The following is a 62,562-nucleotide window of genomic DNA, read 5'->3' as shown; positions in this document are numbered from 1 at the left end:
GTCACTTTGATAACCTAAAAACGTTATTGTTTCGCTTTTACAGTGTTTTATTTGTTCGTAAGTAAATCGGTTTGGCTGAGATTAAAGTTATTAGATTAGATTAAATGTAACTTTATTAATCCCTCAGGAGGGTTTGTCATGGTTCGAATTTTTTGAGGAAGAGACATACGACTGGAAGTCCATAGTGGGTCAACACAAATTATTTTATTAGAACACACAGTACAGTGTGGGAAGAAACTTGCAACAGCAACCCTACAATCTTCCTCGAGCAGACCGCTCCCCATCCTTATATTACCCTGATGACATCACAGCTAGATCTTACTGGAAATGATAACAGTTCCAAAGTTCTCCTTATATAGGCATCCAATACTACTTTCGAGACAAACAAGTGTGTGATATGTTGTGCAATTTTGTGAGACTGTGTGTCCAACCGAGAGATTGTCCTGAGACGACCTCCCTGTTCTTAGTACGTGCGGGAGTGAACGTGCATACTTTCCATGACTCTCTATGTGCATGTTGGTGTAGGCCTGAATCTGTGTGTAAGTGAATGTAGAAGGCCCTACTGGACCCACAGCTTCGAGAGGTGTGAATACAATGATATGGATACCATTTGCAACAGCTTAAGCAGATAGAAAGAATAATAGAGAACAACAATAGACTAATTAAAGTGATGATAATATGCATACATTAATATTTTGCTCAGATTACCATAGATATAATTCAGAGATTATTCTGTCAACTGGTTCAACAATGATGAATGATTGATCAATGATAGTTCTGATTATAAATTGTCACCATAAGAATACAAAATAAAATATCTCTTGTCCACAGGTTCCTCCGGGGTTTTCACACAGCTGAATAAACGTCAAACAGAAAACTGATTAAACAGAAGTGTGAGATGGTCAAGAATTTACGCCAGCGTCCGGTTATATTTTAGATATCCAGCATGTCCTGGGTCTGCCCCGGGGCCTCCTCCCAGTGGAACACCTCACCCAGGAAGCATCTTTGTTAGATGCCTGAACCACCTCAACTGGCTACTTTTCGATGAGGAGGAGAAGTGGCTCTAGTGTGAGCCCCTCCCAGATGGCCGTACTTCTCACCCTATCTCTAAGGGAGAGGCTAGCTACCCTTTGGACGAAGTCCATTTCTGCCGCTTGTATCCGTTCTTTTGGTCACTACTCACAGCTCCTGACCATAGGTGAAGGTAGTGACGTAGATCGACTGGTAAATCAAGAGTGGTACAGAGTCCACATCACTGCAGCCGCGGCAACCAATCCATCTGTCAATCTCCCGCTCCCTTCTCCCGTCACTCGTGAACAAGATCCCGAGACACTTAGATTCAGTGGTTCCCAATGTGCGGGGTGCGCCCCCTGAAGGAAGGGGGGGGGGGGGGGGGGGGGGGGTGCAGAGCCGTTGCAGGGGGTTGTGGTATAAATTTATGTTGTTCTTTTCTTAAAATACCAGTACCAGTACCACGTGACAACAAGAAATATATAATTTTCTGTTGTACCCCTCACATTACATACATAATACCTTTCACAAAACTAAAGCATCACTCATTTCACGTCTATTTGTGCTTAATGGAGTCAGAGTAAACTGGATCCACACTTGGTGCCCAGTGAATGCTCGCAACGCAGGGGGAACAAATTTTGTTGGTTATTCCTACCTTACCACAATACTGATCCTGCCACAATTTGCTCCCCCGGTTCAAATCACAGACAAACACTATTCCACAGGAGCTTGTTCCTGATCTGGAGTGGGGACTCCATCCTTTTCCGGCTGATGACCATGGCCTCCAATTTAAAGGTGCTGATTCTCATTCCCACCCCTTCACACTTGGCTGTGAACCTCTCCAGAGTAAGTTGGAGGCCATGAGATTCTGAGACCACACAAGTGAAACCCTTTCATCACTTGGCTACGCCTAGAAATCCGATACATAAAAATTATGAACAGAATCGGTGACCAAGGGCAGCCCTGGCAGAGCCCATCACCCAACAGCTGTGTGGAGTCTCTTCTGCTGAGTCCAGGTGCAGTGTGTGTGAACCATGTGTCTGGGTGAGTGGCAACTAGTGATGTGTCGGTCGCGAACGAAATGGCTCTTAGAGTCAGCTCTTTGACGTGAACGACGCGAGCCGGCTCCTTATCGCGAGCCGTGGGTTTTTTTTTTTTTCTTTCTCTCACCCTCTCTCACACTTTTTTTCCGCTTCACTCGCCTTGTGCTTTGCGCTGGGCAGAGGGGGGAGGGGCGGTAGTTACACTCGCAGTAGCACAGGAACAGAGCCAGAGGAAGAGAGAGAGAAAGAGAGCCAGGAACAACAACATCACATTAGAAAGGTATAGTATTCTTCCACAACTATTTTCAGTTGATAAAGGATTCAGAAAGTTTATTCATGCAGGCCCATATGACAGAGAATCTGCATCTTCTTTTTGTTTTCATATTTTAATTTATATTTAATTGTGTTGTGGTTTGCAGCATTTTGTGTTGTTTCATTTTAAATTTGTTTAAAAGGAAAAAGCTGAAAATTTAAATAGTTAAAAGTTGAGCTGTGACTAGTTGGTTTTTGTATTATATGATTTATTTATTACATTTTATGTGGAGTGAATAAATAAAAGTATATTTACGGTGGCCCCTAGAGACAAAGCACGTACAAACTTCAAAACACGTACGAACTCTGAAGCACGTACAAACTCCAAAACATGTACAAAACACAACAGAAGTGCTCCAGAATGCTAGGCCCAGTGTTGAGCTTTTGTTACCTAGAGGCTACGCAAGCCAGCAACAACGACCGGATTTGGTGTGTGGTAGTAACAGGTAAATGAACATTTTTTTTAAATTATTTGAATATATATGAGTGCTTGTGTGTAAATACACAGACAATACACATATGCTTTCAATTGTGTAATTTAAGTGATCTAGGTAGCTCTGTTTTGAAGTTCAGTTAACGCTAGAAATATGTTTTGGAGTTTGTACGTGCTTTGGAGTTTGTATGTGTTTTAATAATAATAATAAACTTTATTTATAAAGCACACTAAAAAACCAAGGGTATACCAAGGTGCTTGACAAAAATAAAATAGGAAAAGGGAGATGGGAGGGAAAAGAGAAAGGACCTGGCACGTATCAATTATAAAAACCTTGACAATCATAAGATATAAAAGTAGTTCACAAGCATAACGGATAAAAATGTACAACGCACACCAAGTGTTAACTAGGTAGAAAGGCAAGATTAAACAAATAAGTCTTCAGCCGTGATTTAAACAGTGGCATAGAGTCAGACGTCCGGATAGCAACAGGAAGGTTGTTCCATAAGACCGGGGCAGCTACAGCAAACGCACGGTCACCACGAGACTTCAGCCGAGAACGAGGTTGTTCCAGAAGAATTTGGGTAGCAGATCTAAGTGCTCTGACAGGAGTGTGTAACCTGAGAAGCTCATTGAGGTAGCTCGGCGCCAAGTTATTAATGGTTTTGTAGGTGAAAAGTAATATTTTAAATTGAATACGGTATTTAATTGGAAGCCAGTGCAAGCCAGCAAGAACAGGAGTGATGGAAGAAAACTTCCTGCTACCTGTCAAAAGGCGTGCCGCTGCATTCTGGACAGTCTGCAATCTAACGAGAAGGGTGGAGGAAAGACCAATGTAAAGAGAGTTGCAGTAGTCCAACCTGGAAGTCACGAATGCGTGAATGAGTTTTTCCAGGTCAATGTGCGGAATATAGCGCTTAGCCTTAGAAATGAGGCGCAGCTGATTAAAACTAGACCTCACAACAGCAGACACTTGCTTGTCAAATTTAAGCGAGCTATCCAGTAGTATGCCCAAATTACTGGCATAATCAGAAGGAGAGCTAGCAAAAGGCATCAGAGCAGCACACAGTTGGTCGCGGGGGATTTTACTATCAAACACCACAATCTCCGTTTTCTTTTCGTTCAGGACAAGAGAATTACTCTTGAACCAACCTTTAACCTCACGCATGCATTCACGAAAATAGTGAAAAGACATAGCAAGATTGTCAGTAATCTCAAAATAAATCTGTATATCATCAGCATAGCAATGAAAGGCAATATTATACTTCTTCTCTCTCTCTCTCTTTGTCTCTAGGGGCCACTGTATATATTTATATATAAACATATGTAAATAAAACCACTTTTTTTTACATTAGTAATTCCTTTTGTGCATAATTTTATATTGTTGTTAATAATAAATTAATTAAAGCAACAAAACAACCTGAAGAGCCGGTTGGGAGCCGAAAGAGCCGGCTCTTTTTAGTGAGTCGAGCCGAAAGAGGCGGTTCTCTAAAAAGAGCCGGAAATCCCATCACTAGTGGCAATGTGTCCTTCACAGTGCTATGTGTCTCCTTCTCTGGGCGGAATCTGACCTTGACTCTCCTCTGGAGAAACTACTCTTCACACAACTACTCTTCACCTGATCGTCAGCTAACCAGTGTTAGTTCTTACCTATTAGCATCCCAGCTACAGCTACAGCTTGTTCACTAACTCACCCAGACCTCCACACTCTAGCTCCCTCCTTTCATGTACCTCCGCCTGCAAACAAGTAAGATGTTAAATGTTACCTGTTTGGATCAGTCACATCAACCCCCTCTCATTTTGCTCTCCCTCTGTGGGTTTGTTCTCCGGCTCACTTACCCCTGTTCCCTCGTCATGTCCGATATCCTCTCTGGCTCCAAGCTCTAGATTTGGAGACCCCTATACATTATGTTCATGGTTATCTGTCCCTAAGTTATGTTCATAGTCAATGTGTATTGTATATAGCGCTTAGCTCACGTTCACAGAATCTAGCTCAAGTACTTGATTTTTGGCTCTAGTTCATGTTCATTGTTTTGCACCTAACCATGTACTTCTATATAGCCCTATCCATGTTATTGTTAATCACTGTTACATTTGTTCTTGTAAATAACTTTATTCACGTCAATTTGAGTCATGGTCTGAATCTGCATTTGGCTCCATCTCGGGTTCTGGCTTTTCCAGCTGTGACACCATGCCTATGTAAATTAATTAATGGTAATTATGTAATTTATCAGCTCCCTTTTATCTCAGGGGATAGTACAGCAGATTGATCAGCATATTTGGTGCAGCCTCCTCCATTTATTTGAGCTCAGAACAAAGCTGTTCGTGAGACCCGGGAAACATTTTCATACAGTATTAAGAAGTATTAATAAGTGTACCTGAAAGAGTTGGTATAAAATGTTTACATTTAAGTATAAGCTTCTGACCTGCAGTTGAGCAATGTGAGATAACTACTTCACACTGATCACAAAGACAGAGTACAGTAGAGGTTTATAAGAAAGAGGAAGTGTCAGTTGAAAGCAGAGAAATTCTGTATCATTGTAAAGAAAAAAAACACATTTTAATGATTATATTAAATATTACATATAAAATATAAACTTAAATCTTAACAGGAAAACATTTTTCTGCTTCCAACAAAATGATCAGTGTTTTAAACACACATCGTCCTTTTATTTTAACTTTAGCTCAAAGCTAATTGTGGTTTATCACCTTTTATTATATTTGGCATTTGCAGAGAGGCTGCAACACTTCTGCATATGTGGACATGAAATATGCAGAAGTGAATATTCTTAAACTCTTTAATGAATTCAATGTTTTAATTCAATCATTTAATCTTTTACACTGAGTAAATAAGAAAGTACTTTGATAGCAATATAATCACGCTGTATGGGTTGTATAAAGCTGAGGTAATATAAAAATAAGCTATGTCCTATGAGTCTTTTTTTCACTCTAATAGTGAATTGAATATTGATTTATTGATTCGCATTCAAATATCTCCGTGAATATAGAATAAAGATCTACCGCAAAGCACGAAAGCAAAAGACAAGGCTAATCAAAAGGTATCGGCTGAAGCATATTCTTATTACGCATATTGAGGGTGTAAAGTGCCTTGAGGTGAATGATGATGACTTGATGCTATATGAATATATAAAACTTGTTTGAGCATCATTACTGGAATATCAAATCTCAAGATAACACAGTGGGTTTAAAAAAAGGTAAATTATTTAATAAACAATGAACATTTTATAATTATACCAGAGGAACAAGAATGTGAGTCTTTAAAGTTGAGTGGTTTACTGACAGACTTCCTTGTTGCAAGAATGAGGAAGAAAAAGAGAAGAGAGGCGACGATGAAAAACTTTAGTCAGCAGACATCAGTGAGAAGAGAAGCTTGAAGAACAAAGCAAAGCAGGTAAAAATAAGGTTTAAAGTCTTTCTATCTTTTTAAAAAAAGAAATGTAAAGACTTTTTCACGTATGTAGAAGCGCTGGTGAATAAGACCATTATTTATTAATTAAATTTTATGATTGACTCAGTGTTCAGTCCAGTGTTCTCACGGGCTGTAGTGAGCCTTGCCCCCGGCTAGCTATCGAGCTAGTGGGTAACAGACATCTCCGAAAACGTCAGAGCGCTTTTGAAAATATGTGGTGTCTTGATAAACTGAGCAGATATTTGAGGTTTACACAGTTACATTCTCGCTTCAAAATATGTTAAACGTTTATTTTGTGACCCAGAAAGAATAATAAGAATAATATTAAAACTAACTAGCTGCTGCCATTGTTGGAAACTGAGCTGGGCCGCGCTATGAATTCTGGGACAGAGCTCCTTCTTCTTCTTCGGAGTTTAACGGCAGCTGGCATCCTTGTACATGCAGTGCTGCCATCTTCTGTTTCAGTCCGTTATTACACTCTTAAATTCTACTTATTCCTGCGTCTTTTGTGATCTTACAAAGCTTCAAACGACGCGTCGACTATTAAATCAGTCGTCGACGACTTTGATAGTCGACGTAATCGTGACTAGTCGACTAATCGTGGCAGCCCTAATGTACAATAACATATTTAGGATTTTTATGGTCTTAATGAAGTATTACCTCTTCTGGGGAATTGTTGACCTCTATGGTAGCTGGTGGGAACTGCAGCAGTTCCTGGCAAAACTACCATTTTCACTAAATAGCTTATTATTTGAACCCAGATTAATGTGCTAGATGAACTTCCGGTAGTTAATTTGGGTTCATTAATGCAATTTATTTCCATTAGGTCTTAATCAGAAGCCCACAGTAATGATTCCCACACTGACTGAGGGACAGCAGGCCACACTGACCTGCACTGCTCCTGGTCTCTGCTCTGGATCTGTTCCTCAAATCACCTGGACATGGAGAGGAGCAGGAGGGTCTGAATCTTACATTACAGGAAACAGGACTGATTTCAACACTGACAATCCGACGACTTTCACACAGAGACACATCTCAACTTTGACCTTTAATCCTTCAGCTAAACACCATAACACCAGTGTCACTTGCAAGATCAACTTCACAGGTAGAAAATCTACAGAGGAGACTTTGACTGTACATGTAAACCGTGAGTACTTTGCAACCTCCTATTTATTGTTTGCATTTTTTAAAATCTATTGAATCATCAGCAGATTCTGAAAAGGAAATAACATGATTGTAAAATGTGTATTTTTATCTCACAGATATGAAAGAAATTACAATCAGTGGTGTTACAACTATTAGGGAGGGAGATGTTCTGAATCTGACCTGCAGTGTTGACAGTTTCCCTCCATCTCTGATTGTGTGGTCTAAACTCGGTTCTGACACAAACCTGCACAGTTATTCTGGATCAGCCAGGCTTGTCATTGAGAATGTGAAACCAGAACATTCTGGACAGTACATCTGTGCAGTTACATATATGAACAATACCCTGAAAAAGGATGACAATATCACAGTGATATGTAAGTACACAAACTTTGTGCTTTTAAGCAGAAGATTTTTAGCAGTGGTCATATTCGTTTCATCTGGTATCTGAAATGGTGCATTTAGATTAGTGTAATTCTTTTGAATAAGTCTTACAGCCACACCTCGTTAAATATGTGATATCATCTCAACGTCTGTGTATATTGGCTTTGAAATGTTTAGATAGTGATACCACTGACGACTTGTATTTTTCATAAATGTCAAAAATGTCATTTAAAATAATTTTGATAAGTTGAAGACGATGTACAAATGTATATGTTTTATTTATAGATGTAGAGTAAAACTTTGTTTAGAAAGAGGAACGCTGTAGACTGCACTATACAGGGGAAGTGAGAGGAAATGTATTAGGAGCCTTTTGAAACCTATTATGATAATGTACAATGACCAAATTGTAATTTGCTTTTTATTGACGTTTGTGGCATTTTACACTTTGCATTAATTAAACACACGTTGTTATCATTCTTATCCTGCAAGTTAACATCTACACAGCTTTGAAAGATGTGATTTTTTTTTTGGTGTTTGTTGGGGGGCGTTCGGGCATTTTTCTGATTGAACGATTACATGGCAGTGCAACTTGCCCTCTCCTTAAATATACCACTGAAATCACTGAAATGTATTTTACAGATAACAGGGCTGCTCAGATCATTGGGAATACAACTGTTAAGGAGGGAGATGTTCTGAATCTGACCTGCAGTGTTGACAGTTTCCCTCCATCTCTGATTGAGTGGTCTAAACTTGGTTCTGACACAAACCTGCACAATGACACTGGATCAGATACAATTTTCATTCAAAATGTGAAACCGGATCATTCTGGACAGTACATCTGTACAGTTAAATATATGAACAATACCCTAAAGGAAAACGTCACCATAACAGTAATATGTAAGTACCACACATTGTCACATTACTGGATAACATCACCAGTGATGTCATCAGCAGCCTTATCATCTTCCAGGTTAATTTTGCAGTTGAAGCTGTGAAGAATGATTACATGCCAGTTTTGTGTCCGAACTCCTTAAATAAACCACCTAAATATTCTCAATAGATAACAGGGCTGCTCAGATCATTGGGAATACAACTGTTAAGGAGGGAGATGTTCTGAATCTGACCTGCAGTGTTGAAAGTTTTCCTCCATCTGTGATTGTGTGGTCTAAACTTAGTTCTAACACAAACCTGCACAATGACACTGGATCAGCTACACTTGTCGTCCATAATGTAACATCAGAACATTCAGGACAGTACATCTGTACAGTAAAACATCTGGACACAACTCTGACTTCATATGTTGATGTAACTGTGACTTATAAGTAGATGGCATGTATTTTTAACCTGAAGTTCATTAACATTATAGCTTGCAGCGTGTCCTGTTTTATGATTCTGACTACATGTTTACAGGGCATACAAAGATACAGAATGGCTCAGGATGTGTGCTTCAGTCCGAGGGTTTGACCTGTGTGTGCATCAGTGAAGGGTTTCCTTTACCTAACATCACATGGCCTCTGTTGAATCACCACACTGAGTACTCTGTCATTACTAGTGTATCAAACCACACAGTCAACAGCACTGTCAGTGTAACTGTAAAAAACCATGGCAACAGCGCTGTTGAATGTGTCAGCAACAATGGAAATGGAGAAGTAAGAGAAAACCTCCTGGTCTATAAAAAACATGGTATGTGCTTTTCATCTAAACACTTTTTTAGTACTATATTTAATACAACCTCTGTATAATTGTACTACATTTAACCTCCAAGGACCTGGCGTCCACATATGTGGACATCACATTTTGGGTTATTTAGACTAAAATACTCAATTTTGCTCTACAAGGGCCTGATATCCACTCACGAGGACACTATACTGCTACTGTTCTATCAAAATTTTAAACGAATATCCTCATATGTGGCTCTTGTTTTTCTTAAAAACAAAAATAAGGTTAAAAAAAAATCTGGTAATTCTTTGTTTTTACATTCATCGGGCCCCAATATGCCCAAATATCAAAGAGAAATTAAAAATTCATTTTGTGGATCAGTTCGGGTCTCAGGAGGTTAATCAGAAACCACAGACATTGACTTTTGTCTTTTTCTTTATTTTTCCTTTCTACTTCATTTCTCTTGAGTTCAGAACAACCATCTAGTTTTATTTTAGGGCTCCTGAAAGTCTTCATTGCCTTTTTGACTGGGGAAATTTTTCAGTAATCGTGCTCTTTTTGATAAAAAATTGCTACAGGTGCAGCATTAACTCTAATAATTATTACCAGGTTTTCTCCGTAGATAAGTTTTAATATATATTTGTAAACATATTCTATAAAACTAACAACTTCTCCAGGAAAAGAAAGAGCTCCAGAAATCCTGATGAGACTTTAGAGATGGATTTTATTTGTTTGTTTGCATTTCTTATTGACTTGGATGAATAATAACCATCTTTTTTTTTTCAATAGATCGTTTCGTTTTTAAATATTGATCTCTACCAAATGGTTGAGAAATCTCTTAATGGTTTACTTGTATGTTATGTAAATACAAGTACAGTAGATGATACAGTTGCAATAAATGAAATAAAATACCAAATAAAAATTAAAGCAATAAAAAAAAAACTATCCAGAGCATTTATTTCTGGGTAGGATGTCACTGAAAATTGTTGATTTTCATTCCAGGAAAGGAAAATATTGTATCAAACAACAAAAAAGTGCATGTCTAAATTTTTTATCTTAAATCCATCTGCGTTGAACTGCAGCAGCAGAAAAGTCTCACATTCAGGACAATGGTAACTGAATGCTATGCTGCAAAATATTTTTTTCCTTTCAAAAAACAAAACAAAAACAAAAACAAAAACAATAAACATCCAAAACAAGAGAAATATTTGCATTAAACATTTCTCAGCAACATTCTACACACTAAGTATCAGTTAATGTGACAGAAATCTGTGCAGTATGTTCACAACTGTATAGATGTAGAGCAGAGGTTGGCAACCAGCAGCTCACTGGACACATGTAGCTGTTTAGCCTCTCAGCTGTGGCTCCTGGAAACGCTAAAATAAAAAAAAAAGAAACTATTTGACAGTACATGGGGGGAAAATACAAAGCTAAGCTTATATCTGTCATCTGTCTGTACCCCCACAGCATTTTAGTGTGTCTGTGTGTGTGTGTGTGTGTTTACATATATAAAATATGTGTGTGCATGTGCTCTCTTCTGTCTTACAGCAGCTCGTGTGAAACATTGTGGTTCTTACAGTACAGTTCTTCCCTGGATTGTTGCTGGTGTATCTCTCACTTTCAATGCCTTCTGCATAATCTACATATGGTTCCTTTGGTATGTTTCTCCACATGTATTTTTATGTTTTTTTGACTCTTTGAATGCAGTCAAGACTTTTAGACAATAATGGGCTTCTGTTTCTTCTCATCAAAGGAATTCAAGAAAAAAGGTGAACCTACATCAGGAGGAGAGAACCTACATGTCACTGCAAAAAGCGGATGTGTCACCAGATTATGATGTTCTTGCACAACATATAAACTGAAAAGTCAGGTTTCAGATAGCTGTGTGATTGTAATGGCAGCCTGTTGTCAATACTGTGGTGATGTAATTAATTCAGTTCCATTGTCTTGATTAAAGACAGATACTCTGGTATTACAAATTTTTAATTTCAATTATTCAATTAAAACATACTATTTGTTAATTATTTTTTACATTGCATTGTAAACAATGAGATTGTTTTAAATGTAATATATTACACTTTCTATTTCAATTTATACATAGAGTTGAATAAAATTGTTCACCTGTCTACAGCTGCAAATAGAGCTCTGTCCATACTCTTGTTTGTTCTTTTGTTTTATCTTTGTAAGTTTAGCAGGTGGTAGCTAACAAGCCTACGATTATTCTACCTTTTTATCTATCAGGTCAATTCATTAGCTCTCTGGGGTCAGTCAGTTACAGCAGTTTATTTACTGTTCCTCTTTGCCATTGTTGTAAAATGTGGCATGGTGGAATAATTGACAGAATCTCCCATAGGCATATTTTCTTGCTTGAGAGTTGAATTCCCAGGATCTGGTGTGGAAACACAATCCCTACTAATGCAAGGCCTATTAAGGTGGGTGAAAATGTCACGTGAAGGCTGTGTGCAAGGAGGAGTGGTGGTAAGGAGGACGCAAAGTGCAGACTAATTGAGGCAAAATGTGAAATTAAAACCAGCTTTAATGCTGAACTAAAAAGGAACAACACTGAAAGTTACAAAATAAACTCACATAGGCAGAAAGAACACAGTATAAGATGAGGGTAAATCACAACACACACAAAAGAAAACACGGGACTTAAATACACAGAGGGAACAATCAGGGAATGGGAGACAGGAGAGAAACAGAGCTGGGGCAAATTAGGGCTGACGAGACAAAGGAAGCAAAACCAGACAGGCTAACATGAGACAGGGACTTTCAAAGTAAAACAGGAAACACAGACTGAACTTACAGACAGACTCACAAGCAGACACTGCAACAGATGGAAGGGAGATGTGGGACCAGGAAAGACACAGACAGTGACTGGACACAAAAAAGAGGGATTATGGAAACTCAAACATTAGAACTACAAACTCACAAACCAAGAAGAACCGCGGAAAATAGAAATGCAAAACAGAAACCAAAACCTTCACAGTAATAAACCAAGATGAGAACATAAATAAAGGTACACAACTGAAAATGCTGGGTCAACGACCCAGGTACCCTAACAGAAAAGTCGTCCTCTGGAAGATGCAAGACTGATAAGTGATTGACTGCTTGTTCTTATGAGTGACCATCTGTTCCTGTTTACAACCAGGCTGATAATTCTGACCCTGGTGGCATTGGGCCTTGCAGGTCAGAACTACACCTTCATTCACTAGTCTGCTTTGAGAAAAAAAAAAACCTTGTGTGCCCTATTAAGTGTGAGCGTGGTGGTTTTCTCTAGGTCACTGTTAGAACGTCTTCCTTTCTTGTACTGTGGCTGTTTTGTTCTGAGGCCCACTTCTTAACACCATACTTGTACTTTCAGCATGATAGTGATGTTATGAAAAGTCAGAAAGTTAAGGAAACTACATGATTGTGTACTTTATATTTTTTGTCTCACAGATGTGAAGGAAGTTAAAATCACTGGGGTGACAAGTGTGAGGGAGGAAAATGTTCTGAATCTGACCTGCAGTGTTGAAAGTTTCCCTCCAGCTCATATTGTGTGGAAAAAAGTTCCTCCCAACGCAAACCTTCAGACTGAAAACACTGACCTACACAATGATACTGGATCTGCTACACTTGTCACCCTGAACGTGACAACAGAAAATTCTGGGCAGTACCTCTATATGGCAAAACATCTGAACAAAACACTGACTTCATATGTCAATTTGACTGTGACTTGTAAGTGGATGATATGAATATTGAATCTGAGTTTGCATTTGCATAAAATCATACCTTACCTTGTTTTATGATTCTGGTTACGTGTTTACAGGGAGCAGAAAGATACAAAATGGCTCTGTATGTGTGCTTCAGTCTGAGGGTTTAACCTGTGTGTGTATCAGTGAAGGGTTTCCTTTACCTACCATCAAATGGCTGCTCCTAGAAAACCACACTCAGTATACTCTTATACTGTGTCAAACCACACAGTCAACAGCACTGTCAGTCTCACTGTAAAAAAAACCATGGCAACAGCACTGTTGAATGTGTCAGCAACAATGGAAATGGAGAAGAAAGAGAAAACCTCCTGGTCTATAAAAAACATGGTATGTGCTTTTCATCTAAACACTTTGCACTTTAACATTTCCAGATTTTTACTACTGTATTTTTAATACAACCTCTGTTGTATAATTGTACTACATATAATCAGAAACCACGAACATTAACTTTTGTCCTTTTCTTGCACAACAACCATCTAGTTTTGGGCTGGGATTCCTGAAGGTCATCATTGCCTCTTTGACTGGGGTACTTCTTTCAGTAATCGTGCGCTGTTTGGTCAAAAATTGCTACAGGTACAACATTTACTTTAGTAATTATGATTAGGTTTTCTCTGTACATAAATTTTAATATGTATTTGTAAACATGTTCTATAAAATTAACAGTTTCTCCAGGAAAAAAAAGAAGTGCTCTGGAAATTCTGAGGAGACTTTGAAGATGGAGACACGTCAAAATGATAAACTGGTATTTATCTTCTTTTGGCTTCTTTAATTGGCTCCTGGCTTTGGCTCCTGTTAAAACTGGATTTTCTGAACAAATGTTTAGACTACTGAAGTATCCACATTTTACTTTTTTGACTTCAAACATAAATCCGCATATCCTGATCCAAGGTTCTGCAATGTTGTCAAGAGATGTATTCTAAAGACACTTCTTCAGCTGAGAGTCAGAGAGTAGAAACACACACGCTGCAGTTTTTACTTGCAAGGGCAGTCACAGAGCGCTCACACGAGAGTGGGGGCCCTGTGAAGTGCGCTCTATTCTTGCTCTTGTCTTTATTTATATACACGGGTAATACAATAGTGAATACGTCTGTTCACACAGAGGAATGTTGGTGCGTATGTATGTACGTAAGTGTGTGTGTGAGTTTCTGAAGGAAGCGGCTCCTCTTCTTGGTAGGGAGTGAAGATAAGAGTGTTCAGCTCTTATTATTGCTGTGGGAAGACACTGATAAAAGAGAACAGAACAAGTCTTGTAGTGAACAACAGTCTAAGTCATCAAAACGTCAACATGCAGTATTCTATCATATGCAAACTTATATCATTAAAAGTTTATACTGACAACTAAGTACAATTCTCCATTGACAAATGTTAAGGAAATGGGGACAGATTTATATCACAATTAATTGGATCCTTTTATATGCCCATACCTTACCTTTCCACTGACTTTAATGTAGTTCAGCATAATGCATAATGTTGCTAACACAAAGACAAAAATCTTTCAGTTGCAGTATTTTTCAAATAAAATATTTTAATCGTATTTAGAACTGTGATTGTTCAGCTAATGGTTCATTTAGCAAATTCTTATATCAAGTGGAAGAAATGAGCTAGCAGGCGTAATAAGCTGAAAAAAAAACCTAATCTACAACATTACTCAGCATGGCCTGGTCAGATAAAGCGTTGCAGTGCATTTAAGGAGTAGATTTGCCAGTTCATTGAAGAAAGGACACCAGGGGGCGTCGGTTGGCATGCAGTTCCTTTACTGAAAGTAAGTGCAGATTTGCCTACTGGTTTTGTTTTTATTAGAGTGGTGTAGTTCTGTAACAAGGAATAAGTTACATAATAAAACAGATTGTTATGTGCTGTGTTGGGATTGAAAATGATTGATTTCTCTTACTAAAATAAGCGGTTATAATCATTTTCATACATTTACTGCAAATGTGCTCATAATGAGTTGGCACTCAGTCTTCTCAAGGTCATACGCTTCGTTCAGCGTGACTATCCGGACTGATATATTGTAGGAAATGACTCAGAGTGCAGAGGGGTGAGTGCAAACATGCTTACACACATAGATTATGATTAGAATAAGTCTCCGGGTCAGAGAGTTCCGAATATGATATTCTAAACCAACTTTGAATCACTAGAAGAATGATGGATAATAGCGTTAGATTATCAAGTTTAGGCAGGGAAGCATTTTCCTTTTCTGTCTCTTACAGAGGAGGGAGCGGATACCAGACAAGGTCACAAAGATACGAGGATGCTTCGGAGCAAACACCAAGACTGCCACGTCCGTGCGGGAGGAAGATAGCTGCTATAATCTGTTTTTGTCTCACTATATAATGTTGTACAGCCCGCTTGAGGGTCATCCTTTTTGTGAAACATGCTGCTGGTTCACATAGAGGTCCACAGCGCTGTGTAAACGTAATTTCAACTGCCAAAAGCAGTGTAACATGTGACAGCAAGCCCTGACTGCACTTGCTGGTTGCCTGCACTCACACATTGTTGAAAACAGATATGAAAACAAAGCACCCAATCTAAGAAACAAATCAATATCACAGTCCTTCCACAATGATTCCTTTCCACTCTCCTTTCATTTACCACCAGCAGTGTCCCTCATGGATTCTGATGTGTTATCATTTAACAGCTAATTTAGCCTATTGCAGTAGTTGTCCTTTGTCACATACAGTGTTTCATATTTGAAGTTAAATCATATAAATCAATCCATCCTCAACACAAATGCAGTCATACAGCTCTGTCACACCACATATGACTTACATGTAGTTTGGGACTGGAAGTGCCTTAGATCAGTGTTTCCCAACCTTTTGGAGCCACGGCACATATTTCACATTAGAAAAATCACATGGCACGCCACCAAACAAAAATGTCACAAAAAGCATATTGATAATTTTTCCCCGTACACCAGGCATAGCAAAATTGGTTTGTCCTGAGTTCACCTTTTATGCTTTCTTCTGACCCCTACTCGTGCTAGGGCCTTCATCTGGGTCAGAATTTTCTCCAGGACTCAGGTCCTACTGACTACTTTTTCTTTTCAAATGTTTATCTTTTGCTATTAGGCGTTGCGTCGTCTCACAGCATGACTATTATGTCATTTCTTCTTTGTCTTCTTCTATTTTACTGTCAGTTGGCAACCCATTTAATTAGAGCAAGTAACTGAACTGCCCTCTAGTGAAAGAGAATGTAATTGTTCTGCCCGTAACTCAAGCCGGTCGCTTAGAGTACTCAGGTGGAGCCAGATAATCTTCCACGGCACACCTAATCATTTTCACGGCACACTTATGTGCTGCGGCACAGTGGTTGGAAAACACAGCCTGAGATTAATGTCTAACTCTTAAAGAAAAAAACAAAAAACTCCAAAACAAAACATGGTATAGGAATGAGATAGCCTAATTAAGTAAAAAAAATCTCTTATAAAAGGTTAATTGCTAGTTTTACTCATGACTAGTGTTACCAAAACAGAAATTAAAAGTAAACATTCATAAATATTAATCACTTACTATTTACAGTAAGGATGTGAAGAATTACCTATCTCTGCAAGTAGTGGCTCTAAAGATGTGTTAGCCTAAAGACTTTCCAATTTGCTATGATTTTATATATATCTCATGTGTGAGCCATGTAGTTAGCATTGCCAGAGTCATTGTTTCAATGTAGCTGCTTCTCACTGTTGAATACATGTCTATATATCTAGTTAATCGGAATGTTCTTTAATTCAAATGCAACCAAAAAGAATGAATAATTTCATAAACATAAAAAAATGCATCGATATCAAGCAAGCATTTTTATAGTTTTATAGTTTTGTATTTTTTTTAAATCCAATATGACTTCGCTAAAATGTTTTGATACACTGAGCAATTGTATTAAATAGAGATGGCACGATACCACTTTTTTATGTCCGATACCGATACCGATATCATAAATTTGGATATCTGCCGATACCGATATGAATCCGATATAGTGTGTTTTTTAATCAATAAAACTGTTTTTTTAATATCTTGCTGCTTTTTGTATAAGTTCATACTCAAGTTAAAAAACAACAACAACACTAAAGCTATTCTGTTATACCTGTATGTAAAAAAACAAAACAAAACACACTGCACCCAAAATATTTCATAGATCAGCAACACTGATCAATCTAATAAAGTTAAACCTACTCCATCCTCCCTATTCTGGTATTTTAAAGAGTACTTAGCAGAAATATTAAGCAACCTAACTAATAGGGTTGCAAACTCCCAGCAAAAGAAAATAGGGAACCAGCCTCTTCCTCATGATGCTTAATCAATGTAATCAACTTTAATTTGATGCAGGGCGAAAAAAATTCACAGAAATAAATTATTTTTCAAGAATAATTAAATAGATTCAACATCTTTCTTCAACAGAATTGCAGAATTCACAGATGGTACTTTCCCAAAGGAAAAAGTACTACAGCTTACTAGGGTATATTAGACTTAACAGTTACTATATACAGTAATGGACTTCTATACATTTTACATCAGATTAAAACTTTGGGTGTAAGATTCAGATAATTATTAAATAATTAAAAGCTAGATATTTTAAATGAGAATAAGAAAGAAAAGTATGTCTTTGTGCCCCCTTTTCCCTGTTAATGCCCTATCGGCCCCCCTGGCTAAACTTTGCTAGATCCGCCCCTGCACAGTTACCAGCTGTCAGCTGCGTAGGAAAAGATCCTGGTCTAGAAAGTAATATTAAATAAATTCTAACAACAGCTTATCAAGCTTAAACGTGCTGCTGTTGTTCAGCTGCTGGTTTCCTCTTTCTGGTGCAAAGTGGGCCAAAAACAAAGAAGAGAGACAGACTCGCGACAGAAAAGCCGATCAGCTGATCATTAAGCAGTTTCACGATTGAAGTAGCAGCAGGAGAGAGAGAGAGAAGAGGCAGTTGCTCTATATATCGGTTGTTAAGCTTAACGCGGGAATGCTTTACAAACATTCAGAGATGAACTTACACACTTGCTTTACTTCTCTCTGGGATAACTTCCTGGGAGATGAAATGTTTGCTAGCAGGCTACAAATACACTCAGCCGCTCTATCACGTGACCACACTGCTCCAACGTGCTACGGTTATGAGCCGAGTTACGCCGTGTCGCAAGTTTTGTGAGGTGCTTTTTTGATATTTAATGGATCGGATTACATTTTTTATTTCTCTCCGATATCCGATACAGTAATTTAGGTCAGTATCAGACCGATACCGATACGTAATATCGGATCGGTCCATCTCTAGTATTAAACAAATCTTAAACCAGTCGTTTTCTTCAAACAGGAGCTAAAAAAAGTGTTAAACCAAATCAAGGACAGAACATGCATGTCACTGCAGAAAACAGCTAACTGAATAAATACCACCCTTTAACACTTTGACTCTCATCTCATCCTACACTTTCACACTTGTGTGATTACCAGTCACAAGTAGCTCAAACTCATTTTTATGTCAGCTTGATTGGGAGAAAGAAATAAAGTAAACATGAAAAAGTGTTAAGGCCAATGTATGACCCACTCCAACATAAATACATGTGTAAATGTGTGTAAATACTGTGGCGAGCTCAGACAAGGAGGAGACGGAGGTATCGTTTGGTCTTGCTTCCCGTGAGCTAGCCAGGGAGCACAGCCGTTTATTCACACTTGAAGAAGAACACTGCCGCTAGCTAACTGCTCAGCGCGGCAACAACAACAACAACACAGGGCGCCCTCTGACCCCGGAAGGACACACCGTCGCAGCGAGAGGGCGTCACCTGTCACTATGGCAACATAAACAAAACATAACTGTACAAACAGAACCCCGAACAGCCCTGACCCACTACATAGCCCCCACCTAAGGGGTCAGTCATCCCCGACGACCCCATTACCCCACACAAAGTCCTCGCAGAAAAGCATGCAGGCTAAGCTCCTCACGGGCCGCTGCTGGAAACTCCGGGTAGCCACGACGAGCATACAGCAACACGTCTGCTGCAAAGGTGCCCAGGCTCTCCCCTGGTCGACGGCTCCGGTTGGTTAGCTGCTCTCTGCTCTGATCAGTGGAGTGCCGCTGCCCGAATCGCCTCTCGAGTGCCGCGGTGAGGGCCTGGAGCTCATGCTGCTCTGCCGGGGCTAGGTCAAGGAGTATCTGCAGTGCATCTCCCTCTAATGCTAGTGCTAGGTGTGTAGCAGTCTCCTCTTCGCTCCAGCCACTATGTCTGGCGGCTAACCGCACTTGTGAGAGGTAGGGCTCTAACGGGGTTAGCCCGTTGTATTTCGGTACCTTAACTGGCGTGGTAGGCATAACTGCTCGCGGTTGGGGGCTCGGCGTGTGGGTCGACAGAGGTAGCCCATGAAGTATTGCCCTAGCATCTGTCGCGACGGGCCGCCGCCGCGGTGCGCTCGCACCATCGGGACCCGTCGGGGGACTTACATGGCCGCTCACATCCTCTCTCTTCCATCGCCAGTTTCCCAAGCGGGGAATGTTCTCCTCGACGGCTTGCTCCAGCCTCTGAATGTCTCTCTCCATTACGGCGAGGGTGAGCTATCCCACTTCTGACACCAATGTGGCGAGCTCAGACAAGGAGGAGACGGAGGTATCGTTTGGTCTTGCTTCCCGTGAGCTAGCCAGGGAGCACAGCCGTTTATTCACACTTGAAGAAGAACACTGCCGCTAGCTAACTGCTCAGCGCGGCAACAACAACAACAACACAGGGCGCCCTCTGACCCCGGAAGGACACACCTTCGCAGCGAGAGGGCGTCACCTGTCACTATGGCAACATAAACAAAACATAACTGTACAAACAGAACCCCGAACAGCCCTGACCCACTACAATACTTTTACACAAATGTGCACCAAGTATTTTCAAACTGAATTTCCACCTTCAGTACCTTTGTACAGAGCCCATACTTTGGGAATCATTGATCTAGCTGAATGCACACAATGAATTTACTTACATGTGGAAATTCTTGAAATATAAGCTTGCAAATAAATAGGCTACCAATTACATTCACAGAACCTGCGACCTGTGGATATGATGAAGATATGCATATATGAAAATGTGCTATTCTTGACAGGGGCAATAATGACTACCAGTATTTAGAATAATTTACAAGACACTGATCACAAAAACAGAGGATGCAAATAAGGAGGAAATGACATAAATAACATTTCAGTTTAAAGCAAAGACACTGGGATTGATCCTTCATGACTCACTGAATAGTGAAAGTTACATTTATCAGTTCCAGAATAGCTAGATACATATTGAAGCAAGATATATGGAATTGTGTAGCAAAGACGAAAATGGTTGAAATTTGCGCTGCAAACTCTTGGCCTTCTCTGTCAATGAGCTTCATGATCACCTGAAACGATTTTCAGTTCACAGGTTCACCTTGTCAGGGTTCATTTGTGGAATTTCTTGCCTCCTTAATGGGGTTATGACCATTAGTTGTGTTGTGCAGAAGTCAGGTTGGTACACTGCTGACAGCTTTATTTGACAACTGTTAGAATTCAAATTATGGCAAGAACCAATCAACAAAGTAAGGAGAAACAACAGTCCATCATTACTTTAAGAACTGAAGGTCAGTCAGTCTGGAAAATTGCTAAAACTTTGACAGTGTCCCCAAGTGCAGTTGCAAAAACCATCAAGAGCTACAATGAAACTGGCTCACATGAGGACCAGCCTAGGAAGGAAGACCAAGAATCACCTTTGCTGGTGAGGATAAATTCATCCGAGTCAAAAGCCTCAGCAATTGCTAGTTTACAGCACCTCAGATTAGAGTGCAGATAAATGCCACACAGAGTTCCAGTAACATCACTGTGGAGCAAAGATATTTACAGATTACATGTTATGGATTGTGTTAGTTGTAGATATTGTTGAAGCTTTTCCAAGACCAGTGCGTTGACATGATAATAAGAATAAGCAGTTCATCTATATTAATTTTATTGATCCATATAGTATCATTTGGAGATTATTCCACACTTTAATATCATTATCCCAACTCATACCTTCACATCAAGAATGAAATACAAATCCCTGAGTAGTTTTTTTTAAGTAACAATGTTACTTAAATTTTATAGGAAGGGAAACTTGCGTGTGTGTCTTGCCAAACACAGCCACAGCATTGAAGCACAGTTGGACAAAATATGTGACTTACAATCATTTTGCCAACATGAAAGCCAGTGGCAAGCTGTTTCTCTAAACTACTTGGTGGTTCAAAGAAACAGCTAAACACACACAACTGTCTATTCAACACTTTTTCTCTTTCAGCTTAAAAGAGGATGTGAAAACATCCTTTGTCTTGACCATTAAATTTACTGTACATGTTGCTAGTTTTAGTTATTTTTGGCTTATTGAATATTGGTATTAAAATAAAACGATAACATAGACATTCTGAGATTTCCTTTTAAATACAACTTATTTTGATGCACGTAAAAATATTACTTATGTGAACTCTGCAATATGAATGCATGTATGAAACTTTGAAATCTGCTAAATCCCCAAGAATGTCAAAGTATGTGATGTGTGCCAGGCAGGATGAAGAACCCAAAAGCAGGACTCATACACAAAGGAATAAACTCAAAACAGCAGCTTTATTGCTGTAGAAAAACTTGAAAATAAAATACAAGAAAACTAAACTAGAAACTCAAAACGTGTAGCTCAAACTAGAAAACCAGGAAACAGAGAACCAGAACATTACCAGGAGCATGGAAGAAAAACACAGCACCATGAGGGGACGACGCAACAAAGAGCAAAGGAAGACACATTAAATACACAAAGGAGGGAAAGAGAAACAGGAGGGAAACATGTTTCTTATGTTTCTTGAATTTACACACCACTGTTGCTTGTGAAGCTTTCACTCACATGTGCTGTACCAGTGTGCCAGTAATGTGATTTCAGATCATTTGTGGCCTACAGTCGGGTAGTTGCCTTTGGATTTGTTACTACTTATGTTTTGAATGTATACATACAGTGAGACATTAAATGCAAGTGACAGCAAAAGATCAGCAAAGTACACAAAAAAGAAACTTTATGCCACAGCCAAAACTTGCGGCCACGACTGTGCATGTATCACACACTGTCAGTTACATGAGGTTTCTTCACCAGTTCCAATTCCTTAATATTTACCAGCTTCAAGTTATCGAGAGAAGAAAAAAAACCTCTCTATGCAGAGATTCAGCAGTAGAGGGTCTTTTTTAAGCAAATAAAACAGCTGCATTTCTCAGTGCTTAAGTAGTGAGAAATACATTTACATAGTGTGATATAAGATGGTGCTTTTACTGAAGACAGTCTTGCTCAGTAACATTTAAATGTGTGCTGAGAAACTTCCTTAAATCTTGGTGCAAAAACAAGGAAGAAACAGAAAATAGAGACGACGAGGGCAGTCAACTAAGATCACTGTGGAGAGAAGAGAGAACGAGAAACACAGGAAAAAGGTAAAAAATAAATACAATTCCACCTTTTCTTCTATATGGCACTGCTGACAAAAGTTACTTGTGCTGGACAAAAAAACTGGTGGACTGTTTCTAAATTTGTTTCTGTTGTTGTATTAATTAAATGATACAGCTATGTATTAAGACCGAGTTTATACATATGACTGCTAACAAATTATGTGACATCCTTTAAGATATATTATGTAAAATGTGGACAATCCCTTGTTTTAGTTCTGCATCTTTACATCATCTGCGTTCAAGTTTCTCTGTGGAGGGATAAACTGAACGTGTCACACATCGAACATTTGTTCTCATCTGGGGTATTCTGCTTTTCTCTGAGAGAGCAATGCTAAAAAAACATTTTGAATCTTCTGTATTCTTGTAATTAGGTTGCAAAACTGGTGGAAGACAGAAGTCTCAAGAATACTGTGTTATCCTTTGTGAACAAAAACTAACAGCAGAGGCTGCTCCTCTGCTGGACAAGTTATTCTGTGGAGGGAGAGACTGAACGTCTCGAGCATCGAACATGTTTGTGCTCATCTGGGCAAATCTGTTTTTCTCTGTAAAAGGCAGCATTGTTGGCACAGGTTTGTATCTTCTCCTTTCATGTAATTCTGCTATATTTGTATTTGAATCTTTTTTTCCTGAAATTTATCCAGATGATAAGATTTTATTAACACTCACAATTCATCATAAATTTGTGCCTTTACTATCATCTGTTGGCTTTTTAACAATTAATTTAATCTTTTGTGAAACATGTCTCGAGATACTGTTAACTAATATCCAGGCAGATTTCATAACCTGGATATAATAGGCTATGAAATGTGAAAACTATAGTTGCTGTATATAGCACAAACAAGCACCTTGTGTAAAAAATACAAGTTACTGTGATATATCATTATATTTATCTTTCCCTTTGCATTAACAGGTGCTTCAGCCTGGGGACAACAACACTGTTATGACAAAGGATACTGTGTTACTCTGAGTGAGCGAGAACTAACAGCAGAGGCTGGACTCTGTGTTGTGATCCCGTGTTCTTTCACTACTGCTGATGAGTTTACACCCAACCATACAGTTTGGTACAAATGTGAAACATCTCAACACAGTTGCAGTGATGATGAAATAATATTTCACAGCAACAAAAACACAGACAAAAAAGCTCAGTCTGGGTTTGAAGGACGAGTCTCACGTTTGGAGCCTGATGTGAGTCAGAACAACTGCAGCATCATCATTAACGATCTGAAAGAGTCTGATTCTGGATCATATCAGCTCAGAGTTACTGGTGAACTGAATGGGAAAGAAGATGGATTCACATTCATTCCAAGAGTAACTGTCTCTGTTAAAGGTATGAAAAGCTATTCCAAGGCCAATCATGTAGAAAAAAGTCATATACAATAACATATTTAGGATTTTTATGGTCTTAATGAAGTATTGACTCTTCTGGGGAATTGTTGACCTCTATGGTAGCTGGTAGGAACTGCAGCAGTTCCTGGCAAAACTACCATTTTCACTAAATAGCTTATTATTTGAACCCAGATTAATGTGCTAGATGAACTTCCGGTAGTTAATTTGGGTTCATTAATGCAATTTATTTCCATTAGGTCTTAATCAGAAGCCCACAGTAATGATTCCCACACTGACTGAGGGACAGCAGGCCACACTGACCTGCACTGCTCCTGGTCTCTGCTCTGGATCTGTTCCTCAAATCACCTGGACATGGAGAGGATCAGGAGGGTCTGAATCTTACATTACAGGAAACAGGACTGATTTCAACACTGACAATCCGACGTCTTTCACACAGAGACACATCTCAACTTTGACCTTTAATCCTTCAGCTAAACACCATAACACCAGTGTCACTTGCAAGATCAACTTCACAGGTAGAAAATCTACAGAGGAGACTTTGACTGTACATGTAAACCGTGAGTACTTTGCAACCTCCTATTTATTGTTTGCATTTTTTAAAATCTATTGAATCATCAGCAGATTCTGAAAAGGAAATAACATGATTGTAAAATGTGTATTTTTATCTCACAGATATGAAAGAAATTACAATCAGTGGTGTTACAACTATTAGGGAGGGAGATGTTCTGAATCTGACCTGCAGTGTTGAAAGTTTCCCTCCATCTCTGATTGAGTGGTCTAAACTTGGTTCTGACACAAACCTGCACAGTTATTCTGGATCAGCCAGGCTTGTCATTGAGAATGTGAAACCAGAACATTCTGGACAGTACATCTGTGCAGTTACATATGTGAACAATACCCTGAAAAAGGATGACAATATCACAGTGATATGTAAGTACACAATTTTGTGCTTTTAAGCAGAAGATTTTTAGCAGTGGTCATATTCGTTTCATCTGGTATCTGAAATGGTGCATTTAGATTAGTGTAATTCTTTTGAATAACTCTTACAGCCACACCTCATTAAATATGTGATATCATGTCAATATCTGTGTATATTGGCTTTGAAATGTTTAGACAGTGATACCACTGATGACTTGTACTTTTCAAAAATGTCATTTAAAATAATTTTGATAAGTTGAAGACGATGTACAAATGTATATCTTTTATTTATAGATGTAGAGTAAAACTTTGTTTAGAAAGAGGAACACTGTAGACTGCACTATACAGGGGAAGTAAGAGGAAATATATTAAGAGCCTTTTGAAAACTATTATGATGTTGTACAATGACCAAATTGTAATTTGCATTTTATTGACATTTGTGGCATTTTACACTTTGCATTAATTAAACTCGCGTTGTTATCATTCTTATCCTTCATTTTTCTGGTTGAATGATTACATGTCAGTGTAACTTGCCCTCTCCATAAATATAACACTGAAATCACTGAAATGTATTTTACAGATAACAGGGCTGCTCAGATCATTGGGAATACAACTGTTAAGGAGGGAGATGTTCTGAATCTGACCTGCAGTGTTGACAGTTTCCCTCCATCTCTGATTGAGTGGTCTAAACTTGGTTCTGACACAAACCTGCACAATGACACTGGATCAGCTACATTTTTCATTCAAAATGTGAAACCGGATCATTCTGGACAGTACATCTGTACAGTTACATATATGAACAATACCCTAAAGGAAAACGTCACCATAACAGTAATATGTAAGTACCACACATTGTCACATTACTGGATAACATCACCAGTGATGTCATCAGCAGCCTTATCATCTTCCAGGTTAATTTTGCAGTTGAAGCTGTGAAGAATGATTACATGCCAGTTTTGTGTCCGAACTCCTTAAATAAACCACCTAAATATTCTCCATAGATAACAGGGCTGCTCAGATCATTGGGAATACAACTGTTAAGAAGGGAGATGTTCTGAATCTGACCTGCAGTGTTGAAAGTTTTCCTCCATCTGTGATTGTGTGGTCTAAACTTAGTTCTAACACAAACCTGCACAATGACACTGGATCAGCTACACTTGTCGTCCATAATGTAACATCAGAACATTCAGGACAGTACATCTGTACAGTAAAACATCTGGACACAACTCTGACTTCATATGTTGATGTAACTGTGACTTGTAAGTAGATGGCATGTATTTTTAACCTGAAGTTCATTAACATTATAGCTTGCAGCGTGTCCTGTTTTATGATTCTGACTACATGTTTACAGGGCATACAAAGATACAGAATGGCTCAGGATGTGTGCTTCAGTCTGAGGGTTTGACCTGTGTGTGCATCAGTGAAGGGTTTCCTTTACCTAACATCACATGGCCTCTGTTGAATCACCACACTGAGTACTCTGTCATTACTAGTGTGTCAAACCACACAGTCAACAGCACTGTCAGTCTCACTGTGAAAAACCATGGCAACAGCACTGTTGAATGTGTCAGCAACAATGGAAATGGAGAAGTAAGAGAGAACCTGCTGATCAATAACAACTTGTCCAAAAAAGATGGTAAGTTTTGTTTGGTTGTTGCTGTTGTTTTAAATTAAAACCCTTTCTGTAACACTTTTAACCACTTGACATTTTTACTACCATTTTTGGACCCATGTAATCTATGACCTATGTAATTAAGACAATCATTAGACTAGCCATTAGGTGTGCTGTATATAATTCAATATGTGAGTTAACAGGTTTTTCATGTTCTTTTCTTTGATTGCAGAGCCGTCATCGGGTTTTAGATGGCAATTTCTGGAAATTATCATTGCATTTTTAATTGGTGCAGTTCTTTCATCAGGTGTTTGCTTTTTGGCAAAAAGGTGTTACAGGTACAGAATTATTTTTGTAGTTATTATTAATGTTTCTGTGTAGATGCAAATTAAGATTCATTTCAGCATTGTTTCTGTAAATATGCCCTTTTCTACAGGACTGAAATGACAAGTTCTGGACATTTGAATGACACTTTTGTGATGCTGACACGTCCAGATGACCCACTGGTATTTATGTTGATTCAGAATTCAGAATAACCCAACTTAAAATAATAAAATGGGTTTCTGCACAAATATCTTGCATACATTTGGAAGAAGTCTTACTGCTGCTGGTAATCCACACTGGATTCAGTGGATTAACAGCAGCTGGTAGTTGCACATAACCTGATAAAACTCATCATTTCAAGGCATCAAAATAAAAATCTTTCACATCTCTGTGCTACATAAAGGCAGATGAATATGCATAGTATGTAGATAGGAATCTCTCTCTCTCTCTCTCTCACACACACACACACACACACACACACACACTGAACCATCTCTTATATTAAAACAAACCACCCCACCAAACGAACCACTCACTGCACAGCGCTATCAGGTGAAACAATAATAAGTCAGCTCAGTCCACCAGGACTACACTAAACAACAACACACAAGACAGTGTCAGGAAAGAGGTTTGTTTTCCAGAAATGAAAAGCCAATCCTTTAATGAACACTACATATTATACAACTTTAGATAGGTGCATCATTGAAAACATGGGCTGACAACAAGGCATAGCTGTAATGGTAGGCAGATGCTTCATAATAAAGTGACGCTGCCTTTATTCTGCAAGGTGGCGTTTAACACTGCCTAGCAATTTACAGGTGCACCCCTTACACCAGCACAATGCAGGAAGGGACAGATGGAGAGAGAAACCAAACAAATAGGATAGCTTGACTTAGAATATGGCGCAGAACTCACACCCTTTGAAGCATGAAAGAATACACACTAGATAAATGGATAGTTTGCACAATGTTGGGCTGCCTGTAGCTGATAAATGACTGAAACAATTTACTTTGTACCTAACAGATATATGATGGTCAAGCATTACAAAACAACCAGACCCTGAACTCAAACAGTGGGACAAAAGAAGTGGAATATGCCACCATTGATTTTTCCCTGTTAAAAACAAAGCCAGCAAGGACGCAAGAAAGCACAAAGACGGAGTACGCTGAAATCAAGAGGATAATAAAAAAAGAACAAGAAAATGATGGTGGAGACGACGGTAAAATGTTGGAGGGGGAGATGAAACACTGTGAACCAGAAAAGAAGGAAGAGGAAGATGAGGCAATGTACTCCACTGTGAATGACATAATAGATGATAATTGAGGAATTCTTTTGTATAGTTGCTAAGGATAAATATTGATCTCTTCAGATGTAATTGATGGATGGATGGATTTCCATTTTGTGTTTGAATTAATTTTTGAATTAAAATTTCCATTTTGTGTTTGAATTAATTTTTGAATTAAAATTTCCATTTTGTGTTTGAATTAAAATTTTCTCTATGTTGTAAACTTCACAAATATTAACAAATCAAATCTTACAGGGATGAAAATGTTACCTCTGAATATAATGCTCTGCAATAGTTTAATGATTACACATATTAGAAAAATGTCATGGTTAAGCAATTTTTAGATGTCTATAGTTCTTTACTATAAAATCTTGCCCAATGACATTTAGCTGTAGTAGTAAATATAGTGGCTTAACTTTTTTTACTTTATTCTTGATGTATTTTGCAGATTTTTAACGGTTTAAGTTTCCAGGTGGCAGATGGCCAACACTGACATTGTCTGGCCACATATATTTGAAAGTGTACAGCCAAAGTGTGACAAATGACCTTTGGAGTTTCCTTTTAGTGCTTTCACAAAATGCCCCTTTAAACCATGTTTTTTGTGCTTTGTATTCTTGCTGAAAAATGTACATCTTTTTGCTTAGTAAATTTATTTTTTCCCTGTCTTGCATAAGATCATTTATTTTCTTTTTGAGTTTTTATCCGCCACGTTCATCAAGTCAGAATGTTTATTTTGACCAAATCATTTGTTCTATGCCAAACAGTCTATTTCAAGCTAATGATATAACTAGCTTCAGTGGTTCTAATGCTAATGTCAATAGTCCCCGAACACTCCTTAAGTACACAATAACAATGCACGTGTAAGGGTTCCTAAAAACAATATACAAAAGTCTTTACAGCTTAAAATTACAAGCAGTCTGCATGCTCACTTTCAACAAGCACACTACAGTTTACATATTATTTGGGGCTGTTTTTAAGTTGCTTGCTCAAACAACAGTTTTCTCATTCCAGCAGTCAAAATCAGGTTATGACAGTAATGATGAAATTCCCCTTTTTCAGTATGACAACGTATTTCCCTACAAAACAAAGCGTGCAACATTTTCTTCAGGAAAGGCATATCAGTTCTAAGACATGGCCAACAAGTGCTTAAAGTGCAAAGAATATAAACAATTTTTGATTTTATGGCTACAAAATATCAACACTCTTTATATATTCATATACTATTTATTTTCATTTACTTGCCTCTAACAAGGTTTTGCATTCCTCCTGAGCAGTATGCGCCATCTAGTGGCATCTTTGAGTAACATAAGTCAAGTACAACCAAACCCAGCATCTGTACTTAAAGACACAACAAAATTTTAAAAAACTCATCCTGCTTTTAACTCAATGATCTTGTACAAAATTATCTGTGATTTTTACATGATCATAACCATAAATATTTTTTTATAGCTATGTTTTTAATTTATCCATCTTGTACACATATTATTAACCCTTAACACACTCTGTACGCATGATTTTAACCCTTATGCTGGGCTTACACTGTGCGATTTTTGGCCCATTTTGAGCCGATTTTTGAGTCGTGCGACCGTTTTGGCGATCGGCCCGATTTTGGCCTTCATCGTGCGTCGTGCATCGTGTAGTATACGTGGGGTAACGAGAAGCGATTGACACCTCACGACCAGCTCCCGATCATCAATCGCTTGGTCGTGAGGGTGTCACCGCAGTTTGTCACACTGCGCACGCGCAAACACAAATGTCAGCGAAAAAGACGGCGCAGCACGGCAGTGCAGCGTGTGATCTGGACACAAGCGATGGAGGCACAACTTGTAGAACTTTGGAAAGCTCATCCGAGCCTTTTCGATGTGGCCTCACAAAATTATCACGACCACAACAACCGTGAAAATAGTTGGATCTACACTGCTGCTCAATCACAGCTGCCTGATCAATGTTTTTCATTAGCAATTTAGCAAAGTTGATGGTGGTGGTGTGCGTGTCTGTGTGAGTGAAAGACAGAAAGGGAGAGCGAGCGACAGAATTTCTGTTATGGACGCACAGTGTGAGCACTCAGGTCGCATCAGAGCATCGGGCCGTATAGTGTGAGACCCTGCATCGTGACCTACGAACTTCTAACCCCTGCGAGTCAACCGTACAGTTTGAGCAGGAGCTGAATCGCGCGACTGAAAAAATCGCACAGTGTCTGCCCAGCATTAGCGTTATATTCCTGGTGTGTCATGGTTCTTTTATACTTTACAGATAAGCAGACCACCTCTGCATCCTCACTAAGGGTGGCTCTTTTACGTTTGTTTCAGTTTTCAGCCCCTGAAGTTGCTGCTTAATCTTTGCTTATAGCTCCTTCTGCAGAGGTCCTCATTCCCATCTCCTCCAGATGTATTTTAGGAACTAGGAATTCCTTTAAGGCAACACACTGAGATAAATTTCCAAATTACAGGCAGAAGGATGGAGAAGAAAGAAATGGAAGCATAAAATGTGAGAGAAATGAGAAAAGCCCACACTCTCAATAACAGCCATCTCCAGATTTAAATGTCATGAAAATGTTATTTGTGCTTTTGTTTTCTCTAAGCTACTGTAGATTACTTCAGCTCTTTTCAGCAGCACATTTTCTCATTGGTATTAGAAAATAGACCAACATACTGCAATCCTGGCTATTGACTTGGAATTGTCACTCATTCTTTTTAAAGCATGTGGTGTCTTGGCTCCAAGTTAAAAGCACCACACGTGTTGACCCTATAGCAATCTTACATTCTCCCCTCAAGTGTTGTTTTTAGGGCTATTCCAAAATAAAAGCCTAAACAATGTTTTTGTCGTTAGGGCTCCTAACTTTGGAATAACCTGGACATAACATTTTGTCGCTACCCCAGTTTTCCTTTTTTTAGTCCTTCTGTTTAGTTTTATTCTTTTTTTTATTGTTTTATTTCTTTTTTTACTTATCTTATTTTAATTGTACTTGTCAGTCTTTGACTTTCCAAGTAGCAGTAGCACAACGCTGATATTTGATATTTTTTGTGCCCAAGCAAATTATATGCTGTTCCAGTAATTTTGTATTTTCTTCTTGTTCCTTTCTAACTTTCAGTTGTTAACATGATAACTGTGTATCATAAAGAGAATGCTTACATTGTCAGTTTGAACTGCAGGTTATCATCGGACAAATACTGTCATTGTCTTGACCTACGACAGATGCAGGAAGACAGATACAAAAACTGTGCTATCCTTCCTGAACTGAAATTAATCTTCATAATCTGCATTATGTTTCTTTGGTGAGATATTACATCTTCGTTTATTATTTTAAAGGCTTTTTTTCATGCATGTGATATCACTCACTTTTCTATTTTCTTATACAAGAACTCAAGAAAAAAGTTCAACTCAAAAAAAGAAAAGAAGGAAACTCTGCCTCTGCCTTTCTGTTCCAGAAGGAGAGTTCATTTAAACCCTGAGTCAGTCACTGGGGTACTTTAGATCATCTGAAATTGTCCAACGATTCACATGCATTTCATCTGAGATTTTAGAAGCTGCCTTCTGGAAAAAGTACCAGAGCATCCGGGCCCTCACTACAAGACTACGGAAAAGTTTCTTACCCCCAAGCTGTCAGACTGGAATGACACACACACACACACACACACACACACACACACACACACACACACACACACACACACACACACACACACTCGAATTGTTACATTATTCTTACAATGTTACACCTCAAGCTTAACAAGAGGTTTCCATAGATACAGCGAGCACGTCAGTGCCTTATATGGTGTTAAAATGCACAGTACAGCTGTCACACAATACAAATACGTTACACAAAAAAAAAAATGCTGAAGTATTTGCATAGATGTTGTATGCAGCTGAAATGGGGAAATGCTGAGTGGCATTCTTTATTTTATTTTGGGCATTTTACTCCATTTAATCTACCATTTTAATACATGCAGATGTTAGTTTTTGACAAAGCCCATTAATGGCAATATAGTTGTTCTATTTGTGGGTTACTCTGTTGAAGTCACGGAAAAAAAAAAAATAATAAAAAAAACACAAAAATCACAATATGGTTTTACTGGTATTTAAATTCCTCAAAGAACATTTTTCCTACTAAACACTAATTATTCAATCAATGAAATGAAACATATGTATATCATACATATGTGATATGTATGATACATATGTGTGATGTAATAATAACTTTATGAAAGCCAGTCTGTAAAGTTCAGTGTTATGCTGATAAACATCTGGAAATCCTGTTGCAAAACGAAGGAAGAAATAGAAAAAAGTGAGGAACAGAAACTTTGAATTAAAACGTCAGCACAGATCAGTTCGGACAGAAGAGAGAACAAGAACAAGACAAAAATAGGTAAAGATGGTTTTCAAGTATATACTTTAAACTGCAGATGAACCATATTTTGTTATATTATTTAACCTGTTTTTATCTTATTTATTTTATACTAAACTATTATTTATCTCACTGCTGTAATAACTATGAGTTAACTGTGTATAATACATTGATACAGATAACATAAAACTGTCCTGTTAAGTGCTTAACTATATAAAGATTAAGTCTTTGGAGCAGCCGTAGTCCTCGGTAAAGGATGTACACATCATAATTACAACATAAATAAGCATGTGACATAAGATGTGACTTTCATGAGATGTGTGACTGTAGCTGGAGTCTTTCCTTTGATGTAATTTCTGAATGTTTATTTTTAGCATTAATACCAGTGGAGGAAGAGACTGAACGTGTCGAGCATCGAATATCAAGCATGTCTGTCCTCATCTTGGCAGCTCTGCTTTCCTCTGTGACATGTAGCAGTGCTGACTTAAGTTTGTATCTTCTTCTAAGTAACCTCCTAATTCAGCTGATATTCAATAATCTTTTAACATTTGCATATAAAACTGTTTCATAACATGTATCCAGATTATAAATTATCTATTATCAACCAGAATTTATCATAATTTAGTATTACTACTGTCTCAAGTAGTAATGTATCAAGGATCAGACACGATCTTTTACTGTTTGAAACTAAAAACTGTCTATTTTTTTATATTTCCCTTGCATTAATAGGTGCCTCAGCCTGGGGACGACAACACTGTGTCAGTGGATACTGTGTCACTCTCAATGAGGGAGAAGTAACAGTAGAGGCTGGGCTCTGTGTTGTGATCCCGTGTTCTTATAGGACTGGTGATGGCTTTACACCTAAACATATAGCTTGGTATAAATGTGAAGTATCTGAACCGAGATGTGGTAATCCTATCATGATATTTCACACCAACAACAGCATTAAAGTTCAATCTGGGTTTAAAGCACGAGTGTCCTTTTTGGAGCCTGATCTGAGCCAGAACAACTGCAGCTTCTTCATTAATAAGCTAAAACAGTCTGATTCTGGATCATATCACCTCAGAGTTATTGGTGAACTGAATGGAAAACCTGATGGATTTTCATTCTCTCCAAGAGTGACTGTTTATGTAAAAGGTATGAAAATGTAGACTAAAACAAAAACATGCTTGAAGTCTTAAACGCCCAAAATGTATAACCAAAAATCAAAAATGAATTGTTTCCATTAGGTTTTAAGCTGAAGCCCACAGTAATGATTCCCACACTGACAGAGGGACAGCAGGCCACACTGACCTGCACTGCTCCTGGTCTCTGCTCTGGATCTGTTCCTGAAATCACCTGGACATGGAGAGGAGCAGGAGGGACTGAATCTTACATTACAGGAAACAGCACTGAGAATCTGACTGATGTAACACAGAGTCCTGTCTCAACTTTGACCTTTAACCCATCAGCTAAACATCACAACACGAACGTCACCTGTAAGATCAGTTTTACAGGTGAAACAATTACAGAAGAGACTTCAACCTTGAATGTGAACTGTGAGTACTTTGCTACAAACATAAAATGTTGTGAACCTTGTTGAATTGTACAACTTTTGGGGAGAAAAATGTAAGGAAGTTATTTTTTTGTCTTTTTGACTCATAGACTTGAAAGAAGTTAAAATAAGTGGTGTTACAAGGGTGAAGGAGCATGAATCACTGAATCTGACCTGCAGTGTTGAAAGTTTCCCTCTATCTCTGATTAGGTGGTCCAGACTTAGTTCTGACACAAACCTGCAAAGTGATTCGAGATCAGCAACATTTATAATCCTAAATGCAACAGCAAAACATGCTGGACAGTATGTTTGTACGGCTCAATATATGAACAATACTCTGAAGGAGAAAGTCACTGTAAGGGTGATGTGTAAGTTCACAATGTGCACATGTTAAAGACACTGTATCAGTTTAGTTTGTTGTTAACATTAGCAATTTAGTGCAGAAGCTCACTCATATTTTTGTGGTAAATGGTTATATGTTATTGTCTCCTTCCTTAAATAAACCAAGTAAATGTGCTGCACAGATTACAGGAAACCTCAGATCACTGGGAGAATGGTCGTTAAAGAGGGAGATGTTCTGAATCTAACCTGCAGTATTGAAAGTTTTCCTCCAGCTCTTATTGTTTGGAAAACGTTGACTTCCAATATAAATCCTTACAATGGAACTAACACTGATCTGTACAATAACACTGGATCACCTACACTTGTTATCCAGAATGTGGCAGCAGAACATTCTGGACAATATGCCTGTGCAGCAAAACATCTGGATACAGTTCTAACTGTAAATGTCAACGTAACTGTGACTTGTAAGTAGACGGTAATAATCTTCTCAAATCTGCAGTTCACTAATACACATACGTTTATAAACCTGACAGATAGTCAGCTTCAGTATTGTTTCTGATAGATGAAAGACCATTCTACCTCTTTTTGGTGTTTCAGTGACTATAGTGGAGAGCACTATTAGAGAAAAATAAAGCCAAAACAGAAAATTTCCCTCAGTGTGAAAAATATTGGATCCCATCACTGTTTGGATCAAAGGTTATTTTTTAATGGGTTTTTTTAGTATTACATTCATTGTTTCATCCCACTTTACTTGTGTGTCCCACAGATAAAAGGAAACTTCAGATCACTGGCGATACAACTGTAGAAGAAGAAAATGTTCTGAATATGACCTGCAGTATTGAAAGTTTCCCTCCAGCTCTTATTGTGTGGAAAAAAATGAGTACGAACACAAACCTTCATACTGGAACGTACCTGTATAATGACACTGGATCAGCTACACTTACCATTCCAAATGTGACAGCACAGCATTCTGGACAGTACATCTGTACAGCAAAACATCTGAATACCACTGTGACTTCTTATGTTAGTGTAACTGTGACTTGTAAGTAGACAGTACTAATCTTCTAGTAAAGTTTAGAATTTCACATAATTGTATAAACATGATAGGTAGCCAAAAACCGTGATCTGTATTGTTACAGTAAGCCTGTTTTAAATGTCATGACATAAAGATAAAGGTGGGTAAGAAAATAGAAATACATTTTCAAAAATAAAATAATAGTTATCAGGCCACAATGCACTGCCAGAGCACTGTACAATTTGGCATTGTTTCTCTGGAAAACTACTGGAGCAATGGAACAGTTTTTTGAAAGACATTCCCTCTTTTTGTGTTAAATTTATATTAAAATGTTTTTTGTTTTAGCCATTTCATCCTTTCTTTCTTAAATAAATTACTAAAATGTGTTTCACAGATTCAAGGCAACCTCTGATCAATGGGAATACAACTGTTAAAGAGGGAGATGTTCTGAATTTGACCTGCAGTGTGGACAGTATCCCTCCAGCTCTTATTGTGTGGAAAGAACCTATCTCCAACACAAACCTTCATATTGGAACTTACACTGATCTGTACAATGACACTGGATCAGCTACACTTGTCATTCAGAATGTGACAGCAGAACATTCTGGACAGTACATCTGTACAGCAAAACATCTGGACACAACTCTGATTTCTTACATCAATGTGACTGTGACTTGTAAGTAGACAGCACTAATATTTCACTATAATATATTGGAAAAGTAGCCATAATTTTATTTAAAGGTATAATAAAGTGTTCCAAAATTTAGAGTGTGATGTCCCTTCAACTTTTGAATTGTTAAAAGAGAAATAGAGGTGAATTGGTAAATTGAAAGAGAGATAACATAGATGATCTTATTATGACCCTTCATCAATACAAAATATCATATCATCAAAAGTCCACATTAATTAAAACACTTCCTAAAATATTTAGACCAAATTATGACTACCTTACCAGCATATGTAAGTACTAAACACTACCCCAAGGAAACTTATTATCGATTGATTTGCCACTGTATTAAAAAATGGATTTTAATTGCATTAATGTTATTAATGACATTACTAACTATTATTCCCAAGGATATTCCCTCTTTTAGTGTTTTGATGTGAATGATACTGAGCAGTATGAGGAACAAGGAAACTTAAACCATGCCAACAAAAACATGCTCCCTATTGTACTTGAGAATGGTCAGACATCATCTTATCGAAAGATATTCCCACTTTCTGTGTTTAGGTATCTTGAATAATTATTTTGTTTCCCTCCATACTGTAAATAACGAGGACACTGGTGTCCCTCACTGCATCATCAAGGCAAAAATAAAGCCGAAACATGCTAGCCAAAATGCCCCCTACATGGAAAAAGTATTGTACAAAATCCCTGTCTGGGTCATCCATTAGAATATTCAAATATTTTTGTTTTAGCCATTTCATCCTTCTTTATCTTAAATAAATTACTAAAATCTGTTCCACAGATTTAAGGCAACCTCTGATCATTGGGAATACAACTGTTAAAGAGGGAGATGTTCTGAAATTAACCTGCAGTGTGGAAAGTATCCCTCCAGCTCATATTGTGTGGAAAGAACCTAGCTCCAACACAAACCTTCATATTGGAACTTACACTGATCTGCACAATAACACTGGATCAGCTACACTTGTCATCCAGAATGTGACAGCAGAAGATTCTGGACAGTACATCTGTACAGCAAAACATCTGGACACAACTCTGACCTTATATGTTGATGTGACTGTGACTTGTAAGTAGACAGTACCAATCTTCTACTATATTTAGTTCAGCTGTGTTCTCACCTGTTTCCATTCATCGTCAATATCCAGTGTATTTAAGCCCTCAGTTTCCCTCAGTTTCTTGTCTCGTCATTGCCTATTCCTTATGTGTGTTGTCAGTTCAGTCCACTTAATCAGTTTAGTTCAACCTTCCATGTTCTGTTCATCCCATCTTTATAATAAACACCATGCCCATAGTCAGTCAGTATGTGTGTCCTGCATTTGGGTACTCTCTTTCCATTCCCAAACACCTGACTCTCAAGAAAACGTTCCATAGCACAGAGTGTGATTTGCCTTCAATGTTTGAATTGGGAAAAGAGAAATACAAGTGAATTGAAATCTAATTATGGATGAGATACCAATATTACTTCTATTCCCAAGGATATTCCCTCTTTTAGTGTTGGGATGTGAATCATGGAGAGCAGTATGAGGAACGAGGAAACTTAGTCTTGATTCTTTAAAGGTTATCTTGAATAATTCTTTTTTCACCCTCCATATTATAAATTGCTGAATTCTGTTCCACAGATAAAAGGAGGCCACTGATAACTGGGAATACAACTCTTAATGAGGGAGATGTTCTGAATTTGACCTGCAGTGTTGAAAGTATCCCTCCAGCTCTTATTGTGTGGAAAAAAGTTAGTGACAACACAAATCTTCAGAGTGGAATTCACACTAATTTGCACAATGACACTGTATCAGCAACACTTTTCATCCCAAATGTGACAGCAAAAGATTCTGGACAGTACATCTGTGCTGCAAAACATCTGGACACAATTGTGACCGTAAATGTCAGTGTGACTGTGACTTGTAAGTAGACAGCACTAATCTTGAATCTGAAATTCATATTCATGCCAAACTCACAATTTACTTTGTTTTATGATCTGGCATTTCTTTTTACAGGGCTATCAAATATTCAAAATGGTTCAGGATGTGTGCTTCAGTCACAGGTCTTGACCTGTGTGTGTATCATTGAAGGGTTTCCTTTACCTACCATCCAGTGGTTGCCCCTCAAGAACAACACTGAGTACTCTGTCATTACTGCTGTGTCAAATGACACAGTCAACAGCACTGTCAGCCTAAATGTAGAAAAGCATGGCAACATCACTCTTGAATGTGTCAGCAACAATGGAAATGAAGAAGCTAAAGAAAAATTCACAATCCACAACAACTCTAAAAAAAATGGTATATGTTTTCAACTAAACACTTTTTGACCACTACAATTAGTTTTTTAGTAACACATAAGAAAACATTTAACTTGCAAAATATAATAAAGTAAAAATGTGCTTTTTTTCCATGTTGTTCCTTTGAGTGCAGAGCAACCGTTAGATTTAAGCAAGGGATACCTAAAAGTCATCGTTGCCTTTTTGATTGGGACACTTCTTACAGCAGTTGTTTGCTTTTTGGCCAAAAAGTATTACAGGTACAGCATTTACTTTTCTAATTATTATTAGGTTTTCTCTGTAAATAAGGCTGAACATGAATTTGCTTCTTAAAAAATATAATTCTCAGAAAAAAACAGAAGAGCTCTGGAAACCTTCATGAGACTTTGGAGATGGACAGACGTCAAGATGATCCACAGGTAGTGATGTTCATGTGGCATTTTTTTTAATATAACTGGTAATATATGAGTTTTTGCTCACATGTCTAGAATGCTGAAGTGGCCATATTTACACTTTATTGATTAATATTTCGTAATTGTTTTTTGTACTACTAAAAGTCTGCAAAGTTGCAAAGATCCAAAGCTTTTGAAATTAAAAACATTAAAACCAATTTGAAACCATTAAACAAGTACTGCATGTGGATTATAGTGAAGTTTTAATTTTTTAAGCATTGAAAGAAGTTTCATTTAAACTGTAAAAAAGGTTTCTACAATTTGAAAGGAAATGGGCCATTTTCATTCCACAATGAACTGATTTCTTTTACATACCCACCATTTCTCTGTCCGCCAAGTTTAGTTCAAATTGAGAAAGTTAATTTGTGCATAATTTCACTAACAGATCAACTGAAAACATGCGTTAGAAGAGAAATAACTGCTCATAATGCCAGTTATTTTGCAAGTGTTAAAGCCTGAAAACATTTTTATGAATTGTGTTGGGATTCAGTTTGAAATGTGTATGGTCAAACTATAACGTTTTGTTACCCGTACTCATAGAGTTATGACTACAGATACAGTACAATCAAGATTGTGTGCCAACCAGACACATTCACTAATCATAGCAGACTGGACTTGCAGACTAAGCAGGAAAAGAGATGCTTTATAACACTGAAGCCTGCAGACTTATTCTGGTGAACCAAAATCTAATCATGAACCTATAAATGAGCAAAAATGCATCTTTAACAGCCATGATCAAAAATAACAAATACAAAAACTGCAAAGCATGACAGTAATTCAAGATTCAACGTTGCATCAAGTTGATTATCAGGCCAAAAAAAGTCACAACAATTTAATAACAAAAGAATGTAAAGATACCAGATAGAAATGAATAACTAATATTATTTACTTTCTATCTAACAGGTATATGATGGTTCCCTATTAGAAGAAAATCAGACTCTGATCTTAAACAGTGGACCAAAAGAACTGGAGTATGCTGACACTAATTTATCCCTTTGAAAAGAAATAGTGCCAGGGAAGCATTAAGGAGGAAAGCAATAAATGATGCTCAAATTAAGAAAGTAGTACAAGAAGAAGGTGGAGATGATGGTGGAGAATAAGGTGAAAGAGGAGGAGGTGGTGGTACTGGAGATAAAAGACTGTTTTCCAGAAAAGGAAGACGGACATAAGGATAAGTATTTGTTTTAAATCTCCATCTGGTCAGGAAAAAGTGCTTGTGGCCAATATGGTTTTTCAGTTTCAAAGAATAAATAATCAAATGTTCCAGTGTCAGCTTGTCTCTCAAATTATCTGAAATAGCATGATATTTTAGAAAAATGTCACAGTTGATACAAATTTTAGATATGTCTTTATTATATTAAAATCTTCAGTTTAATCTTAGTCTTAAGTCTATGTGTTGTGGAATGATTTTTTCCTGTTTTATTGTTGAGATGGCAAATGCCCACCCTGAGATTGTCTTGTCAGAAACATTGAAAAGATATAATTAAAAGTGTGTACATTTATTTACGAATAAAAGTTGCCCTTTTTTACCATACAGCTACTTAATATTTTGTTCTCAGTATTTTATTCTCAGTAATGTATTTTTCCCAGTTACCAAACTTCATATCTAAGGTCATGTATTTTCTTTTCTCTGAAAACCTCCAGCTTGTAAGAAATTTCCTTATGTTATGTTGGCATGGGTATCCACCATATTGTTCCAGTGGCATTTAAAATTGAATGACATAAATTTAATTTATACAGAGCCAAATCACAGTTGCCTCAAGGCACTTAATATTGTAGGGTAAAAAACCTAACATATAAAACTGAAAAAAAAAAAAAAAAAAAAAAAAAACCTGTGAGATTTGACACTTTTGTTTATAGTGAGGTTTTTTTTCTCCTCTACCCTTCACACCATTCACCAATAGGGGGCAGTGTAAACCAGCAGCGGTACATGACAACTCAGATACTGTGGAGTTGTGATCCTGGTGCTGCTGCACCATGTCTGATGATTTAATCAAAGTCAGAACACCTATTCATGCTGTAGCAGTCTGAATTGTGTAACACAAGCAAATACAGAGGATCAAATGTCATAGGTATGTAGTGGAGAGGAGGGCCCAAATGTAATCTCACAGATAGACTGAGTGAAACAAACAAGCCGTTTATTTAGGCTGATGACCAAAATACAAAAAAGGTGAAACACAAAATACAAAAGGGAACTGAAAACCTCTACTTACAGAAATCTTGGAATAAACACTATGGAAAGAGAGCACTGGAGCTCGAGAAAGTGAACTGACAAAGGACAAAGGGTAAGATAGCAGACTTACCAAAATAAAACAGGAAGTCACGGGGCGGAGGGAGTGGGGGGGGGGCGGGATAATTTAACAGAAAGCAGGGACATGCAAACTGACTCTGACTGAAACCTAAAACTATATTAAAAAAAAGACAAAAAATTTCCAGAGAAATAATGAAGATCTGAACTGCTTGCTAAGAATTCAAAACCACAAACCCAAAGAGACATAACCGAACAGAGAATATTTAATAATAAACATGAATTCAAAGTTGAAAAACTGTTTCAGTCATGGATTATCTTTCCGTTGTTTTTAAAAAGAAAATAAAAGTTTGGGTTTTTTTTGAAATTATGAGTTGATGATGACTATTTTATTATATAATATAGAGCATATATAGTGTTACAGGGGTGCACATAAGTGGTGCGCATTCGCTGTCAAAATAAAAGACACGCACCAGATAAGAAGTTGCAACGTGTGTTTGCGTACGTATAAAAGGCACTGTTTTTGTCTGCTGGGATTTTCACAGCATATTCTGCACCACATCTCTGTGCGTTCATCATTTGTTTGAAGCCAGCTCACCTCCTGCAACCACTTTTCCTAGAATACGCGCTTCTTTTGCGGTTCGGGCTCCTTCTGACATTTCTTTGGAGGTGGAGGAACACCAAAGTAATTGCTTAAAGGAGCTTGCTTCTTCGACATCTTTAAGAGTTCTAAACAAATGTCTGTCCTCAACCAGAAAATCCTATGTACGCAAACGCGCGTTCTTATCTGGTGCGCGTCTTTTATTGTGACAGCGAATGCGCACCTGCGGACCACTTATGTGCACATAAGATAACTTCATAAAAGTGAATGTGTCGTAATCAAGTTTGAATGTATCACACACTTCCTGAAATCTTGCTGTAAAAATACGGAAGAAAGGAAAAAGAGAAGCTTGAAGATTAAAAGTCAGCAGAGTTTCACTGTGGATAGAAGAGTGAAGAAGAAATAGACAAAAGAGGTAAAAAAAAAAAAAACCCATTAATTTAATGTTTTTTTTCAAAATATCTTTAAAACACTAAACAATATTGTATAAAGGTGTTGACTGTGCTGGTCAAAAAATGTGTTAGTTTGAGAATCCACTGTTCACAGTTCTCCAATTCATTAAATCATGCAGATGATCTAAAGTTAAATAAAATACAGTAGTAACAGTTTTTATTGTATTAGTGCTCTTGTTGAGCTGTAAAAAATATTTTGCTTTGGTCATTTATCTTTTGAGAACAGATCTTTGTTTACCAGAAAAACTTTAGGGTAATGATGTAGGCATAGATAACTACGGAATAACCAAGCATGCAACATCCTGTATTGCAATGTGTGATGTAAGATGTTGAATTCGCTAATCACTCTTTACTTCATTTGCTCCAATAAAGTTTCTCACTGGAGGGAGAGACTGAACGTGCCGAGAACCAAGTCAGGATGTTTGTTCTGATCTGGGCATCTTTCTTTTTGTGTATAAGAGTCAGCAATGCTGAAAGAGGTTTGATTCTTCCTCTTTATAATCTTGTAATTCTGCTTTATCATTGCTTTGTTTTATACGGTTATATGTGCAGGTGTGTGTGTGTGTGTGCAGAGTAAAAGTGTTTTTTTGAAATGCATTCAGATTATAAGTATTCATTCTTGAAGTATAATTCATCATAAATGAATCCAACTATTCAAATGAACTAATGAAAAGTCAAATGAACTTTTCCTCTTTTTTTTTTTTTTTACCTCCTCCTTTGTATTAACAGGCACATCACAACAATGCATTGGAGAATACTGCATCACACTTAGTGAGACACTAACAGCAGAGGCTGGACTCTGTGTTGTGATCCCGTGTTCTTTCACTACTGGTTTTGGATTTACACCCAAACATATAGTTTGGTACAAATGTGAAGCATATTCAAGATGTGAATATTATGATGAAATAATATTTCACAGCAAAAACAATATCAGCGTTCGGTATGGCTTTGAAGGACGTGTGTCACTCTTAGAGCCTGATATAAGACAGAACAACTGCAGCATCATCATTAATGATCTCAAAGAGTCGGATTCTGGATTGTATCGGATCAGAGTTAGTGGTGAATGGAAACGGAGAGAAGATGGATTTGCATCTATTCAAAAGACAACTGTCTCAGTTGAAGGTACAAACACTGCATCAAAAAAGGATGTTGAGAATAAATATTGGTTTTTGTGCTACTTTATTTATTAAATTTTTGTCTCAAGTATAAAGTGATTTTGCACATTTATTTACCCCTGTGTGCTGTTAGAACGAAATACAACGTTTTATGTTCCACATCTACCTGTTTAACATAATTTCCTATAATTTAAGCCAAAATATAAGTAGTTGATGAACTTCAGGCAGTTAACCAGATATTCTTACGTTCTATGTTTCCACTAGATCTTAGTCAGAAACCCAGAGTTAAGATTCCCACACTGACAGAGGGACAGCAGGCCACACTGACCTGTGTTGCTCCTGGTCTCTGCTCTGGATCTGTTCCTGAAATCACCTGGACATGGAGAGGAGCAGGAGGGACTGAAACTTACATTACAGGAAACAGCACTTCTTTCAGGACTAAAAATCTAACTGCTTTCACACAAAGACATATTTCAACTCTGACTTTCAACTCCTCTGCTGAACACCACAACACCAATGTCACCTGTAAAATCCGCTTCACTGGGGAAAAAACTACGGAGGAGGGTTCAACTTTAAAAGTAAACTGTGAGTATTTTTACTATATAACTTTGTATGCTGAATTCTTTTGAAAGCAGTGTGCTCTCTTAGTCAGATGGTCTTACAGGAAAGAGAAAAAGAGAAGTTTTATTAATATGTCATTTTTATTTCTGTGTAACAGATGTGAAGGAAGTTAACATCACTGGGGGCACAAATGTGAAGGAGGGTGAAACTCTGAACCTGACCTGCAGTGTTGCAAGTTTTCCTCCATCTCTGATTATGTGGTCTAAACTTGGTTCTGATATAACCCTGCACAATGACACTGGATCAGCCACACTCTCCATAACTAATGCTACAACTGAACATTCTGGACAGTACGTCTGTACAGCAAAACATATGAACAATATCCTGCAGGAAAACATCGATATAACAGTGATGTGTAAGTAAACTGCTTTTTTCAGTCAGGTGAAAATGGTGGATGGCTTTTTCTGTCCTAACACTTAACTGATCTTACACATTAATAAAGTACAAATAAGTAGTAATATTTATCTTGCCAACTAGCAAGGGCAACATTCATTTATAGAGTTGACAAATAGACATTTTTCACCTAGCCAAGCATCCGTGTACCTACCTCTCAGATGTTTTGTTAACATGGAGCCAAACATCCTGATCAACTCGTTGTATGTGTCAGGGTTTCAGGTTTTCTTTTAATTTGCCACCAGGCTGTTTTCTTTTTTTCCTTTTCTTTTCTTTATATATATATATATACTAAGTATTTGAGATATTTTTCCTACTTAATAAACCGAATGTGTGTCACAGATAAACGGAAACTTTAGCTCACTGGGAATATAAGTGTTAATGAGGGCAAAACACTGTCTCAGCTACACTTGTCATGCAGAATGTGACAGTACATCGTACCAATGTTTAATGTGAAGTTAATATTTCACTAAAAATCATATTTTACCTTGGTTATTACGTTGTTTATATTTCTGATCATGTGTTTTCAGAGTTTTCAAAGATCCAAACTGTGCAAATCAAAGGAAACATTTGCAATAAACAAAATATCACAACAACATTGTGCACACTACGCATCAGTCAGCGTGACAGAGATATCTACAGTAGCTACACAACAGTATAAATTTAGAGCAGAGGTTGGCAACCTGCAGGGAGATGTTTAGCTTCTCAGCTGTGGCTCCAGGAAACATAATTTATATATATCAATATATAATCATATACATTTTTATTATATCTATCTGTGTGTGTTTGGTGTGTATGTGTGTTTGCATGTGTTCTCTTCTGTCTTACAGCAGCTCGTGTGAAACACTGTGGTTCTTACAGTACAGTTCTTCCCTGGATTGTTGCTGGTGTATCTCTCACTTTGAATGCCTTCTGCATAACCTACATATGGTTCCTCTGGTATGTTTCTCCACATGTATGTTTCTGTTTTTGTTTGACTCTTTGAATGCAGTCAAGAGTTTTAGACAATAATGAGGTTCTGTTTCTTCTCATCAAAGGAATTCAAGAAAAAAGGTGAACCTACATCAGGAGGAGAGAACCTACATGTCACTGCAAAAAGCGGATGTGTCACCAGATTATGATGTTCTTGCACAACATATAAACTGAAAAGTCAGGCGTCAGATTTCCAGTCACAAGTTTCAGAAAGCTGTGCTGTTGTAATGGCAGTCTGTTATTGTTTTGTTATTTTTTACATTGCATTGTAGGGAATGTTTTATATGTAATAAACTACACTTTTTATTTCAACTTATACATAGAGTCCATTAAAATTGTAAACAAAGGAGTTTGAAAGGCAGAACAACAGAAGACCACTAAGATTTATAGCACACAAAACGGATGCTGATTGGCTCAGAGAAGGCCGGCATGATCATCCAATGATGTCAGCACTGAGTTTGACAGCATGACAAGGTAGAAATTGTGAAAAGAAAAGACTAGCAGCCAAACATCCAGAAAGTCAGGCAGAGGAATAATTACAGAGATGAATATATCACCTGGAAAATGACACAAAAAAAGTTTACTACTCTACCTTGAACTTTTCCCAAGAAATCATCCACAGGTACAAATTAGAGGCAACAATCTTTTTAAATCAGGGGTCTCAAACTTGAGCTGTGGGCCACTGCTGGCACTCATTGGATTACCACTTAATGTTTAAGTAATACAAAAAAACCCAAACAAACAAACAAACAAGAAAACACCTGTCAAGCTTTTCTAAAAAAAAAAAAATATAGTTTTATTTAAAAAGCAAAAATAGTTTTTTAACTTCATGTGCCAAATTGCATCATACTTCTTCAGGCCAATTAAAGGTGATGTGGGCCACAAGTGGACCCCACTCCGCACGTTTGAGACCCCTGGTTTACATGGACTAATCACAGAGCATGCCTGTTTTATGATTATGATATGCTGCATACACAGTTTGTTATTAATATCAAGGGAAAACTGTCATTACACAATAAATAAATCTCTTTACACTATGTGGCCAGTATGTTAAAGTGGAGCTTAAAGCAGACTCAGTGGAAAGAATAATAAAGATTTTAGTGAAAGTAGCTGGGTGAGCATCTGGCTGAATAGCAGGGTGTGTAAAGGAAAGGTTCCGACCTTATATTTCCAGTGATCCCGAGGAGAGCAGGGCCATAGGCATGTGAGCGCGGTGAGCTTGCAGGCTGACTTGGTGAGTTTTGACAGCAGCGACCAGCATCTAGGTGATTATACTGCAGGTGAGTTGAATCAGAGTCTTTGGCAAGAGAACTGAGGCACAAAGAGACAAAAGTAAGCACGAGGCAAAAAACATGAACAACAACTAGCATGAAAGCCTGGGTACCACCATGAGGTAGCTGACAAACTGGCAGAGTGAAGGGCTGAGCTTGTCTTAAATGTCATTTTGCTGATTGGCATTGATGGATCACTGGCTGCAGAAGACCACTGAGAAAGGCTGCAGCAGATGGCCGCCCCTCCCTGAGCCTGGTTCTGCCGGAGGTTTCTTCCTGTTAAAAGGGAGTTTTTCCTTCCCACTGTCGCCAAAGTGCTTGCTCATAGGGGGTCATATGATTGTTTGGGTTTTTTTCTCTGTATGTATTATTGTAGGGTCTACTATACAATATAAAGCTCCTTGAGGCGACTGTTGTTGTGATTTGGCGCTGTATAAATAAAATTGAATTGAACTGAATTGGTGGGAGAAGCAGGTGAGAAAATAGGGCTACACCCTCATAGATGGGCACAGGAAAACACAGTGCCCAAGTCAAAAAACACCAGACACTCAGTTTTCTCTTGTTCCTTCCTTACCATTGCTAACTAACATATTAAGTGTATTGCCAAGCAAACACTTGCAAATCAATGTCAGAGTTTCACCTCTGATACTGCTGGATAAACAGAAACTCACTCAGGAACGAGGTCACACAGAGCTCTGGTTTACACTCACCGCGAGGGAAGCAGTTGTCTCCAACCCACTTCGACTTGCTTCCCCCTGCAGGTTGCTTTTATTGTTTACACACATGAATATTCATAAAGCTTGTTGCTGTGTTAACTAAGACAAATTACTATATATGTTTACAAAGTGTGTTGTGCAAGCGTGGTTATACGATGTGAGTGGTTATATGATGTGAGTGCAGCCCTACCAGGATGTTGTTGTTACCTTGTCCCGCCAGGTGGCTTCCTTCATTGAGTTGAGTCTGTTCTTCTCAAGGCAGATTTTTCTCATTATGAAGGTCGTGCACATACTCATATGCGTGGGTTACATAGGGAGCAAACAAAAGCATTCTAGCTTTTTAAATGACAACCTACAACACATTAACCCTAACATTTATAGTCTTCTATTCTTACTACAGCTCATCATTTGTCAGTGCTTCTCTTTACTTTTCTGTCCTCATAATTGTGCTTATTTTCATTTATGTTGTGTTTGCCTGGTAAGTTTGTATGTTTATTACATATAACTGATGTGTAATTTCTCTTTAACACCCTTTAAATTGAAAAGCTAGATTAAAAATGAACACATAAAAAGTATATCGTTACAGCTGTTTTTATTATCTTAATGGGGGGTTTTGCACATTTGTCGACCTCTGTGGGCAGCTAGAAAAATTGCATTTCTTTACAATGTTGTGAAACCTGTTGAACTTTACAGCTTTTTGGACAAGTGTCAGGCAGTTATTCCTTAAGATATGTGCAAACACAGACTCACAGAGTCTCACATTTGGAAGGGGTTTCTTCAGGGGGCGTATGTGATGTTTGATTTGGCAGATTTTTACACCGGATACCCTTGCTGACACAACCCTAAAGGGATGTGTGTTTTCTCTTTCAAAGCACAGTACAGGCTATTCTTTTGTAAAAAAAAAAAAATAATAATAAAATAAATAATAATAAATAAATAAAAAAAATCTGTGTAATTCAAACACATCAAAATCATCAGATTTGTGTGGTCACAGAGCAAGGTCATGATAAAAAAAATAATGCTGATGGGAAATCAGAAACGGAAACAGTAAACAGGGACGAGATTACAGTTGCAGTATTTTGTTGTCCTTAAGGGCACATCCTGCTTCAAGGTTCTGTAATTTTAAAGAAAAAGGGCCACTTGTATGTCAAAATTCATTTGCTCCTATGCACATCCTAGCTGAAAGCAAGTTCAATGAAATTCAGTAAAATATTTTTGCATAATCTTCACAAAAGACAAACTTACTGAAAACAGATGAATTAGAAGAGGAATAAACAAGTAATGTTTAAAAGATTAAGGTCATTGTATATTAACCTGTGTACTGCTTAATACATGAACTGTGGCTCACATGTGTATGATTAAACTATAAGCTGTTAGAGAAGAAGTGCTGCAGCAATGTACATTTTTAAAAATCCATGTTTTTTTAAATACATTACAGCTTTTTAACTTATTTTAGTTATCCAAAATCTAATAATGAACCAGCAAATGAGCAAAATGCGGACACCTAAAATCGCTTTAAGTATTCCCTTTACATAAACAACAACACATCTTTCTTTCTTTCTTTTTATATTAGAATAGAATTTTAGTAATGCAGATTTTTACAAAATGCTAATGTATTTTAATTGGCACAAAAAAAATTCTGTTCTTTGAAGGGAATATGATTGAGTCTGTGATGCAACAACCCTGCCAGGAGGAGAGTTTCTTCCTAAAACACAGACACTAGTATACATTAAGTAGACATTTAGTATTTGTTTGATCAAAAAAGACAGTACAAAAGAAGGAGGCTAGCAATAGTAATGATGAGAAAACTTGTTCTAAAGGCTTCTTAGTAAAGCTGAATTGTTGTCAAAAAGTTGATACACAGATCCCTAATGTTGAAACATGAAAGAAGCAGCCATGTTGGTCAACTCATGGTAGTGCAAATCCATGCAATATTCATTTTATATATAAACATTTCATAAAGTAGTGAAGGTAAGATTACAGATGAGGCTGTCGCATTCAGTCATCATGACTTTAAGAAGAACATTTTGAAGGATTATTGTGATTCAAAGTTCAGTTCTTGTCCTTCTCAATTGGTCCACACTACCCTACAAGTACAGCACATTTAAAATACTTTTTAATGATATCTGCCCAGTTTAATTTATATTAACACATATTTATTGTGTAGTTCTCTTCACAACAACACAGACACAGGTTGGTTCTTTGAAACGGGCGTTTATTACTTGGGCTTTCTCTCCTCCTTAGCTTCACCATCACCAGTACGCCAGTACGAAGTGAGAACTGGTCAAGAGTGAACAGTACAAACCAATTAGCAACTTTACAGTACAAGTATTAAGTCCAAACACAAATAAAAACATTTCTAAAATGACAAATACCTCGTTGACTGCTTGCCCTGAAAAGACGTCTTTAAATCCTTGTGTTGCTTTTCTTTCAATAAACCTTTAGCTTACACCACAGACGGACAGCATTTGGGCAGAACGTCCCTTCTGTCTTCCTCAATTTATTAGAAAATGCTCAACATTCAACTTGTTTAAGGCACAGGTTAAAAACTGGTTATGGACAAATCAAGTGTGTGATCATGTATAAGTTGTATAGTTTTAATGTTTTATTTGGGAATAGAAAAGTCTCGTGTGCTCTCGTTAAGGGTGTTCTCACGAAAAACTAGCTCTTACACTCTACACATGTACATTTCAAATAAAGACATTTTTAACACTAAATATATATTCGTGAAATTTTGTAACCCATTATAAATCCTTCACACACATCATGAACTCTACACAGAACGTTCTTTAACAGCATTTACATATTATAATATGTTCTTTTTCTTTCTCTGCATATTTATCATTGCTAAGTAATGCAAAAGTAATGTAGCAAGTAGTATAACAAATTACTTTTTCTGACAAGTAGTTAACTAATGTGCTGCATTACTTTTAATAAATGTAACAAGTAATGTGCAATAAATTACTTTTTTAGAGTAACAACCCCAACATTGAAGACACAGTATAAGAGGATACTGGGGAAGCTTGGACAAACTCACACACTATCAAACAGAAGCCAAAATTTAAAAAAAAAAAAAGCAACAGGAGCTAATCGACTAAGAAAGACCTGATACAAGTTGAAGATACAAAACTGCTTGAATATTAAGAACAACAGAATCAACTAGAAAATACACAAAACTAAAAAACAAAATAACTATATACACTATCTGCACTGAACATATATATTTTAACTTTCACGTAGAGTCTTAAGCACATGGTTTATTAAGGTGGTACAGTAACAGGGCAGTTAATGTAAGGGGAGAGTTCTCCTGAATAGCTCACTCTCCAGCTCCGATAACTAAACACTCAACATTTTTCATGCAGCACAGCCAAAACAGTAACACTGTAGCAGAGATCTTGAACACGTCATGATAAAATATCATATGATATAATCACACACACACACACACACACACACACACACACGCACGCTGTAAACCTACAATAAAGTGTTTTTATATATGAGAATCACCATGTTATGCATGTAACCTATTGTATAAGATAAGATTGTGCCACTTGCTGTGTAAGATATAATAATTAGGATTAATGTGCGATGTTTGGGTTAGGGTTAGCCCTATTGTGATAAGAAAAAGCCAAAGGGTCCTGACTGGCCTCTGAACGATTCAGGACGAGTAGGAAAGTTACCCAGCAGCAGGGGGCGGGGATACTGGTCCCTATATATTAGGGGACCAGATGACACCCCAGCACTTTCTTCCTGCTGCTTCTTTCTGTCCATCTCTGTGTTGCTCTGCTGTCTGTGCTTGAGGCTGTACACCCCAGGGTTTTGCTTTGCTTGCTTTCTGCTATGTAATTCTCTTGCTAAATGTCTGTATGTATTTTTCCTGCTGTTCATGTGATTCAATGTATTAAACTCAGTTCCAAGAATTCTACTTTTTTCCAGAGCATCTTTTTGAGTGCTTGATTTTAATTGGATCTAAAAAAAAAAAGTTGAATCTCCACATCGTTGGTGGGATAAGGTTATCAGGATAGCTTCAAAATTTGCGACCACAGCTTGTCTGATTAGGTAGAGGATCAATAGGGTGCCCATAAAACAGGGGGACACTCCCATAGGGTTTAAAATCTGGGACTCGCCACCATTTGCTCTTAGAACTGGAAAGTCTTCTCGGATGAGAAGTGAAACGTCTTCAAAAACCTAAAGAAGTCGAGACGCCTTTCTTTCCAAGCTCCTTAGACTACAATGCCCTGGATGACTGAGAACCTTCACAGACAAAATAAACAGAAGGCAAATCAAAAGAAAACATAAACCCAAAACCATTAAAATAGTTATTGTTATATAAGTATTGAAGACATAAACAATCACACTAGCAACCAAACCAAACCAATGAAACAAAAATCTAAGGAACATAACCAAACTGAGAGTATTTCATGAATTTAACATTCAAAAAATACTTCTGTCAATGTCCGAGACTCTCACATATCCTGCCTTTTTCTCTTTTTCTCTTGCACCTGTTTTTGTATTCATTGTATCTAACAAACCTGGAAATAAACCTACTTAACTTTTCCCAGTGCTCAGCAACAACCTATCTTTATAAAGTTTCAGTCATGGAGCATCTTTTTGTTGTTTTTATAAAGGTTTGTTTTTTTCATTACTTGATGAGTGTTTTATTAGAGCATATATAGTGCAATATAAAATAATAACTTCATAAAAGTGGGTCTGCCCTAATTCAATTTGAACATTTCACACTTCCTGAAATCCTGTTGTAAAAAGAAGGAAGAAAGAAAAAAGAGAAGTGAGGAAGAGAAACTTCAAGGATAAAGGTCAGCTGAGATCACGGTGGAGAGAGGAGTGGTGAAAGACCAGACAAAAGAGGTAAAAAAAACCAAACATTTAATGTTTTTTGTGGAAAATATATTTTAAAACACTAAATGAGCAGCAGGATTATATAAAAGTGTGAACTGTACTGGTCAAAAAACTTGCTAGACGGAAGCCACTTCTTGAATTCATGAAATGATACAGATGACCTAAAGTTACATGGAATACGACAGAGAATATGCAGTTCTAACAGTTTGTATTGTAATAGTGCTTTTGTTGACCTTTTGAATCTTTTGAGAACAGATCTTTGTGTGTGTTTACCATAAAAACTTTAGGGTAGTGGTGTTGGCACAGTCGGTAAAACTGGTACATAACTATGGAATAACCAAGCATGCAACATCCTGTATTGCGATGTGTGACGTAAAATGTTGCATTTCCTTTGTTCTAATCTCTCTTTACTTCATTTGCTGCAATAAAGTTTGTCTCTGGAGGGAGAGACTGAACGTGCCGAGAATCAAGTCAGGATGTTTGTTCTGATCTGGGCGACTTTCCTTTTGGGTGTGTGTGCTGAAACAGGTTTGATTCTTCTTCTTTATATTCCTCTAATTCTGCTTTATTAGTGTTTTGTTTTATGCGGTTATGTGTGTGTGTGTGTGTGTGTGTGTGTGTGTGTGTGTGTGTGTGTGTGTGCGTGTGTGTGTGTGTGGAGAGTAAAAGTGTTTTTTTGACATGCAATCAAATTATAAGTATAAATTCATGTAACAGAATTTAGAGTTCATATAAATTAATAAGATCACTGTCACCTGACTTGTGCATTATACAACTATTCAGATGAACCAAATATTCTTTTCCTCTTTTTTTACCTCCTCCTTTGTATTAACAGGCACATCACAACAATGCATTGGAGAATACTGCATCACACTTAGTGAGACACTAACAGCAGAGGCTGGACTCTGTGTTGTGATCCCGTGTTCTTTCACTACTGGTTTTGGATTTACACCCAAACATATAGTTTGGTACAAATGTGAAGCATATTCAAGATGTGAATATTATGATGAAATAATATTTCACAGCAAAAACAATATCCGCGTTCGGTATGGCTTTGAAGGACGTGTGTCACTCTTAGAGCCTGATATAAGACAGAACAACTGCAGCATCATCATTAATGATCTCAAAGAGTGGGATTCTGGATTGTATCGGATCAGAGTTAGTGGTGAACTGAATCGGAGAGAAGATGGATTTGCATCTATTCAAAAGACAACTGTCTCAGTTGAAGGTACAAACACTGCATCAAAAAAGGATGTTGAGAATAAATATTGGTTTTTGTGCTACTTTATTTATTAAATTTTTGTCTCAAGTATAAAGTGATTTTGCACATTTATTTACCCCTGTGTGCTGTTAGAATGAAATACAACGTTTTATGTTCCACATCTACCTGTTTAACATAATTTCCTATAATTTAAGCCAAAATATAAGTAGTTGATGAACTTCAGGCAGTTAACCAGATTATTCTTACGTTCTATGTTTCCACTAGGTCTTAGTCAGAAACCCAGAGTTAAGATTCCCACACTGACAGAGGGACAGCAGGCCACACTGACCTGTGTTGCTCCTGGTCTCTGCTCTGGATCTGTTCCTGAAATCACCTGGACATGGAGAGGAGCAGGAGGGACTGAAACTTACATTACAGGAAACAGCACTTCTTTCAGGACTAAAAATCTAACTGCTTTCACACAAAGACATATTTCAACTCTGACTTTCAACTCCTCTGCTGAACACCACAACACCAATGTCACCTGTAAAATCCGCTTCACTGGGGAAAAAACTACGGAGGGGGGTTCAACTTTAAAAGTAAACTGTGAGTATTTTTACTATATAACTTTGTATGCTGAATTCTTTTGAAAGCAGTGTGCTCTCTTAGTCAACTGGTCTTGCTGGAAAGAGAAAAAGAGAAGTTTTATTATTGTGTAATTTGTATTTTTGTGTAACAGATGTGAAGGAAGTTAACGTCACAGGGGGCACAAATGTGAAGGAGGGTGAAACTCTGAACCTGACCTGCAGTGTTGAAAGTTTTCCTCCATCTCTGATTATGTGGTCTAAACTTGGTTCTGATATAACCCTGCACAATGACACTGGATCAGCCACATTCTCCATAATTAATGCTACAACTGAACATTCTGGACAGTACGTCTGTACAGCAAAACATATGAACAATACCCTGCAGGAAAACATCGATATAACAGTAATATGTAAGTAAATAACTTTGTGCTTTTAGACAGAGCTTTTTTTTTCACTCAGGCATCTGAAAATAGTACAGAGAAATTAAACAACTGTAGTCAGACACTTTTAAATATGAAGCTGTCCCACATCTATGTATTAAAGAGCCATTGGAACCCATTTCTTATATTTTAAAATAATAGGCACATTGTGCTTTGGATATAATGCTTAGCATTGCTGTCATGAGCTTCCAGCATCTATCTTAATGTCTTTCTTCATTGCTTATAACTTCCTGTCACAGACAGCAACACTGACATCTGCTAATGGTGGATGGCTTTGTCAGTCCTAACACTTAACTGACCTTGCACATTAATAAAGTACAAATAATTAGTTAAACTGGCCATTATTTCTGAAGCCAACTAGCAAGGGCAACATCATTTATTATACAGTCGAGAAACAGAGATTTGTCTGTGTATCTACTTCCCAGATGTTTTGTTAACATGGAGCCAAATATCCCAATCAACTCGTTGTATGTGTCAGGGTTTCAGGTTTTCTTTTTATTTACCACCAGGCTGTTTTCTTCAGTGTTGGGCAAGTTACTTTGAAAAAGTAATTAATTATAGTTACTAGTTACTTCTTCAAAAAAGTAACTGAGTTAGTAACTGAGTTACAATATTCTAAAAGTAATTAATTACTTGAAAAGTAACTATTGCGTTACTTGCGTATAATTGGCCATTTTTAACTACTTTTGATTTTCCCTCCACATTTTACCTTTAAAAATGATTTACTTTGCCTTGTTTGGTGTCATCCTTTTCAGCACAGCCTCACGTGTCTGAATTTACAGTTATGTTTTCATTTTTTACATACTGTATTAACACAATTGATCTAAAATCAGACAAATAACATAAAATCAGAGTAGAAAAAGTTATATTTTTACTGTAACAACCACAAACATGTTTAATGAATCATATTTCATAACTTTAAATGCAAATATAAATTGTCGGTTTTAAAATCATATGCACAAGTTTTGCAAACAACAAAGTTATTTGTATCCATTTACCTTTTACCTTGATTTTTTAAATAACCATTTCAAACTATTTACAGAACAATCAGCTGTTCTGCATTCAATAAGATGCCACACAAATTATTTGTGCCACTCCAAAAAAATAATTTCTGTCCACTATAAAGGAGAACATCACAGCCTGATACCTGCAGGTCCGACAGCAGCAGGTGTATCGCTCCTGTTTCTACCTGGAGACAGCAGTCGCCTCATTGTTCTGACACACAACACAAAACTATCCACAACACTACACACTAACTACGCAAGAAAACACATTAACTACACACTCCAAACATGCTAAACGTCACAAATCTCTCACATCTCAAAACTCCCTCTCTCTCTTTTTCTGCTCTCTCTCTCTCTCTCTCTCCGCGTCACTCCTAAAACGTCCCCTGTTTTTTGTTGTTGTTGTTGTTGTTTTGCTCATAAGCAGAGAGTGCTTGCTAGCGCTGTCCTTAGACAGTAAACGTGATGAAACTATTGAGGAAAAAACACGCGTATATATTGTTTATCACGACTCTGGTTTTACGTGGCCTATCAACACAGTTTAAAAACTGGTATATATCACCTTGTTGCTTTGTCTTTAAGTGGTCATGTGATTGGCTTACCACGACTACTTTATTCTTCCTCAGTCAAACAGCAGCACCCATGCGATTGTTTTGCCCCCTTAGCTCCAGGTGTTGTGCTAGAAAGTGACCGTAAATACCGTCCGCGGGAGCGCGCGCAGCTGTTTAAAGCTGTAGCGCGCAGATTACTTACATAGTCAGCTACTTCCGTGCAACTGAAATAAGGTGCGGTAAGCTGAACACAGCTTCAATCGTCTGTTTGTTGAAAAATAGTAAAGGACCGCATTTTCTTGTTAGTAACTGTAACGGCGTTGTAACGATAGGAATAGTAATTAGTCAGATTACTCGTTACTGAAAAAAGTAACGCCGTTACTTGTAACGCCGTTATTCCCATCACTGGTTTCTTTTCTTTTTAAAAAAAAAAAAAAAAATCTACAATAATTCTTTGTGATTTTTTACCTCCTTAATAAACCAAATCTGTGCCACAGATAAAAGGAAACTCGAGATCCCTGGGAATATAACTGTTAATGAGGGAAGCACAGACCTTTACAATGAAAATTACACTGACCTGCACAACACTGCATCAGCTACACTTGTCATCTAGAATGTGATAAGAATATTGTGGACTGTACATTTGTACATCTGTACAGCAAAACATTTGAAGACAAATTTGGCTTTACCAGTTTGAATGATTTTATGATGGTGGTTAGGATCACCATGGGGAACAACTAATCTATGTACTACTTTTTCCCTATTTATTTCAATTAGATTCTTCCTTCTAAAAAAACTACTGTAATGTGCTCCACAGATATAAGGACACCTCAAATCATTGGGAATACAATCATAAAGGAGGGAGATGTTCTGAATCTGACCTGCAGTGTTGAAAGTTTCCCTCCATCTCTGATTATGTGGTCTAAACTTGGTTCTGATATAACCCTGCACAATGACACTGGATCAGCCACACTCTACATAATTAATGCTACAACTGGACATTCTGGACAGTACGTCTGTACAGCGAAACATATGAACAATACCCTGCAAGAAAACATCAACATAACAGTGATGTGTGAGTAAGCACTTTTATCCTCTAGACAGAGATTTTTTTCGCTCAGGTAAATAAAAATATCAGTTTAAAGAAATTAAACAACTGTATTCAGACACTTTTAAATATGTCAAGCTGCCTCAACATGTATGTATTAAAGAGCCATTGGAAACCATTTCTTATTATTTAAAATAACATAACTGAAAGTTGTGGCACATTGTGCTCTGGATGTAATGCTTAACATTGCTGTCAACAGTATCTGGCATCTATGTTAACGTCTATGTTCCTTGCTTATAACTTCCTGTCAAAGACAGCAACACTGACATTTGCTAGTGGTGGATGGCTTTGTCAGTCCTGACACTTAACTGACAGCACAGACCTTTACAATGAAACTGATTTGCACAATGACACTGGATCAGCTACACTTGTCATCCCAAATGTGATAAGAATACACTGAACTGTATATCTATACATCTGTACAGCAAAATATCTGGAGACAAATTTGACTTTACCTTTTTGAATAGTTTTATGATGGTTGTTACCACAGGGGACAACTAAGCTGATTATAATTTTTTCCCATTTTATTTCAATTATTTTCTTCATTCTGAAAAAAACTACTGTAATGTGCTCCACAGATATAAGGACACCTCAAATCACTGGGAATGCAATCATAAAGGAGGGAGATGATCTGAATCTGACCTGCAGTGTTGAAAGCTTTCCTCCAGCCCTTATAATGTGGAGAGACCTTAGCTCTAAAACAAACAGCAAACATACTGGAGCTTACACTGACCTGCATAATGACAGTGGCTCAGCTACACTTGTCATCCAGAATGTGACAGCAGAAGATTCGGGACAGTACACCTGCACAGCAACACATCCAGACACAACTGTAACATCATCTGTCAGTGTGATTGTGTCTTGTAAGTAGATAGTACGGTTGTTTGACGTGAAGTTCATATTTACACTTAAGATCATACGTTACCTTGTTTATATTTCTGGTCATGTGTTTTCAGGGTTTTCAAAGATCCAGGATGGCTCTGGATGTGTGCTTCAAGCAGAGGTTTTGACCTGTGTGTGTATCAGTGAAGGGTTTCCTTTACCTACCATCAAATGGCCGCTCCTAGAAAACCACAAAGAGTACGCTATCAAAACGACTGTGTCAAACCACACAGTCAACAGCACTGTCAGTCTAAATGTAAAAAACTATGGCAACAGCACTGTTGAATGTGTGAGCAACAATGAAAAGGGAGAAGCAAAAAAAAATCTAATGATCCAAAGTGTGTCCGATACAGTGGGTATGTATTCTAATTTTCATAAGTGAGACCTTTGCATCTATAAAAACATTAGAAAATCAATTAATTGGACTGTATATAATTGAAAGCATCTTTGAAATTACCTTTTTCATGTTGTTCCATTTGAGTATAGCTCACTCACCGGTTTTGATCGTGGGATATTTGGAAATCATCATTGCCTTTTTGATTGGAGTAGTTCTTTCTGCAGTTGTTTGCTGTTTGATTAAAAAATGTTCAAGGTACGACAATTATTTTTATTATATTTTCTTTTTTTTTTAAATAGATGTATTTACACTTGACTTTAATAATGTAAAACCCTTTTATTCAGAAAAAAAACAAAGAATTCTGGAAATTTGGATGAGACTTTGGAGATGGTAACAAGTCAAGATGATCCACAGGTATTTATGTTCATTTGGCTTTTTTTTTTTTACATAATTATAAAGTATTTAATTGTGCACAAATATCCTCAATACTGAAATATACATATTTAGTCTTTTGGTTTTCTATATAGTTTTAACGTACTAAAAGATCTGCAAGGATAAACAAGTACTGGAGGTAGGTTACTGTGTATTCATGATGCCTTTGAACTACAGTCCAACCTCTATCAGTCTGTTTCATCAGCATTTGCTTAAGGAAAATATATCCAATAAAAGAGGACAGAGAAAAAGAAAACTCATCTTGCTTCAAAGTTTTGCAACTTTAAAGAAACAGGGATAGATCAGTACCAAAATGTAATTGGTTCTTTTCATAAGCCCACCCTTTATTTCTCCACCAAGTTTCATGATACCCAAAAGGGTAAGTTTTGCATAATCCTCCTAAATCACTGAAAACAGATAAATCAACATAATCCCAGTTATTCTCATTAAGATTATTTCATGAAAACACTGTGCACTATAACATAGGAATGCTGAACCACATATAGGTCCATAATTTGTTGGATACAGACAGAATTTCTGTAGTTTTGGCTCTGTACACAGCCACATCGGATTTTTAATCAAACAATCAATGTAATTGAAGGATAGACTTTCAGCTTTAATTAGGAGTTTTACCAAAAAAATGCATAAATTGAAGTTTCTGTTAGATAGTATGTCTTATAGTACAGTCAGCACTGTGACTTCTTTCTTTCTTGCTGCTATTTCAAACACCACGACTTAAACTTAATGGAAAAATGTAAGGAATGTGTAAGCATTGTGAAAAATTTAAGTTTGAATCAACCTGATTTTCAACCCACAGAAAAAAGAACTGCATGACATGATTTTGACATAGCAGTATTGCAGATTACCCAGATAGACACAATCTAATGTGCAATACTGGGTTTTTGGAGGCTGGTAATTGACTTGTATCATTTACGTTGTACCTAGCACATATATGATGGTCAAGAAACACAAGACAATCAGTCCAACCCACAAGAAGAAGTTGAAGATGAAAGTGTGGCAGCAGAGAAAGACGTGCCTGAAATCAGCGGTGCTCTGCAAGAAGTGGAGTATGCAGACATTGATTTTTCCCTGTTGAAAAGAAACAGCAAGTCAGAGAGAAAGCAAGAAAGCACAAAGACGGAGTATGCTGAAATTAAGAAAGCAATAAAAGACAAACAGGAAGATGAAATGGTGAAGGGCGAGGAGGAGGAGATGATGACAGAGATGGACCTGAAACAGTCTGAACTAGAAAAGGAGAGAGAGGAAGACGAGCCAGTGTACTCCACTGTGAATGATATAATCGACAAAATTTGAGTTTCATTGTGGGTTTCCCTCAGATGAATGTTCTTTGATCTGGTGGTTTTGTGTATGAATAATTCCACTTTGAACCATTTTTCTCACAATGTCATCTCCACACCTCTGCGTCTTAAAGCAAAATAAGGACTGGAACTTGGACATAATTTCCTAATTCCTCTGTTATTTTGCTGTCATGTTTTTGGTTTAATAACTTTTTCAGGTAACATTTTAAATGTTTTATAATGCAAGGGTAACTGTGCGTCTTTGGACTGAACACATTTGCCTAACATGTAAAAGGTCCCCAGTCAGGACCAAGAGAAGATAGCAGGCACAAACCAAGCCTCAGGGCATCACAGCTAGTGTCATCAGGCATAAAATCTGAGCCAAATCCTATCAGGTGTGGCAATACTAACTTACCTAGATTGTTTAAGGATAAGTACTTGCTTGAAACGTCCAACAGGTGAGCACTTTTTAATGGCCAATATTGTTCTCATTCTGGGAAAATGTTACTCAACAAATTCTTCCCAGGATGCTTTTCTCTCTGGACATTCTGTCATAGCTTAATGAGATTAATAATTTTGAGTATAAAACATGTCTACTGTAGGTTAAATGCCCTCTGCACATTTGTTACACTCACCAGCAGAGGGCAGAGTTAACCCTTAAGTCAGACTGTATCTTGTGGTCTGTCATGAGACTGTGAACCTGGTGCTTCTGCACTGACAGCTTGTATATTTTGCCTGGTCCTGCTTGGTGAGGTAAAAAAAAAAAAAAAAAAAAAAACGTTAGATTTTCTACACCTCTGTTTCTCTATTTAATTTGTGTAAAACAAGCACATTGTAAACTGTTAAAACTGGTCCATATTTTACTCACCTGTTTCATATCATTTGTATTTTTTCTGTGTCATTGTGTGGTGTAAATGTCTTCAACTTTTTTAATTTAAATAATTAATATCTAATTTAATTAGTAAATAATTAGTAAGCATGCACAAATCACACTTTGTATTTGTTTGATTCCTTATGTTAAATTATGCTGGACTAATTCCTGATAGTGTCTGCAGAACACTCCACCAAGGACCAACTGTCCAACTGTCACTGTGATCCACTGGTCTAAGCAAAAGTAGTAAAGACACAAATACCATTGCAAATTCTAATACTACAAATTATTGCAATCATATTGCCTGCTGACTGTGGGTTAGTGGTAGTGATGGGCAAAGCGAGGCTTTGCGGAACTCTGAATCCTTTGACGCATTTATGCAGGACTTAAAAATAATCGGACACGCATCTCCACAGTGACACACCTTCACCCACTCTTTTGCTAATCGTCACATTTTGATAAAAGCTATCTGTGGCACAGACAAGCACTGCACACACACACACACACACACACAAAACGGCGCATACTCATTATTACCACATGTTTGGGTGGATGGATTTTTTTCCGTTCCGTTCATTCACAGTAGCAATACTCCTGCACATGGGAGTTAGAGCTGAAAATTTGTGCCTGTTTAAGTTTTCTCCTTGAAAGCAGAGGCAGTTTCTCTTGAGATAATTTAATAATTTTTCAGCACAATGCATTACTCTCTCTTTCTCTGCTTGTGCAAGTCATTGTAGTCAGCGGGGGAGCTGGTCCCAGGTAGGGACTACTTGCGTGACCCCACCCCAGGGAAAAGGGTAACATCTCCTGGGTCTAGGAGCCGATTGTCTCTCCGGGGTTGAGGGTACCTGGACCTGGGGTATAGAGTATGTTTGGGGAGTGTGAGTGTGTGTAAGGTGTCGATTTCTGTTTGTCTCCACGTTGGGTGAGTGCTGAGTATTTGTATATGTGTTCATGAGGGTGGGAATGCATGTTTGTGTCTGTGTGTGCCTGTTTGTCTGTGTCTATATCTATGTCTAAATCATGTGGTAAATCATGTTGCTTCATTTTTTCATTTTTCATTTTTCTTTTTTTTCTTTTTTTTTTTGTGGAAATTAAGTCCTGTTTGATTATGGAATGATATGAGGCCTGAGTGAGGCAGGAAGATATTTTACTCAGAATTGTGGAAGTTGAGTCATACTAAGAGCTGTCAGCAAATGACCACCAGATATTAGAGCAAGAAGATGAAAGTTCAGGCAAAGGAAAAAGCAGGTTTTCAGGAGCCTGAGAAGTCCATTATGGATAAAAGGAATTGTGTAAGCTAGCTCTCTGAAGTTATGGTATTGGGTTTGTAAAGCCCATACAGGACACAATCTTTTCATGGCAGCTTTGTTGAAATCTATTTAGGAGAGCTCTCACTTTCCAGAGGGCTTTATTATTCCCCCCCTTATCACAGACATCAAGATCATTTGTTACTTTGACAGGCTGCCAAATGCTGAAGAATCTGTCTCAACCTATTGACCTGTTATAACCAGGAACCATTAAATTTTAATCTACTGATGAATGTTTCAGTTCCAAAATGTTTTCAGTTTTAATGTTGCTTTCAGAAATGAGCATCTTCCTCTTGTTTGTCTGCTCATTCGTTTTGTTTTGTTTTGTTTTGTTTTGTTTTGTTTTGTTTTGTTTTGTTTTGTTTTGTTTTGTTTTGTTTCTAAAACCTTGTTGCTTGTTTTATGTTTGAGATCAGAGATCCACTTATTTGATGGTCGTGGGCCGCATTTCCTGTTTTCATGTTTTATAAAATGAATAAATAAATAAATAAAATTTCAGGTCATTTGAAGACTGGCATTAATGCTACTTTCCCTTCAGAAATGGGCACCACCCTCTGGTTTGTGTGCTCTGATATTTTTT

At 37.5% G+C, this 62,562-nt stretch overlaps 4 protein-coding genes across 5 annotated transcripts; all 4 read left to right on the top strand.

Moving 5' to 3' along the window:
- The first annotated feature begins 6,990 nt into the window (after positions 1-6,990).
- Positions 6,991-9,158, top strand: LOC146378129 (B-cell receptor CD22-like). The gene is made up of 4 exons (XM_084943892.1): positions 6,991-7,376; positions 7,492-7,749; positions 8,396-8,653; positions 8,817-9,158. Exons 1-4 carry the CDS (start codon positions 7,079-7,081, stop codon positions 9,080-9,082), a joined length of 1,080 nt encoding a protein of 359 aa, XP_084800018.1. The 5' UTR covers positions 6,991-7,078; the 3' UTR covers positions 9,083-9,158.
- Positions 9,159-22,477: 13,319 nt separating this feature from the next.
- On the top strand, positions 22,478-28,739 carry LOC146378128 (sialic acid-binding Ig-like lectin 10). The gene is made up of 11 exons (XM_084943890.1): positions 22,478-22,584; positions 22,971-23,168; positions 23,510-23,926; positions 24,183-24,503; positions 24,619-24,876; positions 25,445-25,702; positions 25,866-26,123; positions 26,216-26,500; positions 26,709-26,814; positions 26,913-26,982; positions 27,824-28,739. Exons 2-11 carry the CDS (start codon positions 23,108-23,110, stop codon positions 28,121-28,123), a joined length of 2,334 nt encoding a protein of 777 aa, XP_084800016.1. The 5' UTR covers positions 22,478-22,584; positions 22,971-23,107; the 3' UTR covers positions 28,124-28,739.
- A 3,675-nt stretch (positions 28,740-32,414) lies between these two features.
- LOC146378127 (B-cell receptor CD22-like) lies at positions 32,415-40,233 on the top strand. Its single transcript, XM_084943886.1, has 13 exons — positions 32,415-32,451; positions 32,805-32,918; positions 33,160-33,567; positions 33,660-33,968; positions 34,075-34,332; positions 35,073-35,348; positions 35,716-35,997; positions 36,791-37,072; positions 37,626-37,907; positions 38,001-38,282; positions 38,415-38,520; positions 38,610-38,679; positions 39,616-40,233. The coding sequence occupies exons 2-13, from the start codon at positions 32,858-32,860 to the stop codon at positions 39,709-39,711; spliced, it is 2,712 nt and encodes a 903-aa protein (XP_084800012.1). The 5' UTR covers positions 32,415-32,451; positions 32,805-32,857; the 3' UTR covers positions 39,712-40,233.
- Positions 40,234-41,844: 1,611 nt separating this feature from the next.
- LOC146378126 (sialic acid-binding Ig-like lectin 10) lies at positions 41,845-62,211 on the top strand. 2 transcript variants are annotated; one of them, XM_084943883.1, is made up of 12 exons: positions 41,845-41,976; positions 42,386-42,492; positions 42,743-43,135; positions 43,393-43,713; positions 43,847-44,104; positions 53,902-54,159; positions 56,562-56,819; positions 57,431-57,715; positions 57,809-58,090; positions 58,221-58,326; positions 58,416-58,485; positions 59,449-62,211. In XM_084943883.1, exons 2-12 carry the CDS (start codon positions 42,432-42,434, stop codon positions 59,815-59,817), a joined length of 2,661 nt encoding a protein of 886 aa, XP_084800009.1. In that variant the 5' UTR covers positions 41,845-41,976; positions 42,386-42,431; the 3' UTR covers positions 59,818-62,211. The 2 variants fall into 2 exon arrangements, with proteins under 2 accessions (XP_084800009.1, XP_084800008.1); XM_084943882.1 differs by lacking the exons at positions 41,845-41,976; positions 42,386-42,492; positions 42,743-43,135; positions 43,393-43,713; positions 43,847-44,104 and adding exons at positions 51,909-51,970; positions 52,392-52,489; positions 52,797-53,189; positions 53,448-53,768.
- The last annotated feature ends 351 nt before the right edge of the window (positions 62,212-62,562 follow it).

Source organism: Perissodus microlepis, chromosome 11, assembly GCF_051167445.1.
Source record: "Perissodus microlepis isolate ML-2025 ecotype Zambia chromosome 11, ASM5116744v1, whole genome shotgun sequence".
NCBI lineage: Eukaryota > Metazoa > Chordata > Actinopteri > Cichliformes > Cichlidae > Perissodus > Perissodus microlepis.
Note: the sequence above shows the minus strand (reverse complement) of the source record. Positions and strands in the feature narration are given on the sequence as shown.

What these genes read in the sequence shown, in the direction of transcription:
- LOC146378128 (XM_084943890.1), top strand. Translation starts at nt 23,108, where the DNA reads ATGTTTGTGCTCATCTGGGCAAATCTGTTTTTCTCTGTAAAAGGCAGC. An exon ending in TGTTGATGTAACTGTGACTT is followed by an intron (nt 26,124 to 26,215) that starts GTAAGTAGATGG and finishes ACATGTTTACAG; the next exon opens with GGCATACAAAGATACAGAAT. An exon ending in CAACTTGTCCAAAAAAGATG is followed by an intron (nt 26,501 to 26,708) that starts GTAAGTTTTGTT and finishes CTTTGATTGCAG; the next exon opens with AGCCGTCATCGGGTTTTAGA.
- LOC146378126 (XM_084943883.1), top strand. Translation starts at nt 42,432, where the DNA reads ATGTTTGTTCTGATCTGGGCATCTTTCTTTTTGTGTATAAGAGTCAGC. An exon ending in GACAACTGTCTCAGTTGAAG is followed by an intron (nt 43,136 to 43,392) that starts GTACAAACACTG and finishes TGTTTCCACTAG; the next exon opens with ATCTTAGTCAGAAACCCAGA. An exon ending in CAAGTCAAGATGATCCACAG is followed by an intron (nt 58,486 to 59,448) that starts GTATTTATGTTC and finishes CGTTGTACCTAG; the next exon opens with CACATATATGATGGTCAAGA.
- LOC146378127 (XM_084943886.1), top strand. Translation starts at nt 32,858, where the DNA reads ATGTCTGTCCTCATCTTGGCAGCTCTGCTTTCCTCTGTGACATGTAGC. An exon ending in AGTCACTGTAAGGGTGATGT is followed by an intron (nt 34,333 to 35,072) that starts GTAAGTTCACAA and finishes TGTGTCCCACAG; the next exon opens with ATAAAAGGAAACTTCAGATC. An exon ending in TGTTGATGTGACTGTGACTT is followed by an intron (nt 37,073 to 37,625) that starts GTAAGTAGACAG and finishes TCTGTTCCACAG; the next exon opens with ATAAAAGGAGGCCACTGATA.
- LOC146378129 (XM_084943892.1), top strand. Translation starts at nt 7,079, where the DNA reads ATGATTCCCACACTGACTGAGGGACAGCAGGCCACACTGACCTGCACT. An exon ending in TGACAATATCACAGTGATAT is followed by an intron (nt 7,750 to 8,395) that starts GTAAGTACACAA and finishes TGTATTTTACAG; the next exon opens with ATAACAGGGCTGCTCAGATC. An exon ending in CGTCACCATAACAGTAATAT is followed by an intron (nt 8,654 to 8,816) that starts GTAAGTACCACA and finishes TATTCTCAATAG; the next exon opens with ATAACAGGGCTGCTCAGATC.